At 38.0% G+C, this 72089-nt stretch overlaps 1 protein-coding gene, 1 non-coding gene and 1 pseudogene across 4 annotated transcripts; 2 read left to right on the forward strand and 1 right to left on the reverse strand.

The window, feature by feature from the left end:
• The first annotated feature begins 27174 nt into the window (after nt 1-27174).
• On the forward strand, nt 27175-40347 carry LOC145619466 (replication factor C subunit 2-like). Of its 2 annotated transcripts, none has more exons than XM_081674161.1 (12): nt 27175-27288; nt 27393-27471; nt 27597-27676; nt 28625-28747; nt 28874-28943; nt 29013-29086; nt 31536-31656; nt 31740-31802; nt 38689-38748; nt 39213-39338; nt 39461-39507; nt 40039-40347. In XM_081674161.1, the coding sequence occupies exons 1-11, from the start codon at nt 27245-27247 to the stop codon at nt 39491-39493; spliced, it is 873 nt and encodes a 290-aa protein (XP_081530287.1). In that variant the 5' UTR covers nt 27175-27244; the 3' UTR covers nt 39494-39507; nt 40039-40347. The 2 variants fall into 2 exon arrangements, with proteins under 2 accessions (XP_081530287.1, XP_081530286.1); XM_081674160.1 differs by having other exon boundaries at nt 27177-27288; nt 39424-39507; nt 40039-40336.
• A 3221-nt stretch (nt 40348-43568) lies between these two features.
• TRNAR-CCU (transfer RNA arginine (anticodon CCU)) lies at nt 43569-43641 on the reverse strand. The gene has a single exon. It is a non-coding gene; the product is annotated as a tRNA-Arg (tRNA).
• Nucleotides 43642-43736: 95 nt separating this feature from the next.
• On the forward strand, nt 43737-51327 carry LOC145621093 (F-box protein At4g22390-like; annotated as a pseudogene). Its single transcript, XR_014108349.1, has 3 exons — nt 43737-45034; nt 45809-45958; nt 51038-51327. The product of XR_014108349.1 is annotated as an F-box protein At4g22390-like (transcript).
• Nucleotides 51328-72089: the final 20762 nt, after the last annotated feature.

Raw genomic sequence — 72089 nt, forward strand, 5'->3', positions numbered from 1 at the left:
GGCTAAACTTCCTCACAAAGAAGGAAGAGTGCAAGGCCGTCGGCCAGCCCATCTCACCCTTCGTTGAGACTCCTTCCTACAGCGATGCTGAAGCTGAGGATGATGAGGACGAGGCGGCCGAGGCTGAAGAACCTGAAGAGCCTCCCCAAGCTGATAATGCGACCAATGCCGGTAATGACGAGGAGGATGCGACCGAGTGAAGAGCCCTCTTCTACAGCCTTTTCAAGCTTTATGTCTTCAACTTTTTATTTTACTTGTGCTTTAACTGAACAATTTTTTGTTTGCCGCCTGTTTTGAGCGGTTGTTGTAAGGATTTTGCCGCCTTCTTAGCGGTTTTAATTTATGTTATTTTGCCGCCTTCTGAGCGACATTCTGCATTTTCATACTTAGCGATTTTAGGCATGTTTTTTCTTTTTATATGCTTACTACTTTTTCGTACGAGTACTGGGGGTGTTTGGGGGATTTTTCACCCTTAACACTTGTGCCAATGAGGGCGTGCCACGTGTCAGAGGCTGGCATGTCATCTTTGACCTATCTCCAGCTGACACATGGCACACCCAGATACCTCCTCAGAATTGCGGCCTTCAAGGGCCCAATTTCCCAAAATTCGCTCTGTTGCGGCGCATCCCACCTGCCCTAGGTCAGAATGACCTAGTGGGGGGCACTTTTCCCCATGACCCTATAAATAGGGAGATATTCCCCCATTTTGGGGGCATTCACAATCATTTATTACATCCATTTTCTCTCAGAATATCTGAGCTTGGAATCCAAGCAGATCCCCACCTTAAATTCCGCACTTTTTATCCTTCTTCAAGTTACTAACTTGATCGTTGGAGGCGGAGCTCCACCCATCCGGAGTCTCCATTGTTTTTGCAGGTACAAACTCAGTTGGACCAGTCTTCGAGTTATAACTCTCCCGAGGGACAAAAACACCCAAAACATTTGGCGCCGTCTGTGGGGAGAGTACCTCATGATGGTTCAAGATTCTGTACCGACTCCTAACTCTACTACTCTGCAGCCGGTTATCCAACTGGGTAACCTTGAAAATATTCAACCGGTTAATCAACCGGGTAGATTTGGAATTCCTCAGCTTTCTTCTCAGCCTCAGCCGGAGGTCTTTACTGAGGAAGAAGAGGATGATGATGATAATGTGGCTGCCTTCGACGCTCGACATATCATTGAGCGAAGGAGACAGCAGCAGCTGTCTGAGTCAGCTTCTACATCGAGCTTTTCAGACAGCTTCAGAGAAACTTCTGCAAGGAACTCACTGTCCTTGCATGATAGTCGGACAGGCGGCAAGACCGTCAACACCGAACCTCAACTCATGATAGGGTCTATGCCATACGCACCCAAGGCGCATTATGGGCAATATGGCCTCCAATTTATGCAGCCACCCCCATTCGGAGGTCAGGCGGCATACAACAATGTCCAGCCACTAGACTGGCAGCTCCAGCTGCTAAAGCTTGGTGAACAGCCTTCTGCGTTCGCCAAGAATATAACCAAGGCGGCTTAGCCGGCCAAGGTTAAGAATGTGTTGGTGGGTACTTATGATGGTACCACCAACCCAGAAGACCACCTGTTGGCATACACCAACCTTATGTGCTTACAGGGTTGGGACGATGCCACCTGATGTCGATGTGTTCCGGATACATTGAAGGGCATTGCCCAACAGTGGTTTGGCAACCTGCCAGCCGGATCTATTGATTGCTTCAAGAAGCTAGCCTTCTTGTTTGCCACTAACTTCTCAATCAACATCCCTGCTAAGAAAACAAGTTTAGACTTGAGCACCATTAAGCAGGGAGAGAGAGAAGGGCTACGCTCATATGTCAGGCGGTTCAACCTGGTTAGAATTCAAATCCAGGGGCTGTCTGACGAGGTAGCATTTATAGACTTCTTTAAGGGTCTGAGAGACGGGTCGAACTTCAAGTTTGACCTTGTCAGAAAAGGGGCATTTACGCTGCAGGCGGCCCTGAGGGAGGCGGAAAGCTATATTCAAGCAACCGACCTCTACATGCCTAGCAGCCAGTCGGACTCTAGGAAGTCCGACAAGCAAAAAGAGAGCCGGTCTGCTCAGCCGGCAAAGAAAAAAGAAGAGAGCAAGAAAAAAAAAGAAGTCTGGGCGGTCAGTGATTCTGAGCAGCCGTCCCAGAAGAAGAAGAAAGAGTTTAAACCGTACGTTCCCCGGTACGAGTTTAACAAAGACTGCAACTCCATCCTCATGGAGGTAAAGGACCGGCTGTCTATTGAGAAGCCGAATCCAATGAAGAGTTTCGTCCAGTCACGAAACAAAAACAAATACTGCCAATTCCATGAGGAGGTTGGCCATGACACCAACAACTACTTCAGTCTTCAGCGGGCGTTGGACCGTCTGGATGACAAAGGGATGTTGAAGTCCTATATTTCTAAGTCCCCAGCCGGGGCAAAGAAGAAAAATAAGGGTCAGTCCTCCAAGACTACCCACCAGCCTACTAGTTGCTCGGATACCGATAAGGATCCGGTCTACACTATAGCAGGCGGATTCTCATGCGGTGGCCCTACCATCCGGGGCACCAAGAGGGGCAGGGGCAGCGTCCGCCGTCCGCATAACTGAGAAGGATAGGGGCAGCGTCCGCCGTCCGCTTGACGACCCGGTCGTCATTGAATGTAAGGTCGCCAACCAATTGGTTGGGCGTATCTTTATTGACAACGGAAGCTCGTCGGACATCATCAAGCTCCGGTGCTTGCAGAAGCTGAAATATAACACCAGCAGCATGCATCCGGTCACCCACCCCTTGGTTGGTTTTAGGGGAGGAATGGTCTACCCTGCCGGAAGAATTGACTTACTCATCCGGCTGGGAGAAAAAGGTCAGGGGCGACATATTGTTGTCAGATTCTTGGTCGTTTAGGAGTTGACCGCCTACAACATTATTCTTGGCCGGCCAACTCTCAACGAAGCCAAGGCGGTAATCATCCCGTCTCTCATGCTCATCAAGTATGAGCGGGATGATGGCTCTGTTGGTTCCCTGAACGGGGATCAGAAGACGGCCCGAGAGTGCTACCTCTCAGCTGTCAAAGATACTGTGGCCGTAGACGGCCAAGGGAAGGAACCAATAGACCTTGACGATGTCAAGGATGCCAGTCCAGCCCCACCAGCAGCCGGAAAGAAAAGGAAAGCTGCACAGCTGGTGGAGGTGAATAAAGAAAAGAAATAGCAATCACTGACCGGTGAACGGTCAGAGGAGCTCCGTCCCTAACCAGCTGGTGAAAGTATTGATCTTGCTCTGGATGACAGCCGTCTAGAGCGAACTGTAAAGGTTGGGACGGTTGCTCATGCTGTTCTGGGTGCAGATTTGCACCTTCTGGTGAAAGAATTCAAAGACATTTTTTCCTTTGAAGTGGAAGAGATGGCAGGCATCAACCCGGATCTCGCTGTCCACAAACTCGCCGTGGACCCAAAAATGAAGCCCATCCGGCAAAAGAAAAGAAATACGGCGAGGAAAAAAGTCAGGCGACAATAACCGAAGTAAAAAAGCTGCTGGATGCTAGGTTCATTCGACTATGTAATTTCCCCGACTAGGTGGCGAATGTTGTGCTTGTAAAGAAGCCGAATGGTACCTAGCGTATGTGTGTTGATTAAACAGACCTCAACAAGGCATGCCCGAAGGATAGTTATCCACTTCCAAATATTGACAACTTAGTCGATTCTACAGCCGGTCATGCCTTGATAAGTTTCATGGATGCCTATTCTGGTTTCCATCAGATACCCCTGTGGAAAAAAGATCAAGAGAAGACGGCCTTCGTCACTGATCAAGGGTTATTCTGTTATACTGTGATGCCGTTTGGCTTGAAGAATGCATCGGCTACGTTCCAATGGATGATTAATATAGTCTTCATTAATCAAATTGGGAGGAACTTAGAGGCACATATTGATGACATGATAGTCAAATCCAAGCAGCAGGCGGATCACCTTGCTGATGTCCGAGAAACATTCACCACACTCAGGCGGCATAAGGTTATGTTGAATCCTAAGAAATGCGTCTTTGGTGTTGAGTCTAGGAAGTTTCTCGGATTCCTGATTGATCAAAGGGGGATAGAGGCTAACCCTGAGAAGATACAGGCGGTGATTGACATGAAGTCACCCCGCACTGTCAAGGAAGTTCAGAGACTCACCGGTTTCCTGGCCGCATTGGGGAGGTTCCTCAGCCGGTCAGGTGACAAATGCCTTTACTTCTTCCAAGCAATCAGGAAGAAGACTAGATTTGAATGGGTGGATGATGCTGAGGCGGCCTTCTAGAAATTGAAAGAACACTTGCACTCTTTGCCAAGGCATGTTGGTCCTTTGCCTAGAGAAAAGTTGTACATATATCTAGCCGTCTTAGACCATTCCCTCAGTGCTGTTCTCCTTGCTGATCGAGACGGCTTCCAGCTCCCGGTATATTTCATTAGCCATGTGTTAAAGAATGCTGAACTCCGGTACCCCATGGTTGAAAATTTTGGTCTTGCTCTATATATGGCCTTTAAAAATCTGAAGCCATACTTTCTAGCACATCCAGTTGTAATTTACACCGACCAGCCCCTCAAGCGGCCAATGTCTACTTTGGAGTCATCCGGCAGAATGTTAAAGTGGGCTATTGAAATGCAAAGTCTTGAAATCACCTATGAACCAAGGAAGGCAGTGAAAGGTCAGGCGTTTGCCGACTTCATTGTTGAAATGACTCTTCTGGTTCCTCGGGATAATATTGATCAGGTTTGGAAGGTGTATGTAGATGGGATCTCTACAAATAACGGCTATGGTGCAGGCATTATCTGTGAATTTGCAGAAGGAGATAAATTTGAGTATGCACTACAGTTCAAGTTTCAGGCCTCAAACAACAAGGCAGAGTATGAAGCCCTGCTAGCCGGAATCCGCATGTGTAAGGCAGCAGAGGCAACAAAAATTGACGCCTTCTCTGATTCTTTGTTGGTCGTTAGCCAGTATGAGGGAAAATATGAAGCAACTCATCCGGCTATGATCAAATATCTTCAGGCTGTCAAAGGAGAAGCTGGGTCAGTTGAAGAGTTCCGATTGAGTCAAGTGCCCCGGTCTGATAAAATCAAGGCGGATGCATTGTCAAAATTGGCATCCTCCGCCTGCCATGATACGCCTCGGTCAGTCTTTTGGGAAGTTCTGGAAAAAAGAAGTATATATGAAGATTCCATTGGAATTTTGGACCGAATTTCTACCTGGATGGATGGCATCCAGGCGTATCTAACAGACGGCACGCTCCCTGATTCACCACAGGAAACAGCCGTCATGAAGAAGAGAGCAGCCAACTTCGAGATGAGAAACGGAGAACTCTTCAAGGCTGGTTTTCTCAAGCCCTTGTTGAAGTGTGTTACCCCAGAAAAGGGGAAAGAAGTTCTCGAAGAGCTGCATTCGGGATTTTGCGTCTCCCATATAGGCGACACTATTTTTTGCCTACCCTTGAGGTAGACGCCAAATAATTTGTGAAGAAATGTGACAAATGCCAAAGGTTTGGCAAGCTTATACATCACCCGGCTACTGATCTAAAGGCAATCCACAGCCCAGTCCCGTTTGCTTAATGCGGCATGGACATTTTGGGTCCTTATATGCCTGCTCCAGGCGGAAAGCGCTATATTTTGGTGGCTGTGGATTACTTCACCAAGTGGGTGGAGGCGGAGGCAGTTAAGAATATCAAGACAAAGGATGTCATCTCTTTCATTTGGAAGAACATTATCACCCGGTTTGGGGTACCTATGTCTATGCTTTTTGACAACGGCCCTCAGTTTGAGACGCCCTAGCTCAAGACTTGGTTAGGAGATCAAGGGATCTCAAGTTACTTTCCCTCAGTCAGCCATCCTCAAGCAAATGGCCAGGTTGAGGCTTTCAACAAACTCATCTCAGACGACATAAAAAAGAAAATTGAAAGAGCCGGTGGTTTATGGGCAGAAGAATTAATTCATGTCCTATGGGCCATCCGGACAACTGCCAAAGGGTTAACCGGAGAAACTCCATTTCTCATGGTGTATGATGCTGAAGCCGTCTTGCCCATTGAACACTATAAGCCCACGCTCAGAGTGATGCTCTATGATGAAGAGGCAAATTGGGCTATTAGACTCCCTCTCGAAACGAAGGGGCAATGCTGCCTTGCGTCATGAGATATACCGTCTGAGAATGACCAGAGCCTACAACAAAAGAGTACACAAATGCCCTTTGAAAGTGGACGATTTTGTGTTACAAAAAATGGAGGCAACCGGTAGGGCCAATGAGCTTGGAAAGCTAACTACAAATTGGGAAGGTCCCTACCGGATCTTTGAAGAAGTTAGGGATGGCACATACCGCCTGGAAACCCCAGACGGTAGACGCTTGCTTAGAACTTGGAATGTAGACAACTTGAAGAAGTACTACTTCTAAGTATTGTAAATTTTTTGTAACAAAGGGTATTAATGAGAAGTGCTTTTTGTTTTCAATTATGTTTGTTTTTCTTAGTTCCGTCTGGGTATTCCCCATACTGGTCACTTTCTACAAGAAACAATGTCTAAGTTTTAGTATCTCACTTAATGTCTGAATGACATGAGGCCAATGGCCAGATAACCAACTAAGTTTGAAACTTAGTAGTAAATTCAAATGTCCATAGTGACACGAGGCCTATGGCCAGATCCTAAAGCTAGGCACAAAACCGCCTAGTGGCTACGCAGCCGGTCTCCAATTAGACCAGAGGCCAATGGCCGGATGGTTGTCTTTTCCAAAAATTTGCCTATCCCAACATGGATAAAGGCGTCCGGCGACACCCCTTTGGTTGCAATCGTCGCAAAGAACAGGCTACCTACTTGTTCTACGTTCCCATACAGACGGCAAAGATTGAACGGCTAAATTAGCCAACTCATAGCCATCTGGCTTGAATTGCTCCTAAGAACGTTTAAGACTGTGAAATTCCGGATGTCCTTAGACATCAGCCGGAGTATTATCACAAGCTCTTACTTGGAAATTTTTAATTTTAAAAATTACGTACTCCCCTTATTGGGGCAAAACTTTTTGTGTAATAGCAATAGTTACCCAGACGGTCAGCTACCGCCTGGGACAGAGGTTGTGCGCCTGTTATTTGTCCGACTGTGTACTTGGTTTAGGGCAATCACTATTGTGATTGATTGTCTTACAAACATCTCATACTCTTTAAAAGTATAAGAAGTTTTCAAGACAATCAATCAGTTTTAGATGAAACCAACCACACATCCGTCCAGGGGCAAGGACAGCCGGATTTGTACCTGCCGCATGCTTTTCATAAGTTAGGCAAAATCACAAGTATATATGCAAAAGTAAGAAATTGAAAAAATTCTAAAGATTGTGCAAGTATAAGAAAAACCGACTGAGTCGGTATACTTCATAAATAGTAGAAATTGGCACAAAGGCCAAGAAACATTGTTAACCGGAATAACATCCGGTGTACAGAGAAGAAAGGAGAAAAATTGTCAACCCGACTCCTTTGTCGGTAAAGTTACAAGAAATTCTCGGCATACAAGCTGGAAAAGAAACTAACTAAAATGGCATACTGCCGCTGAAAAACAAGAGCTGATTTACTCCTGAGGAGGTTGCTGCTCCGTCTGGTCTTGCACCGGGGGGAGGTTCTCAGCAGCATTCATAGCCTCTTCAGGCTGGTTTCCTTGGTCTTCCTGCTCCCCCTCTTCATCGTCAGAGACTTCATATCCCTGCTCTGCAGCCTAGACTTTGAAGCGAGGCGGTGCTTCCTCTCCTAGAACTTGGGCATTATACGCCGCTGTGGCATAATCATACCTAAGTTTGTAGTACTCGAAGTCTACGTCTGGGTAGTGGAGCCCCCAGGCCATCTTCAGGCGGGCCTCATTGTCCCGCTCATTTTCCTGGGTTAGCCGGGCCTGCTCCTTGGAAATTTTATCCCGATGCTGGTTCTTCAGGTTGACAATTTTCACCCCCAACCGGCTGACATCCGCCCGGAGCTTGGCATTTTCTTTATCAGCATCCTCCAACGCCTTGAGATCAGATTCAGCATTCTTCAATTTAAGCTCAAGATCGTTGGCCCGGTTGTTCGCAGCTTCATTAGCAGCCGTCAGGGTCTGAACCAGCTCCTCTTGTTTCAACTCCACTGCTTTAATTGCAAGATCAGACATATAATATGCATGTTCAGCAGAGTTGAGATTTTGAATAGCCCTTATTTTGGCGTCAATTACCTCTTCTTGTTTCCGCATGAAGGGGCCCCGGAGCCCGTCCACTCTCAGCATAACCTAGAAGAGTCAGCCGGAAAAGTTAGTACTTGATAAAATTAAGTAAAAGCATATAAGTGCTGAGGTTGCGATCAACTTACCTCCGCCAGTTGGCCCATTATCCGGTCAAAATCCACTACCTGTAGATCAGGCACTGAATTTCTCTCAGTCCGGGTGAGGGTCCTCACCATCCTCTTGGCAAAAGCCGGGAAGTCAGGTGCCCCGGAGGTAGCATCTGCACCAAAAGAAGTACTTGGTGAGAGGGATGCAGCATAGGCAGCATTCATCCGTTGTCGGCTGCTCACTAAGCCTCCGGATGGGTCTACCTTAGTCTTGACTCGCATGAAGTCAAGGGGGTAAGGAATTTCGATTGTAGCCTTACCTTGAGTTTGGGGCTTTGGGGTTTCCCCCTCCCCAGTCGCTGCAGTGCCGACTGCAGCATTGAGTGGCTCGCCACTCTTTGATGCCTCTGAGGCATCCGACATTTTCTCCCCGGAGCGCTTTGAGCTTTCACTCAAAGCCTTCATTGCAGAAGGGGATTTGCCACTAGTCTTAGGATGATCTGGTTTGGCAGATGAGGTTGTTTGGGAAGGGGTCCTCTTTGGGGCCTTGGCAGCCAGAGTTTTCTGAAGCTCCTCTCCCGGCCTTTTTATATGTTTGGAGAGGGAGCGTGGAATGATCTTGCCGGCGCCCTGCAAAAGAAAAATCAAAAGTCAGTAGCCGGCAAAAATACTTGATGAAATTCAATGAAAAGCAGTAGGACAAGCGGTCTTACCCCGCCTTTTTTTGGCATCCTTGGCCTCAAGGGCTGCCTTTTTGGTGAGCACTTGTTCTTTGCGAAGCTGCGCAGCGGACTTAGCCGGGGTCTTCTCTAGGTCGACCATTTTTAAGGCTTCGTCTGCAAAAAGCAAGCGGAACGTTAGTCAAAACAATACAACAATAAGTATGAAAAACAAGACAACAAATCCGTCAAAGTAAGTGGATCTACCCTTAGGAAACATGGGGCTTAGTCCGCAGGCGGACAGGAATCTTTTATCCTTGAAAAAGTCTGGATGGGGGATCCAGTTCTTTGGCACTATAATCTGAGTCCCATCCCCCAAGGGCTCACTTGTGGTTTTGAAAAAGCCCGGATCCATTATTTGCCGCCGGGCCCTCGAAGAGATCTCCGGGAGGGCGCACTTCCTGTCCAGGAGAGCCGGTTTTTTATCATACCGGCGCAGTGTCCGGTTGTGGGCTAGTGAGGGGGAGGAAATCAAATAAAACTTTTCCCTCCACCTGGACCATTTGGACACCTTGTCCAAAGTTATTTGATATTGGGGCAAGGTAGTAAGAGTGTACCAAGCCCCATGACTGCCCAGGGCCCTGCTCAAGTAATGCATGGGAGCAAAGGCCGAGAAACTAGGCTCTAAGTTTTGAAATTCACAGGCGGCAATATAGCTCAGTATATTCCCCCATGAATTTGGAGTTAACTTCCAGACCCCCAGATCGTATCCCTTGAGGATCTTCCTAATCCCCGTGTGAAGGGGGAATCGGAGGCCAGCTTCTATGACCGCCTCAAAGCAAACAAAGTAATTGTCTGCATTCTTGATGTTGTCCTCCCAGGCCATGACGGCATCCGCAGGCGGAACCGTGATATACCACCCATCTCCAAAGGGGTGTCTTTGTTTAAAGGCCTGGAAGCTGCTCTTCAGCAAGGCTCTATCAGCCGGCAGCATCCTTATTTTCTTAGGGTCAGGGCTAGTTGAGGTCTTAGCCGGCAACTGATAGTCAACCGCAAAATTCTCTTGTTCAGAGCCAGAAGCCTCTGACCCTAATCTTTCAGCAGCCTCATCGCCGCCTGACCCCTCTTCCAATTCAGAGGAAGATGCAGCATCCTCACCGCCCGACTCCCTCACTTCAGTGTCATTTGGGGAGGAGGGGGTGCCACTTTGGGAACTTTCTTACTCATCCGGACCCTCATAGTCCTCGTCCCTAGTGACATCTTCTGCACGCACTTTCCTAGCGCGCCGGTGTCTGGGCTTAACAGCCGTTTGTTTAACTCTGGCCATTGTGTCCTGCACAGACACAGAGAGGGAGGAATTCGGGTATGAGCAAAGCAGTTCTGACTATCTGGAAAAGGCACCCCCGGTTCTAGACTCAGCCGTACCAAGAGACCGGCTGAGCGTCCTAGGCAGTGCCGCGTGTGTGGATGGAGAGTCCATTTTTATTTTTTATTTTTGAAAACAAATGTATATAGACGGAAAAGAATGTATACAGGCTAAAAAGAAGAAAAAGCTCAAAGAAAGGTACAGGCGGTTACCTTACTTAAAAGCTCTGAAAATCTGAAAACAGCAACCGGTGACCGGGTGACGTTGAGAAATGCACACGGGAATCTGGAAATTGCAAGTATGCAACCGGGATCAGAGCACCTCTCTCTAAAAACCTCTCTTTCTCTCACTAGAAAATTCAAATGGTGAAAATAATGAGAGTAGAGAGGGGGGGTAAATCCCTATTTATAGGCAGGTGAAACGGAGATACTTCCGTTAAACCTAGCCGTTTTTACTGTTCACCCCTCCTGGGGTGACGCGTGTCACAGGCATCATGTGACTAGTCATGTGACACCTGTGAGGGGCAAATGTTTGGGGGATTTTTCACCCTTGACACTTGTGCTAATGAGGGCCTGCCACTTGTTAGAGGCTGGCAAGTCATCTTTAACCTATCTCCAGTTGACACGTGGCACACCCAGATACCTCCTCAGAATTGCGGCCTTCTAGGGCCCAATTCCCCAAAATTTGCTTGTTGCGGCGCAGCCCACCTGCCCTAGGTCAGAATGACCTAGTGGGGGGCACTTTTCCCCATGACCCTATAAATAGGGAGATATTCCCCCATCTTGGGGGCATTCACAATCATTTATTACATCCATTTTCTCTCAGAATATCTGTGCTTGGAATCCAAGCAGATCCCCACCTTAAATTCCGCACTTTTTATCCTTCTTCAAGTTACCAACTTGATCGTTGGAGGCGGAGCTCCACCCATCCGGAGTCTCCGTTGTTTTTGCAGGTACAGACTCATTCGGACCAGTCTTCGAGTTGTAACTCTCCCGAGGGACAAAAACTCCCAAAACAGGGGGTATGCCCCTTTATTCAGTGTTTGCCTAGTCCAAATTCTGAGTGGTTTGATTTACTTAGTAGATTTTATACCTTGAAGGGTAAAACTACTAGTGAGTTAATCAAATCATATATAATGATTGCCCTGGACTAGGTGAACGCCGAATCAACTTTTAGGAATGCGGTCTTTTTATTGGCTTTAGTTAAGTCGTCCGTTGAAGCTATCGCTCGGATGGACCCAAGAAATTCCAACTATGATCTCAACTTGTAAATTTCCGTTTATTGGGATTGTTTGCCTAGGGAAGTTTTTGCCCTAGATGGGCAGCTTTTGCCTTAGGTAGTTTTTACTTCCCTTTTTGGTCTTCCGTTAAACCTGTTGGGGCCAAACGGTTAGACTGGCCTTTAGGCTTATTGGCCAAGTCGCTGATCAAAGTATGCCCTTGCTAGACTTGGTAGTCGGCACATTTTTATATTATTAGAGTGCGGCCGAGTGACTTTGCTAAGGATGCCCTTGCTTAACACTCTGATCGGCCAAAGCAAGATTGGTGGCTGAGTAGCTCTGTTAGGAAGGCCCTTGTTAGGCATTTCACTCGGCTGATGCAGATTGCCCTTTTCTTTGGGTGCATCATCGTTTGATTAGGTGTGGCTGAGCCAATCTATTATGCTGGAACCTCATTGAGGTTCTACTCGGTCCACACTTCATGCCCCATTTTGAGAAGACAGAATTGCTATGTTGGAGCAACATTGGTTTCTCTTTTCAGGCAGCCATTATATCTATTTTGTGGTGGCCGTCCAGCATTGCTATGAGCCACCATGTTTTTTATTTCATTCGGCATTTTAGCATAACAATGCAAAAAAATAAAGAATTAAGAATTTAACAACAATGCTTGACTTTTTCATTAATATTTGTCAAAATATTTACATTGTTGGTGGCCGTTAGGCTTAATTACATCATTGGCCATGAAGGCTTAGTTAAACTACTTGGTCATTAAGACTGATGCAAAAATTGGCTGATAAGCTTCAAACAAAATATTTTTTCAGATTGTCCATATTCCATGTTCTAGGAATAGGACGGCTATCCAAGGCTTCAAGACGGTAGGTTCCATCTCACACTTCTTCTATGATCCGGTAGGGCCCTTCCGAGTTTGGGGTTAGCTCTCCATCTTCATTGGCTCGGCCTACCGCTTCCATTTTCCTTAAAACCAGATCCCCTATCTTCAGCGGACGCTTAGACACTCGGCGATTATATGCCCCTATCATTCTCAAATGATAGATTTCATGTCTGAGCGCCACATTGCCCCTGGCTTCTTGAAGAAAATCCAAGGCGGTCTTCATGGCCTCCCAATTAGCCGATTCATCATATAACATCACCCGAAGGGTAGGCTCGTACATCTCGGCTCGTACATCTCAATCAGGAGTATTGCTTTGGCACCATAGACCAAAAAGAATGGGGTTTCTTCTGTGGAACTTTTTGCTGTTGTTCGTATGGACCATAACACATTAACCAACTCATCTGCCCACAGCCCTCCTGCCTTCTCAAGATTACGCTTGATACCGTTGGAAATCAACTTGTTATAGGCCTCAACTTGATCGTTGGCTTATGGTCGTCCGACTGAGACAAAACAATAAGTGATGCCCTAGTCTCCTTGTAGGGGTTTATAGGTACTACGCAGCGGAAATAACATGAATCATATTCATACAGCACCTAAACCAAGGATCATTGCATAACACATAAAGAACACATAATTGTACCTTTGAAGCGTGATTCCACGTGCGATCGAGCAAGAACAAAGGGAGATAAAGAACCCCAAGCGTGATTCCTCTACTTGGTCCACGGGCACAAGTTAAACCTCCACTAATGCTAGTTAGTCGTGATTGAACGCTTCAATCAACCTTCAACGGAGAAGAGAGACACGAGCTAACCACAAACCACCACGACGAACACCACGAGCCACCATGAGGGGCGCCGCACGTACGAACGTGAAGGGGAAAGAAGAGGGCCATGAGTGAGGAGAGTGTTTAGGATTTTAGGGCTTGGTTGCTTCTTTCACAATCTATTGTATGTTGATTGTTACTGCTTACTAGCAACCCTAGGCATGGATCTTATTTATAGATCACATCTCTAAATAAGAGCCCATGTCAAAAGGCCAAAACCCTTATCCTAAACACACTACTCTAGCCCAACACTCTACATGGTATGTCATAATCTCATGAGGCCCATTAATGGGCCTCTTACTTGTTTAACCTAATACTCTTGTTGTGTGACCTCATAGGATCCATTCTATAAGTCTTTGGGCTATTTAACTAACCCAAAGATCAATTATCATATCTAGCACCAAATATTGACGACCCTATAGAATGAACTAATTATCTCCATAATAGTGATCCTTGATATATCTAGTAATTGCACTTATCGAAGACATAACTCCTTCAATTTCCCACTTGTCTGAGACAAGTGCACAATGTTCAAATTTCTTAAGTCAATGTGTGTCGATTTGATAATATGATTGCATCTCATGTCGTGATCATATTAATCTACAAATCTTTCTTGAAATCTGAGTTAGAATTACAAAATAAATGGTTACAATGTAATCCATTAGAGCACGACCATGCATTTTCTGAATTCTCCCTCTTCAAGGGGCCAAGACACATTCCTAATTAAATAGGTAGACTCTATCCAATCTTGTGGCAACCAAATCTCCCACTCAACTCATGAAGTAACCGGGAAACATCCTTTATAATCTCCAGTTACGGCCAGACGTTTGAATGTACCACAGTTAAAACAATCATTGAATGGAATCAGTGTTCCACTCATGTCAAAGGAATCCACTAATATATCCGGAAGCTCTATACTTGAACTTCAAAATAGGTTTATAGTTCGATCATGCATCATTCATGCATATCCATGTGATTGACCGAGCATGACTACGCTTCTATAGCCCATGAAACTGCGCTATCCAATCAATCTTAACATGCTAGTCCATTCAATGAAATCATTTATGTCCAGTTTAATGATTCCGAACTAGGAACTTAAATAATATATGAATTTAGTTCACCTGTGGGGTTTCATTCAAAAGGTCATCAACCTAGTGAGCCCATCAATTCATAATTATTTTGGACATTTTATTTAATCTTGAAACCACGATTAAATAAGATTGAAACTCTGTTTCAATTGATAAACATAATTCTGCAAATGAATGTATTACACATGTAACTTGTTTTTCTCCAAAAACAAATACAACTTCTAATTACATCATTTGCCTCAATCCAGTTTCATTAGCATATTTCTCATGCTTTGGAAATGGAAGGGGGTTTAGTAAATAGAGTTCATGAGACATTCTCATAAACATAAATTCTGCATTTTCTAAATCTTATAATCATTTTCATCTCCATAAACTAAGAATTTCCCTTCGCCCTTTCGCAAGGAACTTAGGAATTTCTAATTTGTATTCCAACATCACATTGGATTTCGATTGAAATCTATCATCACTTGTTCTTTAAACACGTGAATAAAAAAGACGAGTATAGTCCATGACATTCATCCTTTGCAAATTGCATAAGGATCATCACTCAAGGTCTTAATTTCATCAACCTTTCTCAAGGTATTGAATCATTAAGCAACGTGCCATGTTATATGGGATTGAAAACTCCTTTCAATATAATGTTGAACCTTATAAGAATCTTATCAATATAAGCTTCTTAACCAAAACTCAAACATTCTTCGAGACCTATCTCTATAGATCTTGAATCCCAAATGTACTCATCATCCCCTTCAAGGTTTTTCATACAAGATGCATTACCCACCACTTGACTCTTCAAGCAATGAATAATTGCTCTTTATACTAGACCAAGAAGACTTCATAGCTCCCACTAAACATCTTGTACACACAAGACCTTTTTCTTCATTTTACGAGAACATCAAACGATTTGAATAACTCATAAAATTAAGAACATTAACTCCCTGATGCTAACTTCAATCCAATATGGATCTTTTATGCATCCCTAGGATTATTGGATCTCCAAACTTTTTATTGTATCATATACAAATCTTATTTCATGAACAATTTCAAGAAAGCGTTTTGAAATCCATCTACCCAAATCTCATATGGTAGAAATCACTCAAAGTATCTTTAATAGATCTTTGCAACATGACTAATGTAAAGATTTCATCGTAGTCATAGTCGTACTAAGAATTTGTTGAATCCCTTAACAATTCTTTGCTTTAGTTAGAAAACATTTTTCTTTCTTGTCTGCTTTGCTTACAATGGGTTTCACCCAATTTAGGCAAATTATTCAAGTGTCATACATTTGCTTACAGACTTAGAATTTATTTCAGATTTCCTGGTTTTAAACCACTTGTAGTTATAACTTGTCAAATCATCCTTATTAATTGCATAATCATCATGTTCCAAAATGAATATTTTAGAACTCTTAGTCAATATGAAATCATATTTCTTTGGCTAAGTTTTACATATGCTAGTCATCATTGTGGGTTTTTATGCAACAATTGAAACTCATACAACAACTTTGTTTAGTTTTCAATGAGAAACGACAATAGAGGATTTTCACTTGGAATGTACTACCTTCGAAACATGGTTATTAATCCCATTACACTTAATGAGACCACGCGTTGTCATTTGTAACATGAGGTGAATCATGCTCATATTGTTGCTTTTATTCGATTACTTCTCGAATTTCTTCAAGATTTTCGAAATCACTTTTCTTGAACTCTTTCAAGGCTCTCGAACTTTTCAAGACTCTTATAGTCCCACTTGCCTTTTGAGGAGGCATATTTAGCATAGGGTGAACCAACCATGGTTTTGAACCATGTTTGTTTATTGCTTTTCTCGAACTCTTTTGAGATTTACACTACTCCCACTTGACCTTTTGGAACAATTTCCATAAGGGCACCTACTTGAGTAACAAACATTTTGTGCTAAGTATGGTTGTGTAGTAGTACCCTGTGCTCTATATAGGAATTGAACGTGCATTAAACGGTTTAATACATGTTTTATTCCTTGCTTTGTAGAAAGACTTAATAAGAACTTTTCTTATCCATATCACATATGAAGCCTTTGCTACATTTTGATTTGACCTATGTATCTTTGTTTAGTTTTGTAGCTTATCTTAAAAATATATCCCTTGAACAATGGTTGGAAGATAGGTAATTTAAATCCATTATCAAAATATATCTCATATAGATTGATAGCTCCCTTCATAAACACTTCACAAGGTTTTCTTTCGGAGTTTGTTGTAGAACATTTTCACAACTCTTGGATGTTTATCAATGTCTTGGCTTAAATTCTCATTATTACGATCATATCGCAATATTTTGAATGTGTTGCCAAGTACATGTTTTGACTTAAATTTTCACAATTACAATCATATTGTAGTGTAATCATTATCTTGTCAAGTTGATACTGAACTTCATACTGAACATTTTGAACTTTTCAAAATTTTCACTCTTATGCTTCAACTAAGCACAAGTAGTCATATCACAAATGAAGTTTCATTGTCCGTCTCTAACCTTTGAACCTTTGATTTTCTTACATCGATATGTATTCGACCTCAAGTTCGCATCATCATTTCTCTAAATGGTGACTTTGTCAAAATTTCAAATTAGAATGATAATTACATATATCAATGGATTCACAATCTAATGATATTGAAAGTCCATCCCTTTGGATCTTCCGCATGCAATTTTCATTTTCATTCGAATTAATTGACATTTTTAGAGACAATTTATATATATAGAAATGGTTTAATTATTTCTATCATATAGAATCTTAAACTTATTTAGCAATTCAAAACACATTATGACTCAATGAAGCATAGAATAACATTTATTCCACGTTTTGAATCTTCGATGTTTAGTCATTACTAACATTGAATGGTGTTTTGATAATGGCAAGAATGAATAACATTTATTTAATTCTAGCCAATTATTAGTGGTGAAATACTGGTTCTACTTGTAAAGTTGCAACTTTTGCTTCCAGACTTGTAGATTCCACTTGTGAAGTAGCAACATTTGCTTCTAAACTTGTAGATTTATTTCTCCTTTAGCCATAACTTCTTCCTTTAGTTCTATCACATTGTGCAATGATTGAGCTAAACAAGACATCATATGTCCAAGAAGTAGCAATATGCTAAATCAATTTCTATAGTATACTTCTTAAATTGGAACATTTCCATTCTTTTACCTTCCAACTGTTATGAGGTAGTTTCTAATCAATCGGAATTGGTCCATTTAATTTGAAACATTTGTCGTTCATAACAACTTTTAGCATGTAAGTAGTTCTAGGTTTGAGAAGTAGCAACTTGTTTGCATTTCTTGGCCTATAACTTCTTAATGCAATCCTCATGTATTCCTAAACCTTTCCCTTTGAGCCATTTAGAACATTACTCTTAGGTTCAAAATGATACCTTGCTCAACTACTTTAAGCACTTTTCACGATTTTGCTAAGTCTATTCTATCATTATTTATATTTGAGTTTAATCAAGTATTAAACTCTATATAAAGTAGATGAAGAATAATGTCATTTGATCAACTTTTGATCATAGAGATTTCCAATCACTTTCTTAAATTCAATCATATTGAAGATAAGAGATTTTATTGGACTTTTACACTTGTCTTTTGGAGGGTTTGTACCTCTCATCTCATTATATCCCTTGAAACATTTTTCAAAATGAAGATGTGTTGGTATTTTACTCAAACATTTTGAATAAACCAACCTTAGACATGTGACATAAATTTCTAAAACTTGCCTTTTAGCACAATCTTAGCAAAATTGGAATATAGGTTTATGGATTATCTTTTAAACTTTTGAGAACGTTTCTCAACTTTATTTTCAATCGAGGAGATTATATATAATAATAAAATTAGAACGATATGTTACTTATAAGTAAACGCAAAATTCAATTATGTTTATTAAAATTTAAAGTACCATAAGCAAATTAAATTGGTAACTTTAAAGCATTTATTCAATGTAAATTGATCCCAATTGAAATAAATGATTCCAAGATCCTTTATTCGTGCAATAATTGACCGAACTTTGGCCCTGCCATCAACCATTACATTTTCAAGGTGAGTAAACTCTTTACTGATTACAACTCTTTGTAATTCTTGGTTGAATAATTAACCATCACATGTTTAATTATTACCCTTAGCTTCAAGGTTCTAAACTTTATCTTTAGGTAACCTTGTTGAGTATAACCAATTAAAAGTGTAGAATTTGTCCTACCCCCACTCCCCAATGAAAAATATGATGCCCAGCTTTGGCATGACCCATCATAAATGTCAAAGGTTTCATCGGGTTTTTAATTGGAAAAGCTGCCTCAATATTATTGGGACCTAGATTTATTATGTTGTGATTAAATAGTGAACTCTAGCGCATCATCACAAAACATCAATAAAATCTAACATGCATAAAATACTGAATGCATAAATAAGACATAGCATGGCCCCTAATCCTAAGAAAACTAATAAAGTAAATGCTCCCACTTGAATCATCATGGATCGCATCCACTTTGCTCCTTTGGGCCTTCACTTCATGGGCTTCTTGGATTAACTGCAACCTGTAATTCTACTCTATTCTATCTACTACTTAAATAAAATAAAATAAAATTACAAAAATACTTTATCAGTACGTAGACCGTACTAATTTACAAAAATACATCACGATGCGCAGATCGTATTTAGCAATCTACTGGGCCATAATAGTCATTATATAGCAATAAACAACATCATATATTATAAAATTGCCACATAATAAATCACTCATCATGCTTTCCTAAACTACAACATCGAATGTTCACAATTAAGGAAACATGGCATCTAAATATCTCATATTTTAATTACCGCAATTAGATAATATCATATATTATTCATGATCATCAATAAAATATCATATATTCTAAATAAGTCATGAGATAGAATCAAATCTTATTTTAACCTTATAAGATAAATCATATTTATCCTCAAAGATTATCCTAACAAAGTTAGGAAATTCTATCCTAATTACTAGTCAATCACAATATTTTAAATCAATTATATCCAAAAATAATTATGGGATAATCACATTATTTAAGTCAATTATTATCCTTTTGGAATATGCTCAGAATATCCTAATCATTCTTATCCATAATTAACCACTTTAATTTAGGATAATTACCAATTTAACAACTTAAATATAGATAATATCAAATATAACAACTTTTGAATATTTGATTTTGTCCTTTAATAAAAGATCTTATCCAAATAAAACCACTTTTATCTTTTAAAATAAAAGATCATATTTTCAAAATATTTTAACTTATCCAAAATAAAACTGATTTTATCCCAAAATAATTCATAATTATCTTGAAATAAATTTTCAAAAACTGATTTTTTTTTTTGAAAAAACCGTGCACCAGCCACCGTGGTGTGGCCAGCCGAAGCCGGCCACGATGGTCGTACACCGCAAGGTGTACGCTGCTGCCAGCGGCACACAGCAGCAGCAGTAGCGCCGCGCAACTGTTGCACGGTGCTGCTGTTGCTGCACTTCCCCGACCCGAGCCGCTGCCCCACCCTGCCTCCCTCCGGACCACCAGCAGCGGCAGCCACCGTGGCAGCGCCACCCAGCCGCGGTTGCTGCTGCTGAAAATTCTTCCTTTTTTTTATTTCAATTTTAATCAACAACTTTTGTTAAATAAAATTCATCTGGTCCATGATAAGTTAAACCATAACTTTTATGCTAATTCATCCAATTAAAATTAAATTCACAATCTAATTTTAAAAACTAGGGTTCTTCATGAAAATAATCCCCAATTTAATTTAACTTTTAAATCAAATCATTGATCATGCAAAATTCATAATTTATACATGAAATCAACTAGATTAAAATCATGAAGCATTAAACAATTGAAATCGAACAAAAAATCAAGCACAAAAATCAGATTTTAGGGCTAATTAGGTTCGAAATATTCGAAAAAATTAGGGTTAGGGTTCGAAAAAATTCGAATAAACTAGGGCAAAAATTCGGATCTCTTCATGGCTATTTTGAGCATTATTAAATCACATTTAATCAATTCCAAGAGTTAAATCACATTTAATATAATAATTGACCCATAATTAAATATTCTCCCTCCTAATTGAATTAAAATTGTGGATTATCAAAGAATTATTGGCAATATGCGTAAATGCAATAGGCTAGCTGATACCACTGTAGGTGTTTATAGGTACTACGCAGCAGAAATAACGTGAATCATATTCATAAAGCACCTAAACCAAGGATCATTGCATAACACATAAAGAACACATAATTGTACCTTTGAAGCGTGATTCCACGTGCGATCGAGCAAGAACAAAGGGAGATAAAGAACCCCAAGCGTGATTCCTCTACTTGGTCCACGGGCACAAGTTAAACCTCCACTAATGCTAGTTAGTCGTGATTAAACGCTTCAATCAACCTTCAACGGAGAAGAGAGACACGAGCTAACCACAAACCACCACGACGAACACCACGAGCCACCATGAGGGGAGCCGCACGTACGGACGTGAAGGGGAGAGAAGAGGGCTGTGAGTGAGGAGAGTGTTTAGGGTTTTGGGGCTTGGTTGCTTCTTTCACAATCTACTGTATGTTTATTGTTACTGCTTACTAGCAACCCTAGGCATGGATCTTATTTATAGATCACATCTCTAAATAAGAGCCCATGTCAAAAGCCCAAAAACCTTATCCTAAACACACTACTCTAGCCCAACACTCTACATGGTATGTCATAATCTCATGAGGCCCATTAATGGGCCTCTTACTTGTTTAACCCAATACCCTTGTTGTGTGACCTCATAGGATCCATTCTATAAGGCTTTGGGCTATTTAACTAACCCAAAGATCAATTATCATATCTAGCACCAGATATTGACGACCCTATAGAATGAACTTATTATCTCCATAATAGTGATCCTTGATATATCTAGTAATTGCACTTATCTAAGACATAACTCCTTTACTCCTAACCATTCCTTGAGTTGGCGCGTTTCGAACTGGGGTCCATTGTCGAACACCATAGACTGTGGCACTCCATAGCGGGTGATTATAGTCTTCCATATGAAAGCTGAGACGTCCGTCCACTTTATCCCTCGGACGGCCTCGGCTTCGACCCACTTTGTGAAGTAGTCGACTGCTACTAACACATACCGCCTTTGACCAGACGCTGGTGTATACTGACCCAAGATGTCCATGCCCCATTTTGCAAAGGGGAGAGGACTACTTGTGGCCAACAAACTATTAGCCGGGCGATGAATTAGGGTTGCAAACATTTAGCATTTATCGCACTTCTTCACCATTTGCATGGCGTCTTCTCTTAAGCTCGGCCAATAGTACCCTAGGTGGATGGCCTTTGTGGCCAAGGCTCGTCCTCCATTATGCGAACCACAATGCCCCTAGTGGAGATCGTTCAGCACATCATTCCCCCTTTTCGGGGTAATACACTTCAGATAAGGATTCACAAATGCTTTTTTGAATAACTCCCCGTTCTTCATCTCGAACAAGGCCGCTCTCTTTTTCATCAACCAGCTCTCTTTCGGATCGGCCGGGAGCAATCCGTCTCTTAGGTAGGAAATAATTCCATCCATCCAAGTTGAGCTTCTATCAATGATATGTACTAGCTCGGCATCAATACTCCTCTTTTCCTTTACTTCACAAAACACTGATTTGGGAGTATCACATCATGCCGAGGATGTTAATTTGGAGAGGGCGTCCGCTTGATGATTAGACGAATGGGGAACTTGTTGCAGGGTAAATTGCTCTAGGCTCTCAGCCTCTTCTTGAACCAGCTTCAAATACTTCATCATGGCTGGCTCCCTAGCCTCAAAGGCGCCATTCACTTGGCAGACTATCAGCTGGGAATCCGAACTCACATCAATCTTTGTTGCTCCTGCCGCCTTACACATTCTAAGGCCGGCCAGGAGTGCTTCATACTCAGCCTCGTTGTTGGAGGCTTGAAATTGAAATCTCAGCGCATACTCAAACTTATCTCCCTCAGGAGAGTGACAAATGATTTCAGCAACACATCTGGTTGCTGTTGCACTTCCATCCAGATAGACCTTCCATATCTGATCCCTTGTCGGCTGTAAGTCCGGCCTAGTCATTTCAGCTTGAAAATCAACAAAGGCTTTCCCCTTGATCGCTTTTCAGGGTTCGAATGTGATATCAAAACCCCTAAAATCCAAGGCCCATTTAAGCATCCGACCACTAGCTTCCAAAGTTGCAAACGGATTCTTCAGCGGCTAATCATTATAGATCACAATTGAGTGGGCTAGAAAATACGGTCGTAGCTTCTTTGATGCCATGAACAAGGCAAGGCCAAACTTCTCTATGGGTTGATACCTAAGCTCGACATTACGCAGTACGTGGCTGATGAAATAGATTGGGATCTGATTGCCGTCCCTTTCAACAAGGAGGACGACACTTAAGTAGTGGTCTGAAATGACAAGATACATGTATAGCTTTTCATCCTTGAGTGGACTGACGAGCCGGGGCAATGTATGCAAATGGATTTTCAACTGTACAAAGGCTCCCTCGGCCTCTTCTGTCCACTCGAACATAGCTTTCTTCTTGATAGTCTGAAAAAGGTATCGGCACTTATCCCCTGATTTTGACAAAAATCAGTCAAGCGCAGCTAAACAACCAATCAATCTTTGCACTTCTTTAATTGTCATCGTCGACTTCATATCTAAAACAGCTTGAATTTTTTCAAGGTTGGCCTCAATTCCTCTCTGATTGATCAGAAACCCGAGAAATTTGCTGGACTCAACACCAAAGACACATTTCTTTGGAGTTAGCATCATCTTATGCAGCCTGAGTTCGGTAAACGTTTCTCGAAGATCCTTTAGATGGTCGGGCGGCTCCTTTGACTTGACAATCATGTCATCAATATATGCTTCTATATTCCGGCCGATTTGATCTCTAAAAATTGTTTTGACAAGTCTCTGAAAAGTAGCAGGGGCATTCTTGAGACCGAACAACATGACTTTTGAACAGTACAGTCCCTGCTCGGTCACAAACGCAGTTTTTTCCTAATCTTCATCCTAAAGTGGGATCTGATGGAATCCAAAATTTGCGTCCATAAAACTCATAAGAGCATGCTCGGTCGTTGAATCGACCAGCCGGTCAATCTTTGTCAGGGGAAAGCTATCCTTCGGACATGCCTTGTTGAGATCAGTATAATCCACACACATTCTCCAGGTTCCATTCAGCTTCTTAACAAGAACTACATTGGCTACCCAATCTGGGTTGTAACATTGCCGAATGAAACCAGCGTCCATCAGTTTTTGTACTTCAGCCGTGGCCGCTAGATTCCTTTCTTCCTCGTGATTCCGTTTCTTTTGTCGGACGGGTTTAACAAGCGGATTAACAGCTAGCTTGTTTATAGCCAGGTCTGGACTAATACCCGGCATTTCACTTACTTCGAACTCAAACACATCTTTGAATTCTCTCAGCAGCTTGACTAGGTCGTCTCCAAGCAAACCAATGGCTATAGTGCCTACTTTGACCGTCCAATCGGGTTGATCGGGGTCCAGCACTATATCCTGGTGATCGCCGGCCGGCTGGGGCCTTAACTCTTCTGGCCGACCGACGGTCATTAACTGCTATGCATGCTCTTTCTTGGTCGCCTTTCTCTTTTGGCCGACTTGGTATGCTTGGAATAACCCTTCATCTGAGTTTGGCTCAGATGACTTTGCTCGTCCACGAATAGTCGGCTTTACAACCAATTGGTTACATTCTTTTGCCATTTTTTGATTTCCTTGTATCGAGCCAATCTGTCCATCCGACCTCTCAAACTTCAACAGCATCAGATTACGCACAATGACCGCCTTTGCTGCAGTTATAGTGGGGCGGTCAAGTATGAAATTGTAGCCTGTAAGTTGTTTGATCACTAGGAAGTGGACAACCATGTCCCTTTCTGCCCCTTTCTACCCCAGCCGGACAGGCAGATCAATCTGTCCGACTGGACAAATAATTGTCCCACCAAACCCAACCAACGGGTGTGAGACATCCTTCAAAGCATCTTCTGGGAACTTTAGATTTTTCAAACAGGCGAGGCTGATGATGTCGGACGAGCTGCCCGTATTTATCAGTATCTTCTTGACCTTCAGATTGGCTATCTTCAAAATAAATATCATAGGGTCGTTGTGCAAGGCCTTAACCTCTCCTCGGTTGGCCTCACTCACTGTTACCTCTGTGAAAGGCTCCACCTTAACCCCTTCAGCGTGCATTACTTCTTTTCCTAAATTCAATGCGTCCTGCTTAATTCCTCTCATGGTTGGGCCACATGCGGCGAAGCCGCCTGATGTGACAGCCACAAAACCAGAGTCCGTGCTGTTTCCATTATCTTTTTCTTTCTCATCTTGTTTTTTCTTCTCAGACTTGTTGTCTGTCCGAGCATATGTGAACTTGAATTTCTTGACGTACGAATTGAGCATGCCCTTCTCGGCCAGTTGGTCTAGCAACCTCTTCAAATTATTGCACTCATTTGTATCGTGCCCCACATCCTTGTGGTAGCGGCAATACTTGTTCTTGTTTCTGTATTGGACCGAGCCTCTCAACGACATGTGCTTCTCAAATTCGAACTTATCCTTGATCTCCATCAAAATTGAATAACAATCCTTGTTAAACTCATACTGTGGTTCGTACGCCTTAAGCTTCTTTGACTTGGTCTCTAGGCAGTCAGATACCTAGACTTCCTTTCTTTTGTTCTTTCCCTCTTTCTTTTTATTGGCCTAGTCTTGCTGAGAAGGTTGCTTCTTCTCAGCCCCCTTGGCCGGTACTTCAGCTTTTGTGAGAGAACAGAAGTCTGCCGCCTCAATATAGGCCTCGGCTTCCCGCAAAACGCCTGCATATGTCCGAACCTTCTTTCGGACCAAGTCAAATTCGAAACCATTATGCCTTAATCCCCATAGAAATTATGAATAGGCCATTTCATCCGGTAGATTATGAATTAAGGCTTTTTCTTGATTAAATCTCTGGACGTACGAACGCAAACCTTTATTTTTCCCTCGAACAATTGTAGCCAAATTAAGGCTGGTCTTCCTTGGTGGAATGTTGTAAGAAAAATTCCCGACAAACAACATGCTTAAAGTAGTGAAACAGTTGATGCATCCGACGGGTAGACTGTTGAACCAGTCCTGCGCCACACCCTTGAGGGTGGCCGGAAAGCACCTGCACCAGGTGACATCATCCACACATTGTAAGTACATAAGATTGCGATTCGAGGTGACGTGCTCTTCCGGGTTGCCCGTACCGTCGTAGGCACCACAAGCACACTTTTTACCTTCGTAGGCTGAGGAGTGTTGAGGATCTCTTGGGAAAACGGAGGCGGCTTGTCTCTAAGGTTTAACATGCGCATCTACCAATCTATGGGTTGTGGCTAAGCTGATGGTCGGGCAAGGTAAGCCGCCTAGTTGAACGGTTGGCCGTAATGTCCATATTGTCCGAAGACAGCAGGGTTAGTCGGCAGAAAAGTATTAAAATTTTAGGGAGCTGGATATTGAAATGGTTGGATTGGAACAACTAGGACTGGAGTTTGAGTCCGATGAGCTTGACTTCTGCTGGTCCTGGCTATGCTAGTATGCTTGGAGGAGGTATGGTTTGAGAAATCATCCGGCGTTGACGGTGTAGAGGCCGTGTCCGAATAAGCTATTTGTTCACGTTGCTTGTGCCGAAGGTAATCTCTGGCATCCTTCTAACGCCGAGACGGCTTAGTGATTTCTTTTTGAGGTCGTTTGGCCTTCCCTCCAGCTGCCTGCGTTTTGTCAAGGAGCCGGGTCATGTCTGCCCTCGGTACCCTCGACGAACGCTCATGCCGGCGGTATGGGGTGTTTCCAGCGTCTTCACCATTAGTCGCTTTGCTCTGGGGTTTCTTTTGTTGGCCCTCTCCTTCTCTTTTGGGCGGTTGCCTAGAAGAAGACGACCTTTTACCCTCCATCTCCTTTCGGAGCTTGTTCAAAGCGAGCAAGAGCGAACCAGCATTGACTGGAGGATCATCTGCCTCTTGAAATGAAGCGGTCAGAGGATTACTAGACTGAATCGTCGTGACTATATCTTCAATATGGTCATCCTAGCCGTGGCCAGGGCTGCACTTGGTGTCTGACCATCCATTGCCATAACAGACGAGTATCTCCACAAACATCGCCAAATGTTTCGGGGTTTTTTGAAATCTCTCGGGATACCGGTCACGCTTTCCCTAACAACGAGACTCGGACAGCTACAAAACACGAATCTCCGGTGATTGGAGATTCGCCTTCGACAATCAAGTTAGTGACCGGAAACGAAATAAATGTAGAGAGAGAAAGTAGAGAGAAGTTGGAGCTTTAAGTGCTCTTTTAGAGGGTATGTCCCAATCCACCTCTCCCATCATCAATGATTGGGGTATTTATATGGGTGAGGATTTGTGCCCCCTTAGGGTAAGTGACCTAGAATTTAGGGCCCTTGATTGGCTGCGCAATTCGTGAAGGACATGTGTCCTCTGGGGGCGTCGTTATGCGGCATTCCTACTTCCTAGTATTTTGGGCCTCCTAATGTAAGGAGGCTTTCATGACATATTTGATTTCAGGTGCTCTTTTGTTCATGGTACGTGTCATCTTCCTATGGTGACATGTGTTGCCCTTTTATTGGGCCACGTGTCATCATGGGATTGGACCACGTACTTAGGGTATTTTTTACCCTAAACAGGTTTCACTCATTCAATACCCATACCTCGTACCTTAAATACTTGAACCAAACACCCCTCATTTTGTATTTCAATTCTTTGTGTTTCAATACTTAAAGTTGAGTCTCACCGTTGAAAAAAGTTTCAGATAAACTTGTAGTTTCTGTTGCCATTTTACTCCAAATAAAAAGCGGGAAAAAGAGAAGGGAGACGAGACAAAGAAGAGCGAGAAAGAGTTGCACACAGACAGCAAAATGGCGCCATTGATACAAAGCTCCCAACCTTGGGTTGAAAAATAGTTAACATTACCCAACTTTTCCACCCTTTTCTCTTTACTTCTTCTTCATAATTTTTGCAATTTCATTCAAATTCTGAATTCTTATTTCTGCAATTTAATTTCAGTCGGCCGAAGCAAGTGAAGGATGTTGCACACCAAGATGAAGTCATTCGAGTTCTTACCAACACCCTCGAAACCACCAATGTAATCTAATTTCAACTTTTTTTTGTTCGAATTCAGTTTTTAATTTTTGTTGTTGAATTTTTATAAAAACCCTATAATTAATTTTTTATTTCTTGATAAATTTTGGGAATTTTTGGTTGTTTTAGTGTCCTCATATGCTATTCTATGGTCCGCCTGGAACCGGAAAAACCACCACAGCTCTTGCCATTGCTCATCAGCTTTTCGGGTATATCGAATATTTTACTTTATTTCATATATGATTGTTGGAAAATTGATAATGTGTGTGAATGTTATATAATTAGCTTGGGTATAGTTATTTGTGTTTAAGATGTACATAAAATTTCATTTTATTTAACTCTTGTTTTAGAGATCCTTATCTTTTTGAGTGATTTTTTTAGTAGTTTTAATGTATTTGCTAAAAGATTATTGGAAATAACAGTTTGTTAAGGCATACAAGTATTGAAGTACTTCTTATAACATGATTGATTTGATGCCAAGATAGTACATTTTTGAGCATTGTTTTGCGATGTTGAGTTTATGGCTCCCAATTTAAAAGAACAACTCTGATGATGATACTTAAATTAAATACAAATAGCTGTTCAATTCTTTGGTTCTATTTATCATACCAAGTGTTTATTGTTTGGGAATAAAGTGATTAGTTTGAAATCAGAGGTGGAGCATTGTGAATTGAGTTCTAAAATCCAATTGCGGGGCGTTTGGCAAGTGGGAATAGGAATTTGTGGATTAGAGGGTTGGGAATGGGATTGGGATTTATGGTTGGGAATTCAATAAAATATTGACAATCCCTTGTTTGGGTTTATGAAGGGAATTGATTGGGAATAAATAGCAAATTTACAATAACACCCTTTCTAATGTTATATACTTATATCCTTATGCTTTCACTAATGGCAAAATAGTCTTTTCCTCTATATTCCCAATCCCCATCTCTATTACTTGCCCCCCCTAGGTAATAAAATCATGGGAATAGATAAATTTTATTCCCATTCCCAATCTCACCTATAATTCCCCTTCCCACAAAACAAACATGGCAATACATACTCCCACCCCCTTAATTCCCATTCCCAAGCTCCAATTCCCACATACCAAACACCCCCTTGGAGTTTACATTGTCAATGGATTAAATAGTTGGACTTATGGTGCTTTGTATTTTCAGGCCTGAACTCTACAAGTCCAGGGTGCTTGAGTTGAATGCTAGTGATGATCGTGGTATTAATGTTGTTCGTACAAAAATCAAAAATTTTGCTGCTGTTGCTGTAGGCTCTGCACAACGAGCGGGGTAAAGAATTGGACCATGAGCTATAATGGATTTCTTGATTTTGTTGCTCTCTCTCTCTCTCATGGTTTTGTTGCATTCTTGATTTCGTTTTAAGACATGCCTGATTTTCCAATCGAAACATTTCAGGGGTTATCCTTGTCCACCTTATAAAATTATCATTCTAGACGAGGCAGATTCAATGACAGAAGATGCTCAGGTATGATTTTCATATTTCATTTTATAAAGTTATTGCATGATGTTACTCACTGTCAATAGGTCTGTGCAGAATGCGTTACGTCGAACAATGGAACCTTACTCTAAAGTTACAAGATTCTTTTTCATCTGTAATTATATTAGTAGGTGGGTTAAGTCTATTTGTGTTTTGTTATGGTTATATGTTCTGGTATTTTCTATGAAATCTCTCTGCATTTTTAACTCCTGTTTACTTTTCATAGATTAGTCTCTTTGTAGGATATGCTGTAGAGGTTCAAGTAGTGTATAATATGAGGCTCAGTTTGGACAAACCTAATGTGTGCTGTTCTTAAAAAACCCCCCGACATGAAGATTGACTATTTAAAGCATGACATGCATGATAAGAATGAAGAGGTCTACCATTTAAATAGGTGTTTATGACGGGGTTGGGGGGGGGGGGTTTATAGATAGTTCTCTCCTTTTGTTGGATCTGAGTGCTCTTTTTTTTTTTTTTTATTTTTTTTTTTTTTATAATTTTTATAAATTTATTTTTCCTCCGTTCCGTATCAATCGTAGCATGTTGATTTTCACGCTTTCTACCACATAAACTTAACCATTAATATTCTTAATTATATAAGCATTATAAAAAATGATATTTTGAAAGTGCATATCGACAAGGAAGCATGTCAACTTATGGGACTAGTTTATGTAACCTGAGGTTTCCCATTTCCGAAACAATGAAATGTTTCAAAAACCTCATCGTTTCCATGCTAGTGAAGCACATAATTGGTTAGGACTTACGGTTTTTCCCTTTTAAAAACCCAAGTCATTTGTGTGCTACATGGTATATTGAGACAAATCTAACAAGATCTCACATGAAAATGTAATTCCTTTGTATGAATCGCAAAAGATGGTCAAAGGGTTATTCCAATAATGTATTGATTCAAATATAGCAATAAATATGCGATGGAGAAAGTATCTTACTCTAGTAGCCTACCTTTGTTTTGGGGTGTGATGTGATAAGAAAAAGTAAGCATCTTACTTTTCTAATTTCATAGAAAAAATAAATAAAGAATGGATTGACATAAAATATGTTGCCATGGTCTTCAAACTCCCCCTCTTGACAAGCAGTGAACATGTCACTTACACCTGACCTTGATGCAATAACTGCAGCATGGTAGAGGTAAGTGGGACTTGAAACTGAGAATTGGTAAGTAATAGAATCAGTTAATTGATTCCATATCCATCACTTAAAACACTGTAACACCTAACACTTGGAGCATGTGTGGTATGAATATATAGATGGAGCTGAAAACAGAATACCTGAAGTATTTCAGTTATAGGTAGTTGTGTTGTTATTGATGAGTAAGACACTGTTGTTTGAAAAACTGTTGAGGTTTATATAGATGCAAGAGTCTCTGCTTATAAATGAGCCCCAAGTGGACTTTTTGAAGATCCTCCATAAGCTCCTTCTGTAATGTCATTCTCTTTTTCTCAAAATCGGCTGTACATTCTGTGTATTTGGATTGAACTCTGGGTCATATTCTGCTGCGCCCAGATATTCTATTCGAATATATTCTTAAGTGAGGTTTAGAAATCTGTTTACTGCACAAGACCTCTCTAGTATGTGGGTACTCAATAGTGGTTCACTGCAGTTTCAATTGCATCACGACTGATCTATAGCTTTCATAGTAGTGTACCCCGCATTTGGTTGTAGCTCTCTGTCTTTGGCTTGGCTGATTGTTTTTAAGATAGGAACTTCGGTGTAGGAGGTTTACAGGGTATAGATTTCAAGTGAATACTTATATCATTGATGCAACTATGCAATTTAAATTTCCATAAGATAAACTGCAAGATATTGGGATTTACTTCAGAAAAATGGGCTGAATTAGATTCTATCTTTTCTCATCTCTGATTACTGCTCCATTACTCCATCTATCTGCTCTAATAGAGGCTTCTGTATGTTTAACTGTTTACTTTTCCCTGTCTATTAACTTATTTTTTCTGCTCTCTGTTTATAATTGTTGCTGTTACTGGTATGGTTAGAACTTAGAAGTCATAGCATGTCAACTAAAAAAATAACAGAGCAAATATATGTTTATATTGTTCATTCATTTATCTTCCTAAGTTGGGTGAACTGATGGCTTGCTCTGGTATCTATTCTTTTTCTGTTGCCAATTTGAGCCAATCCTATTGGAGAATAAGTTTGAGCATATTTACATATGTGATGGAAAGTACATCAACATACCTCGAATAAATTTAAGTATAACTAATCCTTTTTAGGGCTTATGTCGGTAGAAGAAGTAGCTCTTCCATTGGATGGGTGTGGAGGAAGAAGCCTATTATGGTTCTGACACTAGTTATAGAGCCAAGTGGCCAAACCTCAGTAAGACAAAGTTATTCAGTTGTGATCAAGGAGCCTGTAGGGAAGGTTTTATATGCAGTAGTGCATGATACTTTATTGCTTTTAAAGATGGCTAGAAGGGAGCAATGGTGGTCCACTCTTAGCCTCTTAGGATTTTAAATGATATTTATTAAGCTGATGTTGGGAAACTTACATGTTAATGATTCTGCATTATTTGAACTTAATAACAAGATCCTACTATGGTGATTGCAGGATCATAGAGCCACTGGCTTCAAGGTGTGCCAAGTTTAGATTTAAACCACTTCCGAAAGGCATAATGAAAAGTCGTATTTTGCATATATGTGGAGAAGAAGGCATCAATCTGGATTCGCAGGTATTTATCAGTATCCTGTCATTTGTAGTTTGACTTCTTTATCTGTTACTCAACATTGATTTTAGGATCTATGATTTATGTAGGCACTTTCTACTTTGAGTTCCATTTCACAAGGTGATCTTCGTCGGGCCATTACATTCTTGCAGGTAATTGAAATGCTCACCTTTTTCCTACAATCACATTAATTATGAAATCACACATGCGTGCCTATCAATGCATCAATCTATATTAGGGCTTGTGATGTCCCATATCCTCTCTATTAAGTCAGAATGTGTCTACACGTGTGTCCGGGTATGTGTTATGTTTGTGTTTTTGTTTTAAAGCTTACACTTAATTAGATACATGCTTATTACTTGTTACTACGTCATTTTACAGTTGAATAAAGTTTAGTCCACGTTAACGTATAGAATAAACCAAACAGAAAGCAGTTTACAAGACAATAAGACACTTCATAGATTATTTAGATGATGCTCCAATACATCCACTGCAATTTTCAACTTTGACTTAATTATAAACTATACGTTGACTACTAATTAAAATTATTTTTATTGTCAATGTAAAAATAGCAGTGTGAATAAATTCTTGAATTAATATTTTTTTTTATTTTAAAAACATCTTGAATTAATACTTCCATTTAGGTATTACTATTTTGTTTTGGCCCATGAAAGAAATCAAAACCAAACTAAGCTTGGTCTAGTTGGAAAGATTACACCTTTGTGAGGTTGGGGGCTCAATTCCCACTAGAGCCTATAGGTACTTTGAGGGTGGATATCCCTTACCCTTTCTCCTCACTCTCAAAGTGTCTAACTCTCAAATACTGGACTAATAAAACCATGAGGGTTGAGGTCTAGTCAAGGTCCTTTCCTTACCCCCCAAAAAAAAAAGAAAAAAAGAATAGAAATCAGAAAACAGAAAATGTTAATTTGATTAGTGCAGTAAATAGGATTTCAGGTAGCAAATTTACACACTTACACTTAAAAGGGAGAATAACCAGATGTTTGCCCTTTTTTCCGTGGCTGTGTTACAATAAAATGATATCAGGGAATGAAACCGAATTACTACAAAAGTTAAGGACAAAACAGTGTATAAAGAATTTGGTGTGATCTCGAATCTATGGATCAATTTAGAAACATATACTCTGAATCTCTGACAGTCTGACTTATTAAAATGGCAAAACTACTTGTTTGTCCCCTCTTGAAAATTACGAAGTGGCTTTAAACAACATCAAGCTAGTGGATTTGGAAATATACTATTCTGGTGCTGCAACTAAGGGATGTTTTCCTTCTGCTGGATAAAATTAAGGTCAGAAAAGAATCAAGATAAGATTGCAAATATCCAGCTTGATTGTACATCATTTGCAAATAACTCGAAGTCACACACGGGGATAGTATTAGAGCAATGGTCTAATCGATATATCTGATTACTTGGTTAGACTAATTTGCAAGAGCCTTCACTAATTCCTATATCTATAAATCCTTTGTCGGGTTTTAAAGATAGAATTAATCACGCCACGTCAACTGCTAGTGAGTTTTTCGATGGGAGGACAAAGTAAAATGCCCTTTTGACATCTTTTAGCTTTGATGCTTTATGCACCTTCTAGTTTCCTATTGTAGTAGGATATGGTTTTAGTTATTAGGAATCAAATTGACTTATAGGCTTTCTTTAGGGTTCAAGCTTGGAAGGGACTTGTTTAGCCAATTTAGAATTCTTTCTTGGAGTAATAACCTCAAATATTTAATTTTCTCCAAATTCCTCTATTAATTTTCTTACATACTTCCTCCTTGTTTTTTAGTTGACACTTTTTTCACTTTTGACACTATACACAAACTCTAATTTGAGTTTTGACTAGCTTTTGTGATTTATATTCATGATAAACATATTCTTGTGTGATCATCGTCTCAATGTATACTTTCATTGTATCAACTTTTATAAATTTTTACTTATTGATAAATAGAGATATCAATAATTGAACTTATGTGTTGGCAAACTTGAAAAAAGAAACAAGTCAACTAAAAAATAACAGAGGAAGTCTATCTTTTTCCCCTCATTTGTGGTGTGAATTATGAAGCTCTTAATACTAGCATCAACCATTTTAATACTTTATGCTAATTTGAATAATTTGCATTACATCTTGTATTTCAATCAGGTGTGCATTACATCTTAATTATGAAGATTAAGTTTATCAATCGTAAACTATTCCATCTAATCTAACTAGTAATACGACCATTACTCTCATAAAAAGAGTGGATAAAGAGATCAATATTGATACCTTAATAAGTAAATTAATGATATTGCTTTGAAGTTCTACTGGGGACTATCATGAGGTGGTGTATGATGATTTCGTCAAAGCCTTTATAAGCCCTTTGAAAAAGATATTGTGGGCAAAAGCATTAACTTGGAATTAATTACTTATTTCTATGGTGCTGGTCCTTGAGGCTCATTATCTTAACCAAAGGAGTTCTTAGTAAGTGTGAGGGTATTCTTTCTTTGTTGATCTTGATGGTATGGAGTACAATTTGTGGAGGGGATACACAATCATCTTTTGATGTTGCATTGCTAGCCTTGTGAGTTGTGACTAATGATGTTTGAGCATTGACACTTCTAGCTGCCTATCTGGGCTTATAAGGGCGTTATGTATAAGTTGGACTATGAGAAATCTTTTTGTTCCATTTTTAACTGATGGAAATGGGTCAGTTATGCTCGCTGTAAGATTGCTTTTTGATCGGTAGTAGGAGATGCATTGGGAATATAGAGGTAGAAGGATTTATTCTCTCCTTTATTTCCCCATTTAAGCTCTTCATCTATTGGATTTTCTAAATTGATAATACTCCCTCCGCTCCTTTTTTTGTTTTGTTTTGTTTTGTTTTTTGTTTTTTGTTTTTTTTTTTTTAATTTTAATTTTCAATTTCCTATGTTGCGTTTTGGATATGATTTTTTTTTTTTTTACATAAATCTTCCTTCTTTGCGATTTAGATATGATTATTTATTTATTTAATTTTCCTACTTTTTCTTTATTGCTTTTATGGTAAAGGACTTCTCATTCTACCCCTCCTTACCCCACCACATGGTCCACTTTATAGTATATAATAATGTCAATGTCTCTAACAACTTTCTCTTTCCTAATACCCACTTGCTGAGTAAATGGGAGTATAAAAAAAAAGAATAAAAAATAGAGGGATTACTATGGAGGTGTTGAAAGTCTTATGCTTTATCTAATATTGTGGGATTTTTCTGAATTCCTATTTGGGAGTCTCTCTAGTCACTTATGGAAATCTCTCTATTTAACTCCTTTTTGACTCATTATTTATATACTACCTCTGGTAATTTTAGTTGACACGTTTTGACTTTAGCACTATTCACATACTCCCCTTTGACCGTGTTTTATACTTTATACGTAATGAAAAATTTAGTCATGTAGGATCTTGTTAGATTCGTCATGATATATAATAATATCAATGTGACTAAAGAAACGTGTCAACTAAAAAGAAACGGAGGAAGTATAAGATTCCAAACAAAGTTGAAGCCTTTATGTGACCTTGTTTAAAGAGTCTGAACACTACTACGCTAGTTAACACTACTACCCTAGTTAAAGTTATCAGTCCTGAATGGCGTAGTTTCCTTGATGTTATTTTGTGCATTAAAAGTTGCGGGATGGGGACTTGTGCTTTCTTGCATTATGAGGTGGCTACATATATGTGAACATGTTGATTGGGTAAATTTTGGTGATTTGAAAGGATGGTGTCTAGGTGATCGTGATCCTCTTTCGTACACAAATTTCATTTAATGGGATCTCTAAGCAATTTTGTTGGTAGATAACTGAGTTTGCTTATCGCAGAATCATAGAAGACTGTTTCATCCACTATCCATGATCTAAACTAGTTGTTATTTGTTTACTTTACCCGTTCTTTGATATTTGAGAAATTTCATTGGATGCCCCTAATAAAATTTGATGATAAATTTCTAGAATCATTGTTAAATGCCCTCTCAGAGCATGCCTTTTTGCTTGCTCAACTGTTAAAGACAAGATCATACACTGGATTTAGCTTAGTCGGTTGTAGCTGTAATTTTTTTTTAACAAGTGTGCTTGATGACCTTACATTTTTTCCTTGGATTCTCTCTATCTGTCTTACCTTTTCTTATCATTTATACCAAATCAAGTTGGCTTCAGTGCCCAGAGATGCGTTCTAGGAGCGGAGGAAAAAGAAGTTGATGAATTCTTCTTACTGATGTGTAGAAACTATTTCATTTAGCCATTTGGTGGTGCATGTGAAAGGAAAGAAACCGACATTTGAGGGTGCAGTATCTTTCAGTGAAGATGTTTTTGTTGCATGAGGGTTGTGTGTGGTATGACCGTACGAACAAGTGTTTGCAACTGAAGAAACATTTGACATTTCTTGCTTTTGTGGATAGAGCGATACATGATGGTTTGAAGCCACGATGATTCTTGCTGTAGCTCTTGGAGTATAATCTTAGTACTATACAAGTATAAATATGGAGTGTTTTTTTTAGTAATACAAGTGAAGTAATTTCTTAGCACCCGATCCCTAAAAAATAAAAGAAGGCACTTTAGAATCGTTAGGATATTGTCTAGACTCATGTTACCTTGCAGCTCAGTTATACTAGCAACATGTTGAACCTATTATTGTTGAAATGCCTCAAACTTTTACTTAGAAGAATGTTAGGAAGAAGGCAATTTACTTTTCAAAAACTTTTAGCAGCCTTTAATATTGTAAGTTGTAAGCATCTCTCACCAGGTCATCATCTAGAGTATGCCTAAATTCAAGTTGTAGGGATGTCACTTCTTTCTTTCTTTCTGATTTATGAACATCTGGGAAAAGCATTGTTCATTGATTTATATGACCTGCGAAGCACCATAAATGCACCTGACCCCACCCTGGAATCGAAACGTCCAAGTATGCTACTGACTCAATGTCTTGAAACATGAATGATCTTCTTGCTATTTGTTTTGCCCCAGCAATTTCAATAGAAGAGCAAAAAAAATTGAGAATACCCTTGATTTTCATTGAGCGTTTCAATGTTTTATGAACATCTGGGAAAAGCATTGGTCATTGGTGTTAGATTAAAGAGAGAAAAACCATGCTTTTTGATTGTTGATCAGTTTACTCCACAAGGAGGTTGTGGCCTACAACGTTTGCCCACAAGTGGGTTGTGAAGTAGACTTTTTATGTCTTCTTTATAAGAAAATCAGCCTACTCCACAAGCAGGTTGTGGCCAACAACGATTGCCCACAAGTGGGTTGTGGAGTGGACTTTTTGATGTCTACATTCATCCATCTTTTGGCATTCTTCCTTCATCTCTTGGATTCTCTTGTAACCTCCCATCAAAGTGGTTGTTTATGGTGATTTAATCAACTTCTTCATGATTCAATCACCCCTTGATGTCTAGATTCATCCTCTTGAACTCCATCCTTGCCTATAAAATTAGCTTGGTTATTCTTCATTGTTGATACACATCATACACAAAAATTAGCTAAACACATTTGTTCTTTGGGCATAAGTTTACTTCGACTCCACCTCTTACTCTAAAGTGTCGTAGTGTAAGAGTGGTGTGTAACCTTAGGGAACGAGCCAGCGATTACAGTTGTGCACCCCGGTTGCGCCGGAATTCATTTTCAAAGGCAGTGATTTATCACGCCACACCGAATTTCCTTTATTCTGTTTTACTTGTTTATTTCCTTTGACTATTTGTTTTAGACCCCTCTTATTAACAAAAATTGGTGTATATGACCTGCCAAGCACCATAAAGTAAAATGTGATTCTTTTAGACTTCCAATCTTAATGTATTACATTTCTATGTCTTTACCAAACAGGCCACTGCTGCCAAATCTCGGATCCTCAATTTTTGGAATTCTCCATAATGTCTTCATCTCTGTTGTATGCAAAATTTGGACTGTTTGATGTTATTTTCCAAGTAATTGGACTTGATAGGTTGACCACTAGGAATACTTTAAATTTCAATAATTAGCCAGGGGCTATAATTGTGGTAGTGTGACAATATTGGAGGCTTTTTTTTTTTTTTTTTTTTTTAATTTTTTTAATTTTTTTTTAATTTTTTATTTATTTTTTATGTTATAGTTTTCAAGACTTTTATTTACTAATTCTGTTTCATATTATTTGCAATGATTAGACACTTTCGACTCACAGATTATTTCAAATCGTTGCAAATAATATGAAACGGAGGTAACAAATTTTTTTCCGGTCAATGTTTCACCTTTTGTTGTGGTTGAGGAGTTGCTGTTTTCCTGTTTCTATGCTTCATATTTATTGTCCTTTGTAGCTTCCAGCTGCTATATATTTTGGCTACCCTGAAAGGAAAACTTTGTAATGAACTGATTTTCTGGGTTTATACTTTGATTTAATAATGCTACAAATAAAGATTAAAGCTTGGATATTGATTGAGAATGGCTGAAAGGTTACAAAAGGATAGGTTTATAGCTTTAGGCTATCACTCTCAAAGTGGCTTTAGGCCATGGCTCTCTAAGGTTTCCCTTCAATACAAATATCTGCTCGTCTCCCTCATCCTCTCCCTATTTATTTTCAATTATTAAGATGATTCTAGATGATTTGTCTTCTTTTGTGCCCATATGGCATCTTGGTTCCTTGCATAATTTCCCTGATGTACTACACTTGATGCCTACTGTCATACTAAATTACCCGTAATACCCTCCCCTAAGTCAGTTCACTACAAACTTTTTGGCAAAATTTGGTTTGTCTCTTGAGAATAAAGAAATTGGTCATCTGTGGCACTTGTAATCATATTTTTTGCTGAAATATTTGATGTAGAGAATTGGCCTAGAAAATAAAAAATCGTGTTTGCTGAAAACCATTGAAATTGTTTAGTGAGATTTTTCTGCATGTCCTGTTGAAACTGGAAAGAAGTAAACATCAGTGCAATAAATCTTAAATTCTTTAAAAATGATGTTGGCATCAAGTGGATATTTCAGTAACTGTATATATTGGGATGGCTAATCTTTGTTTTGACTGACTGAATGTCTGAAATTATTTGAGACAGGGAGCTGCTCGCTTGTATGGATCATCCATATCCTCCAAGGATTTAATTAGTGTGTCCGGGGTAAGCTGTCTTAAATATAATTTTTTTTCCCCTTTGATGAATTTATTATTGACACTTCATTATGCTGTGCTCCTGCTTCTGCTGTTAAATTAAATGAATATATTAGTTTTGTACAGCGAGTTGTAGTCTGTAAATGGCTGTTTGAGTAGTTCAATTACTCATTTATTTTTTCTATCTTGAAACAAATGCCAACATTTTAATAGTAGTTTTCTTGAATTAATATCTTAACTTTATGGTAGCTCTTCATTAGTCAACTGTATTTCAACTTTCCATCATGCTTAATAATGATTTTGCATAGAGTAGTAATGCATGAAATCTTATTAGGAGTTCAAATATTAGGTTGTCAATTGCCATTTCTTTTAATAAGAAGGATCGTCTCCTCTCTTCTGCATAGAAATAATATCTTAGCATGCTTAATGTTTTTCGTGCCTAAATATTTCTTTTTTGTTTTGAGTTTTTGACAGGTCATACCGGAGGAAGTTGTACAGGATTTGTTGGCTGCTTGCAAGAGTGGTAACTTTGATTTGGCAGACAAAGCAGTGAATAATGTCATTTCAGAAGGCTATCCAGTTTCTCAGATGATCTCTCAGGTCACATACTGTTAATTTCCATACGCAACTTCTTTGTCTGTTAATTGTTTTCCATCACACAACTACAATTTGTGTGATTTTCCAGTTATTTGATATCATCGTGGAAGCCAATGATTTGTCAGATGAGCACAAGGCTAGGATTTTCAAAAAGTTAGGTGATACAGATAAGGTGAGTATGCATAGTATATAGTTTTCTGTTGCTGGAATGGCTGGGTTTCATGTCATATATTCTCAGGCCTTTTTGTGGGACTCTCATTCAAATTACTAGCATCCCTTCCTAACTTCTGCTTCTTGCTCAAAGTAACTGTATGCATTTCCCCTGTATCTGAATGTAGTAGGGTTCTTTTTTCTGCTCCTTTCTTGCTACTGGTTTTAACATTTCATTGTGCAGTAGAATGTAACTTGGGGGCCAATAGAAATTGGAGGCAATATTGTCCAAATTAAATTATAAAAATTGATTGCAGATTTTATTGTTCATGAAAATATCTGTGTAATTAATCAATAATCAGATGAAAAAGTTAATGAATGACAAGCAGTAGTGACTGATTGTATTGCTGATTGATGAAACATTCTCAGATATTAGTGGTAATACCACGGTAATTCAGTACGATGATTTATTTTTTTATTTCACCTTATCTTGAGCATTTACCTTGTGCTTTATGACATGTAATGGTAAACCTTAATCTGGTATGTTTTGTAGTGTCTTGTTGATGGAGCAGACGAGTATTTGCAGCTGCTAGATGTTGGTGGTAACATCATGCGCGCCTTCTGTAACATGGCTCAAGATTTCTCCAATTAGACCTGTTAGCTTTAAAGTATACAGCAAGCTTTCTGATGTATGAAATGAAAGTCAAATGAAATTTTTGGACACATTGTGATAGAAAGATTTTCGTCTACAAGTATCTTACTGTTAAAGTTTTTGGCTATAATCTAAATTTGCCAACAAAACAGATGAAATTGCTCATTATTTAATTTTTGGCCTCATTTCCATTATGCATTGTCTAGGTAATATACTTTGTATATCATTACATGATGATATTTCTATTGAATTTGCTTCTACACAAAAGTGAAAAAATAAGCTATAAATAATTTATAATATGAACGTTTCAAAAGAAAAAAGGTCCACTATTCTCCTCACAAATATTAGACCCCATTAGTGAATTTAGAATGGCTTTTATTGATTTTTACTGGTGAAAAGCCTCAACATTTCTTTTATTTGCTGGATTTTTTTTTTTTTAATTATTAATTTGTATGACTGCATATTTGATTGATAATTGAAAAAAGGGTTTCTTTATAATGAATTACTTCCTATTTTACTACTTTAGCAAAGGATCCATCTTAGTTTGTACAAGGGTTCAAACTCACCAACTAGCAAAGACCATGACAAGTCGTACATCACAAGACAAGCATAGCTATTAAGAATGTGATGTTTGTTTGATTAGAAAATTAGAGCAAGTCAACGAGAGAGCTTGTGTAGGAAGACTAAAATCTCAATCTACTAACATCCTCAACCATCAGAATACATTGTAAAATCTCTGTGAAAGAAAGAAAAAAGTTCCATCAGTTTGTAATTCGTTTTTTCGTATGTGTTGAAGTTACAACTATTGACCGTAATTCATAACCAAAAATGAGCCTTAAGAATGCAAAAAATGAGGATAGGCTTAGTGCTTTGCCTGATTCAATTTTAATCCTACCAAAGATGCTGTCCAAACTGTCCTTATAAGGAGATTTGGCACTCTATGGACTTTCCTTCCCCTACTCGACTTTACTGATGAGGACTTCTTTGATTTTTGGCTAGATGAACAATGGAATCCTAACTTCTTTCGGTTTGTAGACAAAGTGCTGAACCTCCACTAGAGGCCTACTACCGAGAAGTTCAGGATTAGGATCGATACCATGTTGTTCATTGATATTCAAATGGAAAATCCGGAACATGAGCTAGATTCATGGATAAGTTTTGCCTTTAGAAAGCAAGTGAAGGTCTTAGAGTTTGAATTTTCAATGATTGATTTTATTGATGATATCTATCAGTTTCCTATTTGAGATTTAGTTGGTGATTCTCTAGTTGAGCTAAAGTTGATGTTTGTTGAAATAAAACTTAAGAGTGTAGTGCATATGGGTTCACTCAGAGCTCTCAAGCTATCTTATATGACTGTAAATGACAGTGTTTTCAAGGAAATCATTCGAAATTGTCCTTTGATAAAGGAACTCGAGATTTCTCAATGTTCGGATTTAACTGAGGTTAGGGCAGATAACTTAGAAAAATTGAAGTTTGACAGGGGAGATGTTTATGGTGATCCTTACCTCAGAATTCATTGCCCGAAACTTTCCTCATTTGCCTTTTGTGGCAGCATGGAGGGTTTGGAATTTACTAATCTTTCGTCATTGATTGATTTGTCTGTTGACCTTAGCATTGATTTGGAATCAAAAGAGTTCTCCCAATTTCAGTCTCTTCTGAAAAACCTTCTGCTTGCCAAGAATGTTTCCTTCTCTCTCAAATTTGTCATGGTAAATATCTTCATCTATTTTGATACATTATACTATTGTTCTTGTTTTTGATGGCATACATTCTGATATTATATTTAAGAACCAATTAAATAGCGCCTTTCTTTTTTCAGTTCATCTATAAATAGTTAGCATGTGGAGCTAATTAGTCCGTCTTGTACTTTTGCAGCTGGTGTTTTACTGCTTGCAGAAACATTTGCTGCAATTAAAGTTCAATTGGAAGCGTGCAGAACTGCATATTTTGCTGAATGAGAAGCACATCCTTGGCTTATATCATTTCTTAAGAAATTCACCTTTCTTAGAGGAGCTTCTGATAAATGTAGCAAACCATCAGGACTACTTTGATCAGGTTCCTTTACATGATCTACATCCTTGCATAAGATATTAACTTTGAAGTCGCAGATGGTAGTGTACTAGCCAAAGGTTTTTGTTTTTAGTCTTATGTATATGTTTTATCTTAAAAACTTGCAGTAATGGTCATTTGAGTCGGAACATGGCCTACGAGGTAGCATGTTGGATAAGGAAGAGTATTGGAGCTCTCTTAAAAGGATTACAATCTACAATGCTTCAATGAGCGAGTATCCATGTCTTGTGAGCTTGGTTGAGGCTCTGCTAAAAAATGCAGTAGTCTTAGATAAAATGATGATATATTTCAATAACTCAAGCGAAGAACAGTTTGCAATTATTCTATTCTCGAACATTTTGTAATTATTCAGGAGCCTGTTCAGGCTAGTTTGCAGACTTGTAATCGCACTGATGTTCATTTTGGTCCAAACTTGTTAAACTCAGGACAACTAACTGTAGGGGAGATGATCCCACATCTGTATCAACCGCCCTAGCTATGGGGGTTGCTTTTGTAAGTTGGCTGTGGCCATTAACTTTTATGATGCTTATCTAATCTAGTTCGGTTTTATGCCAAAAAAAAAAAGCGAAGAACAGTTGACAGATTATTCTAATAAGTTGTCAATATTACCAAAGGCCTCTCAGCATGCAGCGATTTTGCTATTTTAAGGAGGTTAGATTGCTAATCCCTATAACAAATGGCTGCATTTGCTTTCAAATAAATAGTTCTCTTGACTCTTGTTCAGATCAATCAATAATAATAGTACTGTATTTAGTAATTGGTGATTATCCTAGAGGAAATCTGGTAATTATAGTACTGTATTTAGTATTTACTAGATATGTGCAAGCAGACCTCTTGTAATCTCCTTTTTTGTATTTAAATTTAATTTGCTACGGTCTTCAAGCTGTATCACTAGAGAAAATTCACAAATAATTTTATATAACTTTGGAAAAGGTTAAAATTAAGCTAAGTGATTATGAATTTGCTGCAACAACAGAAATAAACTTCCTACAAGAATTTAATGTGATTTTTCTTGTTATATATGCTTAAACTTTTCAGGGACTCAGGCAATTTCATGTATTCATTCTCACTCGAGCTATATTATGTAATTCAACCTCTACTACTAAGTGAGCACTTCTAAGCTCTAAACCATTTTATGAATTGATTGAATTTGGTACAAGTCAACAAAAGACTTGACTATTGGAGGAAGTCGTAACACTCGTAAGTGTAATGCCTAACTGTGATAGGTTGATAACAATAGCAAACAATATCAAATGTGGTGGTTAGGTGGTACCAAATAGGTTTTGCACGTAATAATGATATCACTTTTAAGTTTAAAAAAATAAAAAATAAAAAATAATAAAAAAAAAAGTCCTGAATCTCGCGCCAGGTAGGGGTCGAACCTACGACCTTCTGCTTAGGAAACAAACGCTCTATCCACTGAGCTACAGGCGCTACTTATAATAAATTATTTTGTCACAACATTAATTGCTCAAAGTTTACTACTCCGTATTTCTACAAAATAATTTTTTTCCTAAAAAATCGATTGTTGTTCAGTGTTCATCATCGAGTTCATTCCCAACTTCTTGCCAAAAAAAAAAAAAAAAATCATTCCCAATTTTTTTCTCTCTCCAACCTCAACAAATTCAACAATAATGGAAATCCCAAATGATCTTCTCACCACAATTCTCAAAAGATTCTCTCCAAAATCACTAATCAAGTTCCTAACTGTTTCAAAATCATGGTACTCCTTGATCACAACCCACAATTTCATTTCATCTCATCTCAATTACCATAAATCAATTTCTCTTCTAAACTCAAAGCACCGATTATTCCTCATTGAATCGCATTCTCGATACTCAATTATCCGATATGGCCAACCCTTTTACCGTCGTAGTTTCCTCCCTACTCCACCTGGGGAATTCAGTCCTGTTGCCACCTCGTGTGATGGTTTAATCTGCTTGTTTAACCCCAAACAACGCAATCTCCTTTTATGGAATCCAAGTATAAACAAGTTTTTACATATTGAACCGCCTCCATTGTCGCACGCTTGTAGTTTTGATACCTTCGTGTTGCAGGACTTGGGTATGATTCATTAGAAGATGATTATAAGGTAGTTTTGATTAATTTTGCTAGAATGTTTGTTTCGGGTGTTGTTTTGCCACCCGAAACTCCGCCTTTTGCTCAAATCTATTCTTTTAAAGAAGGTAAAGGAGAAAGTGTAGGGTGGAAGATGATTTTGCTTCCTGATATGTTTCAATTACATGATCTTAGTAGTGTTTCCGAAGCTTGTTTTGTGAATAAATTGATTCATTGGATAGTTTTTCGGGGAAATATTGATCCGGTGATAGATAATGGGCCGGGAATTGTGGAGTTTGGTGGGTCGATATTGACATTTAATCCTAGAGATGATTGTTTTGGTGAATTGCAATTGCCTAAGGTGTTGAGTGAGGTGGTTGATCCGGGATTGAGTCTCGCCGTGATCAGCGATTCGCTCGCTGTTATTCATCTTACGGGTGGAGAGGAATTGGGGTCGAAATATAGCGCCATTGTTTGGAAGATGGAAGAGTATGGTGTGGAGGGTTCTTGGAATGTCTTGTATAAAATTAGGTTGCCTCAATTGTATGGAACGAATTCGAATTTGTGGGAAGAGGAGGAAGGAAAAGTTTTTATTACTACTAGTTTAGGGACATTGATAGTATTCAATGTTAATGGTGGGAAATTCAATGTTTTTGATGGTGAAGTTGCCATGATTGGTGGGCAAGCTTTTGGTTATACAGAAAGCTTAGTCTTGTTGGATAGATTCAGTAAATCATTCATTACAGAGGGAACAATTGCAGATTGAAAGGTAATTTCTTTGCTTTGGAATTCATAATTATTGTTTCCCATTTTTTTAGACAGAAATTTCCGAATTTCTTGACTTATGTCTTGATGCTGTCTTAGAATATCAAATTCAGACTATTCTAAAGCTGTATGATTGTGGTGTCCGTTGTTCTTTTCTGTATGTTTGAGCATGTTCGTTCTGTAGTTGAAAAAGAAGGCTACAAAGGAATGGGATGAGCTTATCCCTCCACAAGTAGTATGGTTTTCGTAGCAGATGGTTATGTCTGGTAGCTGAATTGTTTAGATGTCTAAGAGTGCTTCCAGGGGAGTAACTCAACATGTCGGTTATTCCTTTCCCTTTTCTCTGATTTTGACCATTGGTGATCAAGGTTATGACAGTGCGGTTTAAGTGTTTCTTTCTATCTTAATCTCCTTTGATTCGCCTTAAACTCATAATTCATCCAAGCCAAATCAATATGATCTCTAATGTTGATATATTCTCTTTGTAAGTTGATTAATTATCAATCCATATCATGATGGTGCCAGTCCATATTCTGGTCCCCTTTAAATCACAGGCTTCATAGGTCGCCTTATCTATTCTGTGTATCTTTTGTTGTGCTTGATTTCTCCGAAGATCCAAAAATTGTACTTCACATATTTCCCGTACTTATTTTTATGGATTATGTGTAACTTGGTGCCTTTTGCAACTAATAATTCATTCATATCTAAATGTTTATGTCCACTTTCATCCTTAGAGTTATGATATAATTGGAACTTTGTGCTTCACTCTTGCATGCAGTAAAACAGGAGCGAGAGATCCCATAACATCAGCATTACACATTGTCCTTGGATAAAGAATTGGTCTTCATATAGCTCAAGTTGTTATGTGGAAGACAACCATGAACACAAACATTGAACCCTCTGTACATTACACAGCCTCTTTTATCTGGTAATTTACAATTGCTGATACATTTTCAGATTTCTTGAAAAGTCCCTGATTATTTTTCTGGCTTTAATTTAAGATTTTCGGCGTGTTTTTTCCAACTTATTATGCATTTGTTCTTGTTTTATTTGGTTGTGGAAGAATCGAAAAGGCTAGGTAGAAGTTTCACTTGTATATTTCGTTCAGATCTTTATTTGTTGATGGCACTTTACTGTGTTTGGACTGAAAAATTTAGCCATTTGCTGTTATGTTTGGCTGTGTTTTGCATTCTATTACAATATTACACTTTCCATCCCTAAGACGTCTGTTTCTTATAATCTTATAATATTAAGAGAATTAGAAGAATTTAGAATTGTATTTCTTGATCATAATATTCCACCAACATCCATATTTATACAAGATCTCTCCTTGAGCAACAAGGAAACCAAAACTTATCTAACTTAGGAAACTAGTTATCTTTTCCTAAGATAAACTATGAGAAAATATATCTTGTAATCAAATAATATATCATATCTTTCCTAATACCCCCCTTCAAGTTGGAGCACTTGAATTAAAGATGCCCAACTTGCTTAAGAGATACTCAAATTGTGATCTACCCAAGGCCTTAGTAAATATGTCGGCCAATTGCTCATTTGTACGCACATGAGTAGTAGTAATGAGACCCTCTTGAATAGCATCTCTAACAAAGTGGCAATCCACTTCAATATGTTTGGTGCGTTCGTGAAACACGGGATTTTGAGCAATATGAATAGCCGCTTGACTATCACAATAAATTGGTATAGCACGTGGATGTTGAATGCCCAAGCTAAGAAGTAAGCCCTTCAACCACTTCATTTCACACGTAATAGCATACATGGACCTATATTCAGCCTCGGCTGAGGACGTAGCCACTGTATCTTGCTTCTTCGTTTTCCACGCAATTGGGGAGTGGCCTAAGAAGACGAGCCACCCCGACAGGGACCTCCGAGTGAAAGGGCACGCTGCCAGTCGGAGTCACACCATCCTTGCAGCCCAAGTTCACTATCCGACCTTAGTAAAATGCCTTGACTCGGGGTACATTTGAGGTAACGAACAACTCTAAGGGCAGCATTCCAGTGTTCTTGCTTTGGTGCTTTCATGAATTGCGACAAAACGTGCACCGAGTATGTGAGGTCTGGACGTGTAACTCCCAAATAAACCAAGCGTCCAACTAGCCTCCTATATGCTGCTGGGTCCGTGAGCAGTGGGCCTGTGGCACGGGCCAAACGATGGTTTTGTTCCATCGGGGTGTTGGCAGGTTTCGACCCCATGAGACCCGTCTCCTCAATAATGTCAAGAGCGTACTTACATTGACACAAAAATAGCCCTTTAGAACTCCTAGCCACTTCAATGCCGAGAAAATACTTGAGCACACCCAAGTCTTTCATGTGAAAACAAGAGCTCAAATAATTTTTGAATAATTTTATAGCATTCGAATTATTTCCGGCCACAATTAAATCATCAACATAAACAAGAACGTTTAGTTGAATGGACCCATTAGTATAAGTAAAAAGAGAGTAGTCCGGGTATGACTGAACAAAACCATAGTTCTTCAAAGCAGTTGTGAGTTTGGCAAACCAACACCTAGGCGCCTATTTAAGACCATATAAAGATTTTTGAAGTCGACAAACAAGATCAGGGTCATCTGCAGTAAAACCCGGAGGGAGTTTCATATAAACTTCCTCGTGTAGATCACCATGAAGGAACGCATTGTGAACATCCATTTGATGTAGTTCCCAATTTTTCGAGGCGGCTATAGCAAGAAAAGCACGAACAGTTGTCATCTTGACTAGCGGGGCAAAAGTTTCATCATAATCAATGCCTTCGGTTTGATGATTACCGTACACGACCAAGCGAGCTTTGAGTCGCTCAATACTTCCATCAGATTTGTACTTAATTTTGTACAACCATTGGCTACCAAGGGCTTTCTTCCCGGGGGGCAATTTCTCCAAGGTCCACGTACCATTATTTTCAAGAGCACGCATTTCTTCACTCATTGCTAATTTCCAATCTTCATCTTGCATTGCCTCTTTGAAGGTACGAGGCTCTATACCTGCTGTTATTGCTGCAACAAAATTTCGATGTTTTGCAGAAAACTTATCACAACTAACATAATGTGCTATAGGATACGGCATACCTGAGGGAGGTGGGATGCTTGGATTAGATGAAGTAGATGGACTATTTCGAGAAATCCGAGTATGAGTGACAAAATCCTTGTATTTGCTATTTGCAAATTTTTGACGATGCCCACGACCCATAGCATCGGGGTCCGTGGCTGCCATATGCGGCTGCTGCTGTACAGGGGTCTCGGCTGGCTGCTGCTGTGGAGGTGGCGCACGAGCCACAGTCGGCTGCTGCTGAGGAGGAGCCTCGAGAGTAGTGCAACTCTCCTCGGGGTTATATGGAAAAATCAAGTCACTTTCCATACCAATACTTGACTCAAAATTTGGTGTTGAAATATCAATGTTCGTACTCTCAACATCCAAATAGGGATACACATCCTCAAAAAATCGAACATCCCGTGAGGTAAAAAAAATCTTTTTATCTAAGTCATATAAATACCATCCTTTCTTCCCAAAAGGATAACCAACAAAGACACATTTACGACTTCGACTTGCAAATTTATCACCTTTTGCCTTTTGATTATGAGCAAAACACAAGGACCCAAACACACGTAACTCACTAAACGAAGGTGGGGTGCCAAATAACAACTCATAAGGGGTTTTATTATTAAGAAGTATGGAAGGTGTCCTATTTATCAGATGAGCCGCAGCAAGAGCACACTCTCCCCAAAAATAAATTGGTAACCCCCCCTGAAATCGAAGGGCACGGGCAACATTAAGGATATGTTGGTGTTTTCTCTCAACCCTCCCGTTTTGTTGAGGAGTTCCCACACAAGAGGTCTGAAAAATAATGCCTTGAGCCAAAAAATAATTTTTCAAAGAAAAAAATTCGGTACCATTATCACTTCGTACTATTTTTATTTTCTGAGAAAATTGTCTATCAATCATGGCTATAAAAGACATAAACATCTTAAACACCTCAGTTTTATCAATCAATAAATATATCCAAACAGCACAAGAATAATCATCTACCAAAGTCAAAAAATAGTGAGCACCACAAGAGGAGGGTTCGGTGTATGGCCCCCATAAATCACAATGAACTATTTCAAAAATACGAGAAGCTTTATTATCACTTAAAGGAAATTTGTCTCTAGTATGTTTAGAACGATGACACACTTCACAATCTTTATTTAAATGACCTCTAGAATTACTAAGAAAAGGTAGGAGTTTTACAACTTTCTCGGAAGGGTGCCCCAATCTTTTATGCCAAAGCTTCAAGTTGGATGAGTCTTCAATAGAAACGGCCGCTATGGATGCCTCCTCTCGAAAATAGTATAGTCCATCTTTTAGATCACCCGTGCCAGTCACCTCCCTCGTGCGTTGGTCCTGTATAGTACAAGTGATAGAGTTAGTTATGACTTCACAATTATTTGTAGAGCATAATTGCGAAACCGAAATTAAGTTACAATTTAATTTTGGGACAAAAAGAACATTATAAAGAGTGATTTTGTCCGTTAATTTTACAACTCCTTCTTTCATGGCCACAACACTTTGGCCATCCGGAAGACCAACATTGCAAGACAGGACATCATGAACATCAACCAAGCATGAAAGATCGCCGGTTACATGATGGGAGCAACCGGTATCCACGATCCACTTACCATTCACACGGTTGGTTGGTGGGGAAGAATTACCCATGATTAATTAAAAAAAAAATTCAAGATTTATTTATTGAAGCAACCTTAGCTCTGATACCATGATAATATTAAGAGAATTAGAAGAATTTAGAATTGTATTTCTTGATCATAATATTCCACCAACATCCATATTTATACAAGATCTCTCCTTGAGCAACAAGGAAACAAAAACTTATCTAACTTAGGAAACTAATTATCTTTTCCTAAGATAAACTATGAGAAAATATATCTTGTAATCAAATAATATATCATATCTTTCCTAATATTTGTTGATGGCACTTTACTGTGTTTGGACTGAAAAATTTAGCCATTTGCTGTTATGTTTGGCTGTGTTTTGCATTCTATTACAATATTACACTTTCCATCCCTAAGACGTCTGTTTCTTATAATCTTATAATGTACCAATTCTGTCTGCTATTATGCTGCTTGCCTGCATGCCGTATCAGGGCTTCACGTACTTGTAACTGTATCAGCTTTAAAGAGAGCATTTTCCAACTGTTCGCTTGTTCATATATTGCTCCTGTGAAGATTCTTTCTCTGATTAGCCTTCAGATCAGCCTTGATCACCTTCTTGGCTTACTCTGATCAGAGATCTTAGGAGCTTGATCTTGGTTACATAATAGTTGATAAACTCCAATCAACCTTCAGTTCTTCCCTAAAACGGCATCGTGCATGTGTATTGTCTAATCAACCTTGTGCGCAACATAAAGACTAGCAATAGTATTTGTCATACTGTCCCACATGTATAAATATCATTGAATTCTGTTTTCCAGTTCTCTAGTTCAGTTCGGGATTTATCATTTTTGAGATTATGAAATTCAGTTTTTATCTTCAGTTCTGAAATTTAGCCCCGATCTTCGGTTCTGAAATTAAGTTCTGAGCTTTAGTTCTGAATTTTAGTTCTGAACTTCGTTTATGATATTCAATTATGAAATTTAGTAATAACCTTCAGGTCTAATATTCAGTTCTGGTCTTCAATTCTGATATTCATTTCGTTCTAATCTTCAGTCCTGATTCAGTTATGATGTTCAGTTGTGAATTGTGATCTTTGTTCTGATCTTTAGTGCTGATTTTCATTTTTTTTAACAAAAAAAGACTTCTGGTGATTCATAGATTTTGATTTATTCATAGATATGTATGATAACTTGTTGATATTATAATTATTTGATAATGTAATAGAATAAAAGAAAGAAGGCACAAACTAAACCAAGCATCATCATCACCTTGGTCAAAGATACAATAAGCTTCGTAGTTTTTATTTCACTAATTAACCAAAATTTGTTGGTTGCTCTCTTTGGTTTTTGAAGGATTACAATTAGGATTGCTTACAGTTAAAGCAAAGAGTTATACTCTAATGAGGATTTGGACCTAGTACGAGTACAACGGGCAAAATATTTTAGGGATAGTATTTATTGGATGTCAAATGATTTCGTGTTCGAATTTATTTAGTTGTGACTTTTTTTATTAAATACGAGGGTGATTACTTTGGTGGATATGGTGTAATTTATTTAGGATTTTGAAATTTGAAAACTACCTAATGCCAATTTGGTGCATTATTTGGATTATTTTGATGTTGATTGAGCTTAGTTGTACATAATGGTGTTGGATGAAGTTTTTTTGTGCATATATGTATTATCAACTTTAATTTACAGGTTGATTATGTATCATTATGAGTTGCTATAATTACAAAGGAATCATGGCAAAACATTTACGTTCGTGTACTCGTTTAATTTGGTTCTTTTTTTGCTGATCATTAGGCTGTAATTGTTAACTTTTTTTCGATGAATTTGATATTTTCAATTGTCTTGTTTGTATTTATGAATTGTGATAGTTTGACTTAAAAAACAGTTCAGTTTTTTTTTTTTTTTTTTTTTTTTTTTTTTTTTTTTTGACAATAGCAAAAATACGCAAAACAACTAGAGGTCTAAATTAGAGAGAGTACAACGACATGTTCTAGCTATATCATTAGCTCGTTGCACTTGTTCCCTCTTTACCTGATTGATAACAGTACATTTCCTAAAACGAGTTCCCACCGCCTTGATTTCATCAATAATTTAGGCGATCTAAATTTCCTTCCCTCGAGAGTCTGTAAGATTTTCAAATAATAAGAAAGAATCGGAGAGGATGAACACTTCCTCCTTTCCTTTTGAACCTGCCCACTTTAACGCTTCGAGGCATGCCTATGCCTCACAGTGTAGAGCCGAGGAAGCAGTCCCATCTTTGCCTCCACCATCAAAGGTATAGGACTGGTCGGGACCAGTGATAGCCCAGCCTACACCTCCTCATAGACGCCTTATCCCATGAACCATCAACCTGCAAAATAAAGTTAGCGAACCCAGATTTCTGTACCCCTAAATGAACATAGTTAAAACCAGGCGGCAAGGCCATGAGCTCAGCACTTTCTTCTATCTCACTTGAGCCTAGACCCCTTACCCCTTCAGTGAAAACATCATGTTCCTTAGTGACAATGTTAACCAGTCTGTAACCGTTGCTATGGTTACTTGATTCCCTTAAAGACTCTTGCATTTCTAGTCTTCCACAAACCTCACAAAGTTGCAATAAACCTAGTGAGCCGGGTGCCATGTCTACCGTCCTCGCTATATATAGAAGAGCAGGATAAAGTGTTGGGTCCAACTTCGTAAAGAATGAAGACCAATAAAATCAGAGCAAATGGTAATGGGAATACTATCCCATACTGCCTTTGATTGCTAGAGAACACAAGCGGAACAAATGTTGACTATCTTCCAAATCCAAGCAACAGTAGCCACATATTGCTTTAATGTGTATTCCTCGGTTAGCCAGGTTTACCTTTACCGCTATGGCATCATGAAGGAGTTTCCACAGAAAGATCATCCATTTTGGTTGAATATTCAACCTCCAAATTAGCTTTGCAAAGTCTTCATCTTTGGTGGAGAAAGACAGGTTGTTTATCCGTTGGACTTTGAAAAGGAAGTAATGCACCGTTTTTATTTTTAACTCACGTGATTAACACGTGAAACTCAATGCCGGAGATTCGGCGTTGACCATCAAGAAAACTCACCCAAATACCCCCTAAAAACATAATACAACTTAAAAGATCTTAAGTAGTCAAGCTACTGGGAACCTAAAGTGGCTAATAAAGCTAAAGCTCTTGCGATGGCTGATAGGTTAGTGGTTTGGGGTCATAGATGTTGCGCTTGAATCGGATTGTTGTCTCTTGTTAACAGACTAGATAAGGGTGTTGTGTTCTTATCAGAACTAGATACTGTTTTGGGGGTGATTCTAGCAACTTGTGTTTCTTTATATTCAGTTATTTGGTCATATGTAGAAAGGGATGGCAATTTCGTTGCTCATCACTTAGCTAGGCTCGTTCTGTTTGAGGTTGAACAAGTGTTAGAAAATTGTTGCCCCCCGGATTTCCCCGTATGTATTGCTTGACAATTTGTCTAATGCTATTTCCGGTTTGTCTTTCAAAAAAAAAAAAAAAAAAAAAAAAGAGAAAATTGTGAAAAAAGACCTTTTAAGTGACTTTTTGTTAAAAGACTTAAGTAAAAACTTGTGAAAAAAGACCTTTTAAGTTGTATTTTGTTTGTATAGGGTACTTGGGTGAGCTTGCGTGGTGGTCAACGCCGAAGCTCTGGCGTTGACTATCATGTGTTAGTCACGTGACTTATTATTTAAAAAAAAAAAAAAAAATTCCACAAATTTCCCTCTTTTCCCGACCTCCGTGAGAATACTATGAAAGGGTTAGGTCGAGAAAAGAGGGAAATTTGGGGATTTTTTTTTTTTTTTAAAAATAAGTCACGTCACTAACATGTGATAGTCAACGCCGGCGTTGACCACCACGCAAGCTCACCCAAGTACCTTATACAAACAAAATACAAATTCAAAGTTCCTTTTTTCACAAGTTTTTACTTAAAAGGTCATTTTTAAAAAAATCGACCACTTAAAAAATCCTTTTTCACAATTTTTTTTCAAAATTTTCTCAAAAAAAAAAAAAAAAAAAAAAAAAGGTTTTTGGGTTTGAGCAGCTGCACCTTTGACCTCAAATCCCAAAAGTTTATCTCTTACATATTTTGTCTAGTCTATCTTTCTCTCTCCCCCTTTGAAATGAAATTTCCTAAAAATTTGTTTTAAAAAAAAAAACATAGAGAAAATGGAAAATAAATCAACATCCATATCATACTTCAAAAAATAAAATAAAATAAAAAATCTACTTATATTAGAATTGTGGAGCCTCCTCTCTCTCTTCTCTCTCCTAAACTCTAGCCTCCATTGTCAATTTGAAGGGGCTTCCATCGGATTTCACCGGTGGAAAGTCCAATCTTTATTTTCTTTAAGCTTTTTGTTTCTTGGTTAAAATAATGTCTCCCTCGAAAAAAATGGTTTATCTCCTTCGAAAGACAAGGTTTTTTGATGTCCTTAAAAGACAAGGATTTTCGGACTCTTTCGAAAGACAAGGTTTTATTTGTGTTTAGTTTGGTTTCTGATTGTGCGGGGCTACTATTGATTATGGCTCGGATTCGGGTTACAGAAGCAGCACAAGAATTAACTTTCTCACAAAATTGCGAAGCGACGACGAATCTACTCAAAAAGTTGTATGAGACAACGAATCGAGAATGTGCTGAATTATATATTTATGTATTTGGATTCTTAGCCCTTCCCCGATTAATTCTTGTTTGATTTTGTTAAATTCGTTTTCATTATTGTTAAGTGTCAATTGTAGATGTTGTACGACTTTTCCCTACCTTATAAAAAGTAGAAAATAACTCTTAGGAATAGTGTGCTACCAATTATACCCTCAAAAATGTACCAAATTGTGTGCAAAATGTGTATTTACTTTTTTACACTCATTAATATGTTTACTATCATTAATATATTTAATGCCTTTTTTCTTTATTCATATATCATCAATTAATTCAGTTTTTTTGAACAAAAAACAATGTAATTTTTTTTTTTTAATAAAAAAATTCTAATGTTTTACACTTCATATAATATTATTATTATTTAAAAAGAAAAAAAAATTGTATATGCAAAGAGACGGTTTATAACCAAGATAATGTTTATTTTTACTCATTTGTAATTACTCTTCTTATTTACTATCTTGTTGTCCTTTAATTACAACTATCGTTAAGGTTTATTAGCTTTTAAATTGTACATATAAAAAACATAATAGAATTTGAATGAGATTCATATTAAATAGTACAGTGATATTAGAGCGCGTATGTTATCAAGAGGTATAAAGAACTTAAAATTTTTAAAATCAAGGGAAATCAATCGATGGCAGGAAAAAAAAAAATAGCTGGTATTAATTATTGAGTGAATTTAAGATAGAGAAATTTTTTTATATATTATTAAGTTTTTAGCCGACATTTTACATACTATTACTCCATAGTCCATATGACCACAAGTCCACAGCGCACAAAAAAACCATTTGAAGAAAAACACGCTAAAAATATTACACTAAGGGTCTGTTCATATTTACTAAACTGAGCTGAACTGAACTGATTGGAGCTGAACTGAACTGAACTAAATTGAGCTGAAATGAATTTTTTATGAAAGAAGGAAATTAGGAGCTAGCTGAACTGAACTAAACTGATTGGAGCTGAACTGAATTGAAATTAAGTAAATGTTAGCAGACCCTAAGTATTATTGAAACATGCACATCAATTAAGCTAAGAGTTCTAAACTAACACTCGACGATTAAAATATGAAGGGATGCAAATCAATTAAATATTATTTAATAATAATTTTGAAATAACACTATCAAACTTTTTAGGGTTTTAAAACATAATTGTCTTAAAATAATTTTTGTGGCTTTCTTATGCTATTCTACAAATATACCACATAGACACATAAACTAGATAGTGTACGTATTAAAATTACCAGGTCTACCACCTAAACCAACGGTATAAATACATGTCAATACAAATTGTTCGCAAGAGCTAGCCCCTCCGCGCGCATCGCGCGCTTAGGATACCCTAGTATTAATGAAATTTAGCGTCCTTCAGATTGCTTTCAAAAAAAAAAAAAAAAAAGAATTGTGATCTCAATGCTAAAGGATCGAAATTGGCTAACTGATGGTGATATAAAAAATATTTCAATTGTAAATGCCGTAAATAAATAAAAGAAGTTTTATCAAATGTAATCAGCAATTCAACATCCAAACCATGTTATCCCGTATTATAAATAATTTTTTGTTTAATTAGATTTTTTAAGGAAAAAAAAAAGTCTTTAACTAGTATTTATTTATTTATTTATTTTTTATTTTATTTTTTTATTTATTTTTTTTAAAAAAAAAATAGGGCGGTGTAACTGTAAATGTAAATATGTACTTCGATTCCCATTAGGATTAGGAAATTCAAAATTTATCTTTTTACTATCTTATACCTTGCTTATTTATGGTTTATATATACTTTATATATACCTGATATATCGATTCATTCAGTCATTCACCCCTCAATTTTCGAAAAACTTTCTAAAATATCTGTGACATACAATTTCTTTCATTCATCAATGGCAGAAAACAAAGACATACCATCTGATCTTCACCCTTTAATCCTCGAAAAACTCCCTTCAAAATCCCTCTTAAAATTCCTTACCGTCTCAAAACCATGGAACTCTGTAATCCGAAACCCGAAATTTATCGCTTCACATCTCCACCATCACAAATCTCTCTCCCGCCATCCAAACAACCACCTGCTCCTCCTTAGATCATCTCTAATGTACTATCTTTACCGTTACGATAACCCGATCTCACGCCGCACCAAACTCCGAAACCCTCCGGAAGAATTCAAAGACGTCGTCGCCTCGTACGATGGATTAGTTTGTTTGTCTGATAGCATGGGTGGCCTTATGCTTTGGAACCCATCAATCAACAAAATCCGACGTGTTGAACCTAAACCTAATATGTTTACAGATGAGTATGTCGTTGGATTTGGGTATAATTCTTTACAGGATAATTATAAACTCGTTGTGATCAGTTATGATAAAATGAGTGTCCAGGATTTTTCTTCAGCTCCGATACATTCGCCTTGCGCTCATGTTTATTCTGTTAATCGTGTAGGAGAAGGAAGGAGTTTAGGGTGGAGAGAGGTTTTGCTTCCTGAGGATTTTTACTTTGGTCTTAGTAGAATTTCAGAATGTTGCTTTGTGAATGGTATGATACATTGGATTATTTTTCGAGGCGAGTTTGATCATGCGTCACAAGTAAAGGAGATTGGTGCTTCGATTATGACATTTGATCCGAAAAGTGATTGTTTCGGGGAGATAAAATTGCCCAGGGTGATCAATGAGGAGGTTGATCCGATATTGGAACTCGCCGTGATTGGTGATTCTCTTGCCGTGGTTCAATTACCGGGGAATGAAAAGAGGATGGATAATGTGATCGTTTGGAAAATGGAAGTGTATGGTGTGGATGAGTCATGGAAAGTGTTGTATCGAATTAAGTTGTGTTCGGCCACAAAATGTTGTAAAAAACTACCATATAAAAGGGTAAATGTTGTAAGAGACTACCCATGGTCAACAAGTCATCGTTGACTTTTATTTTCCGGCTTTGATCACGTGACGTGCCAATTAAGAAAAAAGGAGGTAAAGGGTGAATTAAGAGTCACGTGATCGGCACGTGATGTGGTCAACTCCGGAAAATGAAAGTCAATGGTGACTTTGCGACAAATGGTAGTCTCTTACAACATTTACTCTTTTATAAGGCATTTTCTTACAACATATTTTTTTTTTGAAACAACATATTTTTTATGAGGTAGTTTCTCGCAAAAAAGTGTTTTATAAGGTAGTTTTTCACAAAATGTCCATTATTCTAATACAATTGTACAAATGATATGGTCAGCAGCAGATTTCAAAGGATGGAGAAAAGAAGAATTCAAAGGAAGGAAACTGGGGGTGTTAAAAAAAAACCCGACCCGATTTCCCGATGACCCGAAAAAACCCGATGGGAAATTTAGGAGAAAAAACTCTTTTTTCGGGTCGGGTACCCGACCCGGGATAATTGCCTTCCATCCAGGTTGGGACATGGGGCACATTTTTTCATTACCGGGTACCCGATTACCCGGTAATAAATTAAATTTTTTTAAAAAAATCGCTACTAATAAGCCCAGCCCACTGTTTTGAGACAAAATTAGGGTTCTCTCTTCCTGCCTCCGCCGCTCTCTCTCTCTTCCTGCCTATCTATCTCTTAGTGCCTCCTCCTTCGTTCTTCCTTGAGTTAGGTCCTTCGCTGTTCTTCCTAGTTCCTACTTCCATTGCTTCTTCCTACTTCTCTATTCTCAAACTCTCAAAACCTCTTCTCAATCGCCTTCTCATTCAATTCCCTCACTCTCGATCTGCAATCTCCCACTTCTACCACTGCTTTTCCCACCTCCGTCTGAGGCTCGATGGTGCTTCACCTAACTCCGTCGTCGGTGCCTCGGTGGTCGCTGCATGCTTCGCCTAACTCCGTGCTGTGTGCTTCGCCTAACTCCGTGCTGCTGCTTCGCCTAACTTCTGAAGATGATCTGATAATAGACCATGACCATTGAATACGAAGAACATCATTGAATAAGGATATCGTTTTTTTTATATATATATAAATTTATTTATTTATTTATTCGCATATGTAAGATCCATTTTTTCTTCTTCTAATTCTTTGACAATGGATCCGAGAAATTGAACGAAGCCAAAAAGAGAAGACCCACCTCTCTTCTTCACAAGAATTCTCTCTCTCCTCTACCTCATTAACTTCCACTGTCATGCCAATTAGCCCGACCCGCCCCCATACTCAAACAACAAGGTGTGTCATAGTCTTAAACACTATCGGCGTTAATTCAGAAATTTAGTTCTTGTACTAGGGCTTACTTTCTTAAATAATATAGACATTAGTGCAAATCAGTTTTGAATAAAAACTCATATCTCTGCCTTTTATTATGCGTAGCCAAGTCCTTTATAAGACAAAAACATATCCTAATGAACCATATTAGAGATTTAAACACTAATATAAGTTGGTAAAGAGATAATAAATAAATAATTTTAAAAATCCTATATGCTTGAAACACGAAAAACCCACTCAATTGAATGGTAAAAACGTGTAAGCCAACTCTAGAGTAAAATTTAAATTAGGCAGATAGATAAAAATATAGATGTTTTTGCATCGATTTGCAAATCTTTTTTTTTTTTCAAAAAAAAAAAAAAAATTTGCAAATCTTGTTTCCTGGGCTAGCAGATAGACGGCAAGTTGCAAAGAGCGAGCCTCATCCTCAACGAGCGCCTCTCCGCAAAATTTGTTGTCAAATCTTTATGATCTTTTACCACCGAAAACTGATCCTTTTTAACATCTGTAGGAGCATCATGAAGGAAATTATTCATTTTATATATGTTCAGAGATAAATTACCCTCATTGTTCTTATCTTTGATTCTTAAGATTAACCAAAAAACTACTCCTAATACATACCAGGATTTGAAAGTGTCGCCATTACTGGTACAATAGTGCCACCATATTTGATTTTCGAATCCTTCATTTTGCCATGCATGTCGCTCAATAACTTCAAGTCAGTAGTTGTAGCACTTTTGATGTCGAAGCTTATGTCTGATGATGCTAATGTTGATTCAAGGACGACCACCCATATTGATATCACCACAACTAAAGTCTTCATTATTTTTATTCCCTTCATTGATACCAGTTTGAATTCGTGGATGGCTATACACCAAAATATGTAGTAGAATTAAAAACAAGTAACTCTTAAAAATAATAAATACGAGATACGACGGCTAAAAAGTTCATGCATTAACATCCAACAAATAAATGCGTCAAAAAAAGCAAGGAAAACAAATCCTACCAATAATACTTACCGATAAAAACTAAGAAATGAAAGATGCTTGAGTGGTTAGGCCAATAATACTTACCGATAAAAACTATGAAATGAAAGATACTTACCGAACAAACAAGCGCTCCAATGTTCAACTAATCATCTTCTTTAAATAGAATTAGTGACGAAACATTATGGGAAGAACGTGTTAGACCTTTAGTTATTTAATTTTTATTCAAAGATTTTTTTGGCATATTTTAAAGATATTATTCCATAAATAATTGATTCATATGGTGTGACCACTTCACATAGTCACATATGAGACAATTAGTTAAGTAACTAGTTTTTGGCTCGGGCAATGCCCCGGGTCATTGTTTAATTGTATATTAAAAATTATAACAAAATAAAGAAAAATATATTGGTGTGGTTTTATAAAAATAATATCATTTGTTAAATTTTGTACATATAATTGAACATCAAAATTCATTATTTAATATGCAGTTGTCTAAATGTTATATTGTATAAACTTGTTTTAATTGTTAAAGGGATTTCTTTTTTTATTAATCAGCGTCATAATAAATTCCTTTGAGTAAATATATTTTGTGGTAAAAAGAGAAAACCTGTAAAATTGTTTTGCATTTTTGGCTTACATATTTTAATTAACACCTTGAGTAACTGAAAGAAACGAAAATAAATTTATAATCATATTATTGTTAAAATATCCACATATAAGTTCACAATTATAAATCTAGAATTTTTGAACATAAATAACTCTTTTTAATACACTAATTTATTATCATATAAGATGTGTCATTGGAGTGGTGATCAAATAACTATTTTAATGAATATAAAGGTTATGGCTTATGGCTGGGTTCAAAACTTCAAATCTTAATGCTAACAAATAATAAATTTTTGTGAGAAAATATTAGTGATTAATATAGGTGACATGGTGACACGTGGCAAGATTGGCAACACATGGCAAGATTAAACTCCTTGTCATGAGTTATAATATATATATTGATATGGGGTTATGGTTTTGAACAAATGGGGTTACCTTAACGTATGTAGGTTACTTAAATGAGGATAAAGTAGTTACTTTCTCAAATAAGTGAATCTATTCTTTCATTTTTTAAAATAAAAGAATAGGGGTTACTCAAATGAGCAAATGGGGTTACTTATTTCTTAATTACTTGGTTTCACCTGTATAATGAATTTAAGTTACTTTTATGGACAATATAGGGCTACTCTTATAAAAAAGTGAGGTTACTTATACATATAAATGAAGATTACTGTTATAAACCAATGTGGCCACTTTATGTGACTAGCCACATATAAGATTTAACCATAAAATATAAGTGCGCGACTTTTAAGGGCAATAATGTTGTCTCCAATAAGTGTAACAGATACAATTTTTTATGTATTTTAAATTTTATAATGAACATTTTTTTCTTAGAAAATGCATGGTGTATGGTGGGATGAATGTGGTTGAGTAATCATATGTAAATTAAATTTAAAAAATGACTTTTATAATTAAAAATTGAAGTCGTCGTATTTAGAGTTTAATAACACTAGAAAAAATTCAAGGTTTAAAACCAACCTTATTGCCTTATTATTTGTACGTATTACCTCTTTTAATTTGCATAATAGTTGATTCATTACAAAATAAAGTGGTTGTTGTTAATGCCAAAAATCGTCAAGGAATGACGTCAGGCTGGGGCAACGATGATTAGATGATTAATGCTTAAGAAATAAAATAGATGCGAAAATAAAGAGAGACAAACAATGTTTTGTGACGCAGTATACCCAATGAAGTGGGAAAAACTGCGGGTAGGTGGGAGTATTCTAACGATTATACTACTATGTGAGTAATCGAGTGTTTACAATAAGAACGCTATTGCTATAGAAGATAGTGAGAGTAAGTGTTTACAAGCTAAACTCTCCTATATTTATAAGCTAATCTTCCTCTTAACCTAATGACTTAATTCTTCGAGCTAGCCATTTGTACTTTGATGATTATATCTTCCTTGAAAATCGAGAGTCAAATGTGTGACTTATTCTTTTAAGCTTTGAAGTTTATCAACAACTGTAGGCGTCGGTCAAAGCGCGCTTACATTAAGCATAGTGGTGACTATGCTTGGCACTCATAAGAAGTGGGAATTGACATATACGATTAGGGACATGATTAGGGTCAAAGCAAAGTAGGGAGCCGCCAATAAGTTTTCAAGGAACTTGTAAACCGTTCACGGATCATTTAAAACAACCACGAATAAGGAACAACGATAGGCAACATCGATTGACCAGTGAAAGTGACACCCCATTCATAATCTATGAGATTACTAACTCCATATGGTTCGGAACCACGAAAGAAGGAGCGGAGATGATGGTACGAAGTGAGTCATGGAGTCACATTCGCCGGTATTGGCCTCTACTTGATTATTATTGTGAAAAGTGATTCTTGCGATCTCAAAGGCTGCAAATTAATATTCGATTTTCTCCAAACTATTATAAGGCTAAATTGGTTGAATATTAATGCAACACATAATTCTCATATATTCTGATGATCACTTCGATTAAATAACAAAATTAAAAAGGAACCTACACCAATTGCCCAAAATTATCTTATTACTCGTGATTTTGAATTACATATTACCTTTAAACATATATGGTGATCAATCAATTTAATAGAATAAACATCAATATTGGAAGCAATTTAACCATAATAACGTCAGTCGATCAAATTAGATCATAATAATAACACTAGTTTTGATACTAGCAACAATGCAAGAATTAAAACAAGAGTAATTAAGTGAATTAATTACTCACGTTCCGCGCATCTTTGAATTGCTACATCATAAATACATTGTCAGTAACTTCAATAAAAATATAGATTAAATTGAAATTAAATTAAATAAAAGTGGAGTTGATTTGGTCAAAACCCTTAGTAATTTTACCTTTCACTCTTTGGTTTAAGTATAGAACTTCGGGTCAAGTCCATGGACTCCTTGGAGTGCTTAGGGAAGGAATAGTATAATTGGGAGAATAGGTTTAAGGCTTAGAATATAAGAGAGAGAAGAAAGAATGATTTGGTGCATTAAAAAATGACGGAAAACACGCATGCAAGACTCTCTAGTCATTGTCAAAGTGTGACATACATGTTAAGAGTGTGTGCTTTATTAGTGAGTGCAAGTGACAAGCTTTGTGATGCGTGCCATTTTTTGGCACTCTTAGGATAGGTTTTCTTCGTACTTTTATGCTTATTTTTAGCCTTTTATTTCGTGTTTTTAGGTAATAAAGCTTGTTTTGCGTGCTTTTGTATATTTTTAGAGAAATGCGTGCTTTTAATTTGATGGTTTTCTTATCATTTTACGCATGAGGAGGAAGCCCAACACAAATTTTGGAAGTCAACAAAACCAAATACGAGAAGTTAGAAAACAAGCAAATCAAGTTGCAAGCAAGTCAAGCCTTCAAGCAAGCTCCACAAGCTACCCCAAGCAAGCTGCCCATAGCAGCCATGTGCTTCATCAGCCACGCATCCGCAGCAGCCTATCCAAGCAGCCTTGTAGCCCCAAGTGCGTAGCAGCCTAGCAGTACCGCAGCTCAGCGCAGCAGCCACGCACAAATAGCCGCAGGCGCGGGCTGGCAAAGCCTCGAGTGCTCTTTGCCTTAAAGAGGCCAAAATTGATCACTTTCAACCGGCGGTTGCCCCGCGGTCTCTCCGTGGGCGCGGGTGGAGTAGAGAGGCCTCGGGCTATATAGAGAGGGCGCGGCATTTTTGTGTTAAAATTGGGAAGAATCGACCCGCGGTTGTCCCGCGGTCTACCCGCGGCCACGGCATGTATGGCGAGGCCGCGACACTTTTAGAGAGGCTGCGGACCCAAGTCTGGTATAAAATTCCTATTTTTGGGCAGGAAGCTCCCGAGGTTGACCCGCGGTCGTCCCGCGGGCGCGGCTCTCGGGGTGTCCGTTCCTCTCCGCGGGCGCGACCGATTTCTCCGAGGCCGTGGGTTTCCGTGTTTTTACGATTTTTTTTCTTCTTCTCTCCTTTTGTTTATATAGTTTTTGGGTTTCTATTTTGCATTCTTCATGTAATTCTTAGTTTTAGAATAGCTTTCTTTCTCTTAGGTTGAGAGCTTCTCTCTCTAGATTAGGGTTAGATTAGCAATAATTTTTGATAGAGAAAGTGAGGAATTTTAATGGTGATTGAGAGATTGATGATGCAAGAGTGACAATTGTATTGAAGATCTTCTCCATTATCAATGAGCATTTCTAACTCTATCTCATTTAATTGCTTTGTTCAATTTCATGTTTGTTTGGATTGATTTTGATGATTTGATCTTTGATTAGAGTAATTCTTCTTGATATTTTGTTGATTCTTGTTTTCTATAGTACGTTGATAGTTGATTTGATGATGATGTTTTTTGAGTAGTTTACTTGCTAGGGTTTGGGTAGACATGTGTGATTTTGGGAAATTTGAGTAGTTCTTGTGTTGTGATTAAATTGATACATAGAAGTTTGCATGTTGCATAAGTTCGATTGGAGTAGCTAACCATGATTGCTAGCATTGATTGCATGATTGAATTGATTGACATGACCACTTGATATCGATTTGATCATAATTGGTTGAGTATTTGATTATGTTTCTTCATATTGTTTAGCACTAGAGAAATCTATGTTAGAGAGTATTAGGATGATTAGTTGAATGCTCCTAATTGCACCTACTATTTGTCTTTGCATTGCTTGGATTGCTTGACTCCCTGATTAGCTTGGTTATCATGAATGCATGTTGATCCCCATTCCCTAGTGTTTCATTTGTTTGGTTCTTGGTTTAGGAAGTAGAATAGTGTTACCTTTCACCTTGGACTTCGACCTAGCTTAGGCGTTAATTAGAAATATTTGAGCATAACCGTTCCTAGTGGTTCGACCCTTGACTTACCTTTATACTTGTATTTAGGTAGTTGAGTGATTATAAATTTGTTTGACCGTAGGGAGGATTAGTTCAACGACCTAGTTTTCCCCACGTCACTTTGACTCTTGTGTATGACCATGGGACTAAGTGCTTAGACTCAATTAAGGAATAAATATGGCTAAAGCCATTAATAAATTGATTAAACCGGTTAGAAAACTCTTTAATTAGACTCATCGTGATGACTCGAGCAAAAATCTGGATTGTCGCCGAAGCAACAGAACTGTCGCCGCAACCTGAAGCTTAACGCCAAACGATAATATTGTCTCTAGGCGACAAACAGTAGATCGTGGCGCCACAGCCCAAACCTTTACGCCATTGATGGAACATTAATCTGGGACTGTTTCCAGTATTTTTATCGTAAAGGGACGTTCCTAAAGTCGTACTAAGTCAAATTGATTGAATTACTAGCATTTAATTAGTCAAATTAATTAATTAATTAATTAATTAGACAAAGTCCTTTTAGTCATTATTCAATTTATTTAGACTTAAACACAATTCAAACAAACGTTTAGCACATATAGGTTATGCACAAGTAAAGAATGAACAAGTACTTCAAGTAGTCACAATATGATGCAATGAGTTTGCAACCTAACCATGGCTCTAGTTCTCTAAAGTTTAAGGATATGGGTTAGTCAAAGAGGGTCCATGGTTATGAGTCCGAATGCATCGCGCGGAAGCCTTACCTTTGGAAGGATTGGCGCGTATGGATGGGACCCCGCAAGTTAAAAACTTGCTTCCACGGTTTGGTGGATTCACAAACTCGGATGTACCCGTCGTTTCCAGGAGCGTTCGATGGGGTAGATGGAGCGTGAACCCCCTGTGGGTTATGTCCATATGTAGGACACATATGGGTTTCAGAAAAGAGAGAAAAACTCAATCAGGAAGTAGAATCGAGCCAACAGTGCTGAAACCAGTCAAAACAAGAAGGCAGAGTTCTGGCTCGGTATTGGAAGAACTGGGCGCCAGACTTAAGGGGCTATCGCTGCAAAGCACCCCTGTTTCCAAACGACAGAACTATCGCCAGGCGACAGAAGTACTTTACAGGCAACAAGCCCTGTTTTCTGACGGTAGTTCCTACATGCCTCAGCAGGTATCTACGTTCTTAGAATTTTCCAGATTTCGCAGTATTATTTCGATTCTAGTTGTGAAAGATATTTCTCAAATTTCCTACGTGTAAAAATCCTATGTTTTTTACTCATTTCGGATGGTCTATCCAATGAGGACCTTTTTTATGCATATGACAATAATGTTAATCAAAATTATGCACATGAAATACTTAGAACTTTTCGAGTCTCATCCGGTCATTCTAAATCATTGCCAAAATAAATTTCAGGAATTAAAATAGAAATTCTCCCCAGTGGAGTCGCCAAAAAACTATAGGGAATATTTTAAGCATTAACCCCAAGCTTGAACCCCACTGTGATCATACACTTAAGCATGGTGACGTCCAAAGGAAAAAAAAAGCGAGTAAAAGAGTCGCCAACAAGTTTTAGGAACTTGTAAACCGTTCACGAGGTAAAGGTTACACCCCTTAACGATCCATAAGATCGTCGACTCCAAAAGGTCTTGAACCAAATAGGCTTTGGGGATAAGGGTACGAATCCAATCTACAAAAGAAAGGACCCACCCTATAAAATAGGCCTCTACTTTATTCTACTCGTATTCATGTGTGCTTTGTGACTAACATGCAAACATTAGGTTAATCCTAAACCTGTTTAATCTATGTTGGTTGAATATTAATGCACAAACAAATCTATTATTGGCGATCACTTGAATTAAAATCATATTAGCCGCCTAAACCAAATTATTCATTATCTTATTAAGCGTGATTTCAAGTACAAATTCCCTTTAAACATGCATAAAAGGCGTGATCAAGCAATAACAATAATAAATAGCAACATGATAATCATCATAATAATAATAATAATAAACATCATAATCATAATAAGGCTTAAGCAGAATAATAATAGCAAGATCCTAGGCTTGATACTGACAAGATTAATAACAAATCCTAGCATGTCACTAAACAATAAAGATCAAAGCTTTAGCCCTAACATGATACTAGAAAGCATAAAAGGCAACCCTAAACATGATACTAGAAAGCAATAAAAACATCATAACATGATACTAGAAATTAATCAAATCTAAACATTCTTTCTCCGTTGTAATAATAAATAGGGAGGAAGCTAATTACTTACTTTAAAGCCTCATACCTCTTTCTAATAATAACAAAATACACGCGTTAGTAAACTTCAAGAAAATAATAAAATCAAAGAATTAAATTAAAGAATTTAAAGAAAGAGTTAAAAAGTTTAGACTGAATTTGGGACCAAACCCTCAGAAGGTATTAACCTTTCACGTCTAGGGCGAAGGAAACTTCGAACTCAGCTAGGTGTTTCTAGATCTTGTGAATGCGGAATTGTGATTGTGAAAACTAGTAGCTAGAGAGAGAGAGCGAGCGCTTAGAGAGAATTTAGATGATTGTTGATGATTCAAAACGGAGGTCCAGGGACCCTATTTATAAGAAAATAGTCCACAAAATAGGTAGAATTTGAAAAGGAATAAAACTCCACGCTGTCGCCAGAAAACTAACTTGTCGCCAGGCGACAAGCCTGTCGTTTGGCGACAGCTTGGATTTTCACGCGCTTTCAACACGGAGTCCACTTGTCAATCAAAATTGATCCGTAGAGTCCGTACGAAGGCTAAAATCGTATTTTACATAAAACAATATTTTATTCCAATTAAAACTCATAAAAACACAATTATCAATCCTAATTCAATTAGGATCTAAGAGAACCTTCTAGAGAATTCTAGAAGACTATAATCAATCCTAATAGCTTTAGGAATGATAATTGACAATAGACCGTCCTCTAGATCATTGGGCCGCATGTAAGGATCAAACCGGGCCAAATTTAGTATTTTGGCCATAATTTCCTCAATATTCATCGGAATTGGGCTTATAATAAAGCTCTTTTCGGGCCCTATCCAACTACATTATTATTGGACCCTTATCATGGACCAAATTAAACAGGATTGGCTATTTTCACGAAATAGAGTTGGTTTTCGAAAACAGAAAGAAAGATTTTAAAAAAAAACTAACCGCAACACTTGACTTTCCGCACTTTCACTTCATTTGATTATGGTTCGACGCGAAAGGTATTCATCATTGGGTTTGGTTTTGGGGAGACACAAATGGGTGTCTACACTAATGAAAAATAAAACTCGGAGCTACAGATCCGTAGGTTTTACGACTCGTAGTTCTTTATAGAACTCCGGTTATAACCAAAACAAGTTGACACTTGTGTAGTATATAGGAATAAAAATCTGGGATATCTCAAAGTTACTATGACTCGGTTTGAGACATATTTATAAGTTCAAATTAATTAATTAATTGAGCAAAGTCCTTAGTCATTGGTTAGTTGGTTTAAAACGTTACTTATGAACACAAGTCAACACAAACAATTAGCTTAGTCACATAAGAAGTACGCACAAGTAAGAGATGCACAAGTAGTCAAGTAGTCACAATATGATGCAATGAGTTTGCAACCTAACCATGGCTGTAGTTCTCTAAAGTTCAAGGATAAGGGTTAGTCCATGGTTATGAGTCCTGATGCATCGCGTAGAAGCCATGCCTTTGGAAGGGTTGGCGCATATGGATGGGACCCCGCAAGTTAAACTTGCTTCCATGGTTTGGTGAATTCACAAACTCAAATGTACCCATCGTTGTAATGAGCGTTCGATTGGGTAGATGGAGTGTGGATTCCCAGAGGGTTATAACCATTCGTAGAACACATATGGGTTCATAAAAGAGGGAATAACTCAATCAGGAAGTAAAATCAAGCCAACAAAACTAGAACCGGTCAAAGCAAGAAGGTAGAGTTCTAGCTCGGTATTGGAAGAACTTGGCGCGAGACAACACGGACCATCGCGAGACGATAGCCTTGTCGCGCTGCGATATTGCTATCGCACCGCAATAGAGCCATCGCACTGTTTTCTCAGCACTAGTTCCTACATGCCTCAGCAGCTTTATGTTCTTATAATTTTCTAGTTTTTTGCAGCGTTTTTTCAATTCTAGTTGTGAAAGATATTTCCGAAATTTCCTACGTGTGAAAATCCTATGTTTTGACGTATTACGAATGGTCTATATAATGAGGACTTTTTTATGCATATGCCACAGTGTGAATCAAAATTACGCACATGAATACTTAGATTTTTTTCGAATCTCATCCACTCATTCTAAATTATTGCCAAAATGCATTTTAGGAATTAAAATAGAAATCGTCTCAAGTGGAGTCGCTACAAACTGTAGAGAATATTTCAAGTATCCCAAACTTGAGCCCCACTGTGATCATACACTTAAGCATGGTGGCGTCCAAAGGGAAAGAAGCTAGAGTAAAAGAGTCTCTAACAAGTTTTAGGAACTCGTAAACCATTCACAAGGTGAAGGTTACACCCTTTCTCACAATCCAAGAGATCGCTAACTCCATAGTGGTCTTGAACCATGACTGGATATACGGGGATGAAGGTACAAATCCAACCTAAAAGAGGTTGAACCCTCCCTAAAATAGGCCTCTACTTTATTCTTCTCATTTTCATGTGCGCTTTCTGACTAACATACAATCATTAGGTTAATCTTAAACCTTTTTACTCTATGTTGGTTGAATATTAATGCAAAAATAATCTATTATTGGCAATCACTTGAAATGAAATCATATTAGCCTAAACCAAATTGTTAAGGGTTTTTCTAAGCTATGCCCCCCCCAACTTTTTCGATTTGTAAGATGTACCCATGCTTTTTCAAAGTTATAAGTTGTTAAAGGAGTTGTGTTTTCGATAAGTGCAATTACTAGATATATCAAGGATCACTATTATGGAGATAATAAGTTCGTTCTTTTGTGGTGTCATCATCTGTTGCTAGACTATGAGAGATGATCTTTGGACTAGTCAAATAGTCCAAAGCCTGCTATAATGGATCCTATGAGGTCACACACAAGGGTATTGGGTTAAGCAAGTAAGAGGCCCATTAATGGGCCTCATGAGCAATTAATTAATCATGAATTGGATTTGGCTAGCATGGTTGGATTGGAATTAAGTTTTGGGCTTTGACATGCGCTCTTATTTAGAGACGAGATCTATAAATAAGATCCATGCCTAGGGTTTGCATTAAGGAGTCATAATCAACTTACAGTAGATTTTGACATCTAGGCAACCAATCCAAAAACCCTAATTCCTGTCTCTAACTCACGGCTATCTCTATCCCCTCACGTCCGTACGGCCGCCGCCCATAGGTGGTGGCTCTTAGTGGTTATCGTGGTGGTTCTTGGTTAGTTTGTCTCTCCTCTCCGTAGAAGGTCAATTGAAGTGTTCAATTGCAACTAACTAGCATTAGTGGTGGTCTTAATCTATGCCCGTGGACCAAGTAGAAGAATCACGTTTGAGGTTCTTTATCTCCCCTTGTTCTTGCTCGATCGTATGTGGAATCACGCTTCAAAAGTACAATTATGTATCCTTTATGTGTTATGCAATGATCTTGGGTTTAGGTACTTGATTGAATATGATTCATGTTATTTCCGCTGCGTAGTACCTGTAAACTCGTACAGTGGTATCAGTTAGCCTATTGCATTTACGCATATTGACTATAATTCTTTGATAGTGCACAATGTTAATTCAATTAGGATGGAGAATATTTAATTATGGGTCAATTATTATATTAAATGTGATTTAAGTCATGGAATTGATTATATGTGATTTAATTTGCTCAAAATAGCCACAAAGAGGATCGAATTTTGCCCTAGTGATTCGAATATTTTCGAATCCTAACACTAATTTTTTCGAATATTTCGAACCTTTAATTAAAATATTATCTAATTACAATAATTTATTAAAATATGAGATATTTTGGTGCCATGTTTCCTTAATTGTAAACATTTGATGTTGTAGTTTAGGAAAGCATGAATAGTGATTTATTATGTAGCAATTTTATAATATATGATGTTGTTTATTGCTATATAATGACTAGTATGGCCCAGTAGATTGCTAAATATGATTTTGCGCATCGTGATGTATTTTTATAATCTTAGTACGGTCTACGTACCGATAAAGTATTTTTGTAATTTATTTTATTTTATTTAAGTAGTAGATAGAATAGAATAGTACTACAGGTTGCAGTTGATCCAAGAAGCCAAAGGAGTGAAGGCCCAAAGGAGCAAGGTGGATGAGATCCATGAAGGTTCAAGTGGGAGCTTTATTGCTTTATTAGTTTTCTTAGGATTAGGGGCCAAGCTATGTCTTATTTATGCATTCAGTATTTTATGCATGTTAGATTTTATTGATGTTTAGTGATGATACACTAGAGTTCACTATTTATTCACAACATAATAAATCTAGGTCCTGGTAATATTGAGGCAGCTTTTCCAATTAAAAACCCGATGAAACCTTTGACATTTATGATGGGTCATGCCAAAGCTGGGCGTCATATTTATCATTGGGGAGTGGGGGTAAAATAAATTTTGCACTTTAGATTGGTTATACTCAACAAGGTTACCTAAAGAGTTTAGAACCTTGAAGCTAAGGGTAATAATTAAACATGTGATGGGTAATTATTCAACCAATAATTACAAAGAATTGTAATCAATAAAGAGTTTACTCACCTTGAAAATATACTGGTTAATGGTAGGGCCAAAGTCCAATTAATTATTGCACGAATAAAGGATCTTGGAATCACTTAATTCAAGTTGGGATCATTTAAATTGAATAAAGTGTTTTAAAGTTTCCAATTTAATTCGCTTATGGCACTTTAAATTTTATTAAACATAATTGAATTTTGCGTTTACTTATAAGTAACATGTTGTTCTAATTTTTTTATTGTATATAATCTCCTCAATTGAAAATAAAGTTGAGAAACGTTCTCAAAAGGTTAAAAGATAATCCATAAACCCATGCATATTCCAATTTTGCTAAAATGGTTCCAAAAGGCAAGTTTTAGAAATCCATGTCACATGTCTATGGTTGGTTTCATTCAAAATTTTTGAGTAACATGTCAACACATCTTCATTTTGAAAAGTGTTTCAAGGGATATAATGAGGTGAGAGGTACAAACCCTCTAAAAGACAAGTATTGAAGTCCAATAAACTCTCTTATCTTCAATATGATTGAATATAAGAAAGTGATTGGAAATCTCTATGTTCAAGAGTTAAATAGTTGATTAAATTCTAATATTAATAATGATTGAACAGACTTAGTAAAATCATGAAAAGAGCTTAAAGATGTTAAGCAAAGTATCATTTTGAACCTAAGAGAAATGTTCTAAGTGAGTCAAATGGGAAATGTTTAGGAATATATGAGGATTGCATTAAGAAGTTATAAGGCAAGAAATGCAAACAAGTTGCTACTTCTCAAACCTAGAACTACTTACATGCTAAAACACTACTAGAAATAGGCTTATTTCTGATGGATTTCTTTCGACGGACCACAATTTCCGTCGCAAATTTTGAAATTTACGACGGAATCTTGTGCTTCGGAAAAATTCGTCGGAAAATCAATCTTCCGACGGAATATTCCTCGCAAATATTACGACGGATTAAAATTTCCTCGAAAATTTTAAATTCCGACCGAAAT

Source organism: Chenopodium album, chromosome 27 (genome assembly GCF_948465745.1).
Source record: "Chenopodium album chromosome 27, dcCheAlbu1.1, whole genome shotgun sequence".
Taxonomy (NCBI): Eukaryota; Viridiplantae; Streptophyta; class Magnoliopsida; order Caryophyllales; family Amaranthaceae; genus Chenopodium; species Chenopodium album.

Bases quoted from the DNA above. Each gene is read 5' to 3' on its own strand.
- LOC145619466 (XM_081674160.1), top strand. From the start codon at position 27,245: ATGGCGCCATTGATACAAAGCTCCCAACCTTGGGTTGAAAAATA. The intron at 28,944-29,012 runs GTATGATTTTCA...AGGTCTGTGCAG, and splicing joins CAATGACAGAAGATGCTCAG to AATGCGTTACGTCGAACAAT. The intron at 31,803-38,688 runs GTAATTGAAATG...TATTTGAGACAG, and splicing joins GGGCCATTACATTCTTGCAG to GGAGCTGCTCGCTTGTATGG.